The 71,575-nt window shown below is 47.9% G+C and overlaps 1 protein-coding gene across 1 annotated transcript; it reads right to left on the reverse strand.

Moving 5' to 3' along the window:
* Window positions 1–48,919: 48,919 nt before the first annotated feature.
* Window positions 48,920–54,788, reverse strand: EN1 (engrailed homeobox 1). The gene is made up of 2 exons (XM_075153919.1): window positions 52,440–54,788; window positions 48,920–49,799 (listed from the first exon to the last, which is right to left on the reverse strand). The coding sequence occupies exons 1-2, from the start codon at window positions 53,137–53,139 to the stop codon at window positions 49,483–49,485; spliced, it is 1,017 nt and encodes a 338-aa protein (XP_075010020.1). The 5' UTR covers window positions 53,140–54,788; the 3' UTR covers window positions 48,920–49,482.
* Between the last annotated feature and the right edge of the window lie 16,787 nt (window positions 54,789–71,575).

A 71,575-nucleotide genomic window follows, 5' to 3' on the forward strand; every position in this document is an offset into this window, starting at 1 on the left:
AATAAGATAGAACAAAAACGTAATTCTGACGAGCATTTGTTCTGGCTATTTATCACATAAAATTGTGTAACAATATTAGACACAGGAATTTTTGCTCAGCTTATTCCTTATAGTATTACCATGATTTCACAACTTGGTGCAGATGTTTCGTGCTGAATAATGCCCTTTGGTTGACATTTGTGCTCTTACTGTTGAACTTTTAAGTAGCTGTGATGCATATATTCCATAGGAACGCTATGGGGGCGACGAGGGGAAGGTAAATAAAAAGCAAAACCTCTTTTAGAAAAGGAAACTTTAAAAATCTGTTCCCCTCATGCCTAAGTGGAGGATTCTTCATATTTCATTTGCTATTTTTTAATAGCTATTTGTAAGTTAAATTATTGCTCGGTAACACAGGCTTTTGAGGAAACCTGAACATTCTTGGGATTTAGTTAGTCTTTGAAAGCGTAAGCGTTTTCCTGCTGCAGTGAGGACGGCATGTCCCTTGGTTGAGATATACACTAAAATCTATTTCACATTGTACGTTTATTGCTAATTTTATTGCTTGAATGGAGCAAGCGGCTGTATTTATACCTCAAAAGGCTATTGTTGTTAAATTAATTGAACTGTTTCGAAGTTCCTTTTTCTCTGTTAATTATTTAAAAACAAAATCGAAAGTCTTAAAAGAGCAATTTACTTCTGAATTAAGGCTAAAGACAATTTTATGTTAAGTAAAACACAAATTAATCTGCCACCACAAAATGAACCTTGTTCAAAAAAATCATACGATCAGTATATTGATTCCCTCAACGCATATTTTTCATTTATTGGTATTATAAGATTATGCTTGAGCCTGCAGCAAAAAAAAAAAAAGAGAGAGAAAAAAATTGAAACTGTGCACAAGTATGGAACCTTAGCTTAGTTTTAACCTGGCAAAATATTTTTTAAAAGTATGCTTTAATTTGGAAGTAGTCACATTAATTCTAGATTTTTAATTCATTTCTTTTCATGTTTGAAGCAGTATTACATTCTTATTTATATGACTTTAGACAATTATCAAAGAATTTTCAAGAATTTATACTAAATTCTTTATAGAATATATGAAAAGATATCTACTGAAAGCACAGTATATAAGCATTTTAATCAAATTAATAAATTTTTCATTTGTAAGGCATGCTAGATGTTTGTGAATATGTTCCAGCATGAAACTTCAGTAGGCTTTGAACAAGTTTGCTAAGAATCAAATTCCCTGCTGGCCTAACTCCACTGAAATCAGTGGAATTATTTCAGTGGAGAATTTGATTCTTCATTACTGTGTGCACATTTCAAATGTGCAATAACATTACGCATGCCCTTCGGTTCCTTATGTATACAGAACAGATTGCAAAATTATCTCTAACTCTGCTGCAAAAAAAAGGGAAAAAAAAGAAAAGAATAATCTTGTTTCTACTATTTTCTGAGGTTTTGGGGCCAGTTCACGTAAGACAAAATCCCCAGGAGGCTCAGTGCATATTCACTCTCAGGCCAGCATATCCAATACACCCTTTAGTCTTAGATTAAGGAATTAAAGCACTGCAAATGAATTTCACATCCAAAATCATTCAATTTGTCCCCTTTGTCTTCTAGAATCCTAAGCATATGGGACCATACTAAGTATAGCAAAAATAGCTGCTGCTATAATCATAATTAGTACCTATTAGCCCTTCCTAGGTGCAAAACCCCAGTGATGAGAGCACAGCACGAGAACCTAGATAGAAGAGGATTTGAAATCTCTGTAGTACAGGATTGTTATTGCTGCCCTTGCAGGTTCACCAAATGCACAGTGAGTGAGAGGGAATTGCTGGGCTTGGGAACCAGATCCTACGTGCCTTTCCCATACACACAAAGATGTACAGACTGAGATCTTTTTTACCTCCTTGCTGAGGCATTTCTTCTTGTCCGAATACGCTTTCTGTAAAAACCTGCTTATATGTATATTTTAAAAGGATAGCATTATTAATTTTTAATAGTTTAGGTATTAAAATCTATATATCGGGATGCTGGAGAGATTTTTTTTTCTTGGTCATACAGTAGATAGCAGCTGTTTTACATAGGCTGGAACAGCTATTCAGTGACCAACTTAATCTATGAACTTTTTGCTGAATTATTTTGGTGGGCTCATCTTTGACAATACATGCAGCTTAGATGCAGATTTCAGCCTCCTTTCCATAATATGTGTAAGTTATAGGCAATTACAGATCTAAAGGACATTGTCAATAAAAAAACAAGCAAACAAAAATCTGACGTGCAAATCTGACATGGATTTTCTGCCCAATGGTATTTTGGAAAATATCTGCTTTTAGATCCAGAGTGAAAAAATATGTGTATTTACATTAGCAAGCCGCAAGTCACATTTTCAAAAGCAAAGCTTCTAAATTGTGCATGAAGAATCAGCATGGACTTCTATTTCTGCATGGAAAAATATGCCTCTTTATATAGGCAGCTTTGTATCGAGTGTAATTCACTTCGGCAGCACGTGGGCTGCCTGAGCAACAGCAATACACGCTTGTTTAGATGGGACTGTTTGCATGAGCAGGCGTTGAGCAGGGGAAGTGAATTAGACCCCAGCCTGACAGGGTCGTGCAGCCCAGCAATACAGCACAAGCCTTTTGCATAGCGCAGCGGTCATCCGATCCCCAGAAACAAAGATCCCAGAAGCCCCCGTACGCGGGGGCACGCGGACCCCGTCCCCCCTGCACAAGTTGCACGGTGTAACACGGGGCAGCGCTGACACCGAGCGAGGACCTTCCAGCCCCCCGCTCCGCCCGGCTGGGCTGCAGCCACCGTGCATCAAAACAAAATCCCAGCTCCCTGCCCAGGCTCAAACATTTGAGCACTGCAAGTAGTTCTCAAAAATCTGAGGCTGTCATTTTGTTCAGGGCTTCCCGTTATCCCTATTGACTTCAAGCATAAAATCAGGTGAGAGCCAGAGACAGCTCATAAAAGCGAAGTCACGTGCGATAAGAAGAGTATAGATATCATAACTTATGTGTGAAGGAAAAGGGAACGAGGTTATGATCATTGTCTGAGGAGATCTGTTCAAACAATGTAATAGAAAGATGCCCCCTTTAAATCAACATTAAACTTTTGCTAGAGGGTTACAGTTTACGGTTCCAGCATGATCTTTAGAGATGGTGTGAATACATTTAATATAAAGATGTCTATACAGCCTCCCAAACGCAAGGCGTATCTTGCACCACAAGCTCTGCAACTACTTTTTTTTAATCAATAGCTCATAAGTATTCATTGAAAGATATGTTGGTATTCTACCTGCAAAACTTACAGGACAATCACCACAACTGTATTAAAATCAACATTTACCTTTGAGCCTTTTCTTGAAAATGACAAAATAATGGGATTTTTAAAAGAATTTTTAATTCATTACAAGAGAAGAGTTTGGATATGTGCTACATACGCTGCTACCAAATTTTCCACATAATTAACCCAGTGAAATCTGTTAAGAAAGCAAAGAAAAGCTGTGATTCAACAGCCAGGTCCGTCACATGCATATGCAAAGGAGACAAGGGAAACTTTACCTCCGAGTCCTCCCTTTGCAAAGAGCTGCCCAGCCCCGACCCTCACCCACAGCCTGTGTCTCCCACAGCCAGCCCCTGCCCCTGCCACTCATTTTCCACCGGTTATCCGAGGATGCAGGTTAGCTGGTCTCCTATTTTTCAAAGAAAAATATTTTTTAAAAGGTGCAAGATTTTCTTTCTGCGTGTGGAAACATTTTAATTGCCATTAAAGAAGCGTCTAACCAAAGCCTAGATATAATTAAAAGATTGGGTGTATTTTTAGATGCACTGACTGGTCTACATGCCTGAATATGAAAACATGTCATCTTCATTGGGATTTATTTTGCGGTTAAAATAATGCGCAACATTTTCTCCAGAGTCATCTCTGTTTAATTTATTGCCTGCAAAATAGATTAATTTCATTCCCAATTTTTAATAATATATTGCACAAGCAAAAAAAAAAAAAAAAGTAGGTACTGAAAGGGCAAAATAACTGACATGACTGACATGTTGCATACAGACCTGGATACCAAGTTCTGAAAGCATGGACAGACTTAGACGATCTTGCTATATTAAAGTCAGTAATTCACAATTCATACATATGTCTCAAGATACAAAAGTTATTACAGTCCCTATTTTTTAATAAAAAGATATGAAGGTAAATGGAGATGGAAGGCCAAAATTGTTAAAGGAATTATGGGAATTGACTGATCCTTTCTTGGCAGTGTCAGCTGAGGAAGAAAAGTGTCATCCACCCAAAATTAAATCCTCAAGCCTAATATCCCACTACTTGGGGATTTTTTTTCCCCCTATTGCTAACCATCGGCTCAGTATCCCATACAAAACAAGCCTCATCAACAAGATGAAAGCCCCGTCTTAGACTAACTTAGCCACAGCGAAGAGCCTGCGTAAGACCCCCGTTCAGCTCCCTCCATCCAGAGATGTTTAATTACTCATGCAAAACACACCTGCGTGGGAAGAGGTTGGTGGGAGCAGCCCTGTCCCAGCCTTTGGGCTCAGGCGCTCCCCCAGGAGCAAAGCTCAGAGGTCCACGTCCCCCCCAGGGAGAGGAGGGAATTGAGATCTTCCTTCCCTGGCTCTACATTTGGGTTAGTGAGTAGAAAAACCCAACTTGACAAGCCATCCCTTGCTTCGTTATTTATTTCTTCTTTTTTTCTCTCCCAACTCTCTCAAAAATCTCCAGTGAGGCAACACAAAATAATTCAATCTTAATTCTGAAGTCATTGCCAGATAACCAAAATGCGGTTTTTGGCTAATTTCCTCCTTTCAAAAACAGTTCGCTCTGATCTATTCAAGGCTGCCTAGCACATGTTACTGGGCAGCTCTTCTAGTATTGAACACAACAATTTGGAGGCGGTTTTCAGCCTTGCCCCATACTTTCCCAAGCAGCTCCTCCTCCCAGGTGCCCAACCTGCTTTCTGCTGCCCAACTCAATTTGGCTGGTGTGATGGATTTTTTCTACTGCTTCAGAGTACTGTTACTACGAAGAGAGTCGACTGTAGCTTCAAATGTCAGAAGTGATCTCTGAAGGTGACTTACGCCAACAAGTGTGTTCTAGAAAGACACTGTATCACCAATTAGACCAGGAAATTTTGCCTCAGTTTCATACTGTTTTCCGTATCACTCTATGTGCAGTTCATTGCAAAGGAGTGTCTTCATGCATTGGATATTTTCCATGTAGCTGCATTGTCCAAATGATTTGTTACTTGAATGATGTATTTCCCCCATGGAATAAAATAAAAATATACGGCACCACGGTAATTGACATAGTCCAGGATTTTGCTGCATTGTCATGTATTATAACTGTATATTCCTATTCTGCCCATGCAACTTATTCTAACATTAGGGTTTTAAAAAAGGGAAGGGAAAAGGAATAGAGGAAAAAATCATGTGTGTTAACCACTTTCCTGCTTCTTCCTCTTCCCCACTAGACCTAGGAGCCTCAATACCATGGTGCACGCTCAGGCCAGGTCACTGTGTGGTAGCAAGTAGGGGCTTGGGGACTTCAAGAGCTGGCTATGAGCTGTGCTGATCCGGGCTTATTTTGGCTTGGTGCACGTGGTGACTACCATCTGCTTTGTTTAACTACATAATAAGAATTTGGTTAAACCAAAGAAAACAAAATCCTGATGTGCATTATGGGTTATGCCTCTGGTTTGTTTGTTTCTTTACAGTTTGAACCAAACTTGTGGGAAGTTTTAATAGATGGATTTTTGGAGTAGGTTTTGGAAGGATTTGCAGAAATCTTTTAAGTGTGATTGTGATGTTGGCCACAAAATTCAGGCATGGCTCTGGGTTTAAATGTTCCCAAAAGACAGGAGATAGGCTATTGGTTTGGGTCTGGATCTCATTCAAGCTGAGCATGATTCAAGCTCCTTGTAACAGATGACTCCTTTCTCCTGAATTTCAGCAGCAGGCTTTAGTACATCTACCCGGGGTCTCCTGAACCTAACTCAGCCTGAACCATGGTTTAATAATGACAGATGTCCTTTAGTAGCCAAGGTGTGGCCATCAAATGCGGTTGTGTATTTGCACAACATTAGCACTGAAGATCTGACTTCCTGACCAACGTATTGACCCAACACGCTCTCGTCTTTCATGTAGAATGAGGTCTTCCCTTTTCTCCAGAACCTGTGAGACTGTATGTTGTATGTACCACAGCTGCCTGGAAAGCTATGGTCATCTACAAAATGATTGTAACATTTCCTTCCTTTTATTCATTCCTACCTCTTTTTTAAAAACAGAATCTTTGAAATTCTTTTTTTCAGACTGAAAAAACTCTTAAATCTGCAAAAACAGAGCACTTTATTCCTGACCACTTAATGTAAGTATACACTAACCTGTTTTGGGTTCTTTTAATTTTTTTCTTCTTTTACAAGGATATTGCTCAGAAACCATCAGATTAGCAGAAAAATAAAGACTGATGTTTACTCACAAACAAATCTACCAGGAGTACACAACATCACAAAACTCCAGCTGGGGCGCGTGGAGGAACCACTGTCAGGAGCGTGCCATCCCCAGCCCCGTCCACTCTTCAGCTGCCTACCTGAAACGGCTGCCGCCTGGTGTGCCGATTGCTTTCTGTTTTGTTTTGGGGGGTCTTAACTTGTCTGCTAAGAGCTGGACACAATGCCTGACCTCGCGTGGGCCACAGAAGAGTCATGGCAGGGGTATGGCACCCTGTGCCTGGCACGGGCTCAGACCAGCAGCACAGAAGCAAACATCTCCATCAGCGCATTAGCTGCCCTATGAGTCAGGTAGTCCAGCCAGCAGCCTCTTCCCATAATTGTTTGTCCTCTGTAATTAATTAAAGATGAACTGACAAATAAACCCCACACTCCCAAGTTTTCAATGTATTCAGCATCCAGAGCTGGCAACTCTTCTCCACCAGCTCCCTAATAAATACCATCCATAGGAGTTTTGTGCGTAATTTCTGTGTAGACTCAGCTCGGGCTGTACTTGCAATACAGTTTCCAGCTGTTCAGCTCCAATTTGTGCGACGAGCAAAAACTATTTATGAAGCTTCAGCAGCAGTTTATAAATAGTCACATGATAAACAGTGGGTTGTGCTGTGTGCAAGAAAATTCGGCAGAGACGTCGCCACAGAGTATATCATTGCTTATTAGGGGCTAAAAGGGGCCTCAGAAATGTTTCCCAGCATGGCAGCTTTCTGCAGATCGGTACCCTCCTGCGCAGGCAGGACCACGGCAGATTTCCCTGCTGGGCTTCCCAGCGCCTGGGGTGGTACCCGGGGCTGACATGGGATGTGGAGCGAGGAAGAAAACCCACATCCCATGGCCATGGGGTACAAGTCACTATGGCCACACGGGGAGCCCCAGCGTGCCTGCAGAACATCCCTGCGTCCCTGCCATCCCACCTCTGGCCCTGGAGGGGCCACCTCCAACCTGGGCCACTTCAGGAGCACACTGCCCGTCCCACGCTGAGCTCATCCTGAGGGTGCCGGGAGGTTTCCTTCCTCCGCAGCACCAGCTGTGTAAGGGACACTGAATTTAGACCACAAAATCTTTTTTTTTTGCATAGGCCGGCAAACAGCCATCATGTGGGAACAATGAGAGCTGTCAGGACGGGGGAAGGGAGCCGGCCAAACTGCGAGCATGGGCTCGAGGGCCGATGGAAAGAAAGGAAACACTCCTGGGGAAAATTTTGCCCTGAAAAAAAAACAAACTTCATTAGCTGAAAATGAATGCTCAGTCTGTTGAGATGTGCCCTGTGCCCAGAGAGCAGCGTAGCAGGGACAGGTGACCTATTTTCCTTGGAGAGGAGGGAGAGGTTGCTCTCTATCGATCCCACCCTTCCTCTATCAGTTTATATATTAGCTTCTACGGCCTGTGGAGGAAGCAGCCAGTAACGGAGTGAATCATTCACAATGAATAAATCATCTGACTAATTTAGTTTGTTTTTCTGCTCATGGGTCTTCCATGAACAGATCACCATTTCACCAGATTTATTCATTATTCAGATGCATCTTGCAGTTTGGGGTTTTTTTTTTCTTCTTTCTATTTTTCACTGCTGCAAGTTAGCAAAAAAAGCTATTAGCTCGGTTAGGACCTGACAGATGAGTTGCAAGAGGCTGTCCCTAGCCCCAGACTGGATGAGCTCAGCACGGCCGTTGCAGATATTTGCATCAATAAACAGAAAGAAAAATCAAATTCTGTAAACTGCTAACGCCAGCAGAGTCCAAAATTCAGTTTCTACAGATACACGTGTCCCTCAGGGCAGAGCCTCCCAACATCTCTGTAACACAGACACCCACGGTGCCAGCACAACTGAAAGAAAAATGTAAGATTATCAAGATTACTGTAAGCATTTTTTGCTGCATGTGTGGATTTTAAAGCCAGAAGGAACCATTAGGTCATCTGGTCCCACCTCCAGCATAAGTCAGGCCATAAAATTTCCTCCAGTCTCTCCTGTATTGAGCCTGATGACTTGTATTTACCCAAAGCATATCTAAATCAATCTATATCATATTCTGGCTAGCAACCACCTCAGTAAGCAGCATATGTGGGGTGATGTCACTTAGAGGATCGCTTGGCTTTAGCTCTTGCTAAAACGATGGTAAAAACAATGGAGAAAGCTCCGGTGCTGGATCTGGACGAGGTCGGTAGGATTCAGACCCCATGGTCAAGCGTCGGACCAGATTTGAGAAGCCTGGTGCGTGCTGCGGCAGCTGCCTGCTGGCATGGATGGAGGGTGCAGAAGGGGAGGGAGCCATGGGGCTGAGGGCTGTGATGGGACTGGGGAGGTCTTCTTCTCTCTCCAGAGATGCCTCTTCCTTCAGCAGAGCAAACCAGCAGAGCAAAACCCTGGTGGCTTCAGGCCTCAGTACATGCCCATATTTCTTTCAACTTGTATGTATATGTTTATGTTTCTTTTGCTTGCTCTACTTGAGAGCGCTGCACCCTTTCATGAAGATTTGACGTACACAAAAGAACAAGCCAGGAAACAAACGGGCAGCAAACGCCGCCCAAACTAAAGCACCACCTGCAGCACAAAAATACCAGGCAACTCCCACGCACGTCTTCCCCCACCCACCACATCAATGGGGAGGCTCCGTGGCAGAGCACAGTGCTCTGTCCGTTAGCAAGCCCCAACACCCAGGCGTCGGGCCGAGAAAATTCCCGACTCCATAGAAAATAGGGAAAAGCTCCCATCCTTGCACCACAGGAGCTCCAGCTTGAGTGCTTCCTAAGCAGTCTCTGCAAAGAGGACTAAGAAAAGAAACAGTATCCTGCCATGCCAGATTTCAAGCTAAGCAGCATTGATGAGTCCAATTTTACATGCAAGCTAATTGCAAGCTGATGCAAGCTGCAACAGAGCAGTGCAACGCTTCTCTGCATGAAGAGCTGCCCAAGATGCGCACGCCCTCCTGCACAGATGCCGCTCGCTGAACAAGTGCAGCCCCTCCTAAAAGCTCTCTGTTTCTTTGCTGATCTGGGCTCAGAATGGGATTGCTGTCAGAAATGGCTGCAAGATTCAAATTGGTCAAAGGCTGGGCTCCTCCTGCCAAGTTCTAAGGAACTCCTCTCTCCTCAAACTACCAATAAATTAAGTGTCCAGTGTACTCACTTGACCAAGAGGCTTAATATTGTTACAGCAAGTCCATCCAGCCCTCGGAAGAACCCTTCTTCCAAGCCTTCGTCCCAGTCCGTAGACTAATGTTGCAATCCTACCTCTGACATTTCCTATCTAAGTGTCAATCAGGGCTCAAGGACACAACTTAGATGGAAGCAAAAGCTCATAACAAAGAGAGGAGATTAAAAGCTACTCTAATTTACTCTACTAATTGCAGCAGCATCTTAGGGGAGGTAATGGAAACCATGTGTAGCTGTGCCACCTACGGTGTGACCAGCCACCGCTGCCCCAGCTGCAGGACAGATTTACCTCTGTGCACCTGAGGGTGCAAATGGAGATATTTTGGAATAGTAGCATGCCATTTGTCCAGGGCTGAAATAAGAGGGCTTTTTCCCCAGATTATACCCTAGCCTGAAGGAAAAAAGAGATTTCTTAATCCAGAACAGGACCATATGTATGTGTATATATAATATCTATATATGCAGTGAATCCCAAATAACTCTTCAGCTTTTTAGTTAGACCTTTTCTTAATTTCCAACTGTCTTGTGTTGACAAGCCCTGAGACTAAACCCACAAATTCCAGAGATCAACCCCCGTTCCTGACTCAGTCTTTTCTTACATCATCTGACCAATCCATTCACCTGGTTGCTCCTCTGTTCCTCCAGTTTCAATCACTTGCAATGTGCTATTCAACCATCCTTTAGCTTTTCCTATTTCAATGCTGTTAAGGTTTTTTTTTTTTTCCCTAAAACAAATTCATATACTTGTTTACTCGTTTTCCCCATTCTGGTTTAACTTTTTCCTCTGTTGCTTCTGGGAACCATCCTGTTACGGGAGGATAAATGACAAACACAGTGCACAGGACCAGATGTCTGCCTTCAACACTAAGGGGATGGATGGGTGTATGAACAAGCCACCATTGCAGCACAGCAGCAAGCCACAGGAATAGCCCAGCTACATGCTCTTATTTCACAGTAAGCACTAGGTTACCGAAGGCAGCTTAGCCTCCAAAGAAAGGGGTAGATTTAAGATGAGTACAGGGCTCTACCTGACTTATGACTTGCTTCTCTGTCTATTTTCTCAGAACACCGACAGGAAGCAAAAGGGAGGGGAAAATCCTGAAGATTCTGAATTATTATCTTATTTTTAAGATTTTTTTTCATCACACTTCAATTTTTAATTTTTTATTTTGGAGGAAGCAGCTGAAAATTGCTATGCAACTGTTTAGCCATGTCTAATTTGGTAGTACATTAGAAAGACTTTCAGCCTAATACTCTTGAGTCTATTGTAAATACTCAAATATTCCAGTCAACCAGACTGATAAAAACAATTTAATGGGGCTATTGGCAAGAGTGATCTCAGATTTGCTAAAAGTCATGTCTATGTTCATGCATGCAAAACAGCACATTTTCACTTACCAATCTGATTGACTGGTAAAAAATCTTAATGCAAAATAAAGCTACTGACATAGACTGAGAGTGTGAGACTTTCTTGGCTGGGTCTTGTAGATGCAAAGAGCGTCTAAAAAGTCTGAAGACATTTTTTAAGTGCTCTCAGAAGTTTTCCTTATGACATAATTGAAAAAAGGGTCAGTCGGTTACAAAATGAATGCTTCAAAGCATCTTTGACAGTTTTGTAAGATAAAAATAAGCTCAGATTTTAGGGTACTTTATGGTGGAAATAAAAAGCTGTGTTATTTGGGGTATGCTGGAAATTAATGAAAGCCAAAGAAACACTTAAAACTGCAGCAGTTTTTTTAAAAGTTATATTGAAATGTTTAAGGTCCGGTTAGTAGCAAGATCTGAGACATTTAGGGGTAGGGGGGACTGTCGGCCTTTTCTCTGATCTGTTGATAATACTTCCTATATTTTTTCCCTTTTTATACCCTTTTAGCAACATAGAGAGAACTCATCCTGTGTTGTATAAATGGAAGTAATGTTTCTGGTAATGTTTCTGTTGGTGTGGGTGGCATGAAATTATTAGAGAAAAAGATCATTAATTAGTGAGTTTTATGCAAAGAATACAAAATTTCAGAAAAGCATTGCACAAAGACTAATTCATGAGCCTTTCTGACTGAGCTGCCTATATGTTCAGTTAAAATATGTCACGGGGTTATTTACAGTACACCATTGTTGCAAAACCTCCTCATTACTAACACAGTTTTGGCATTAACTTTCTTAGCAAACTTAGGGTCATGCAATGTATAGCTCATCATCCCTGGAAGCCATTCCTACCACTATTTTAACTAGATGTATTTTGAGCAGGTCTAACTGATACTGACCTGGACACTGCTGTTGGAACTGAGCAGTTGTCTGTACCTGGTTTCTAACTTCAGTATTATTGGGAAAACTTTATCAAGATGGCCAGAATTACACACCTACAGAAGAAAATGAAATTATCCAGTTTACCATAAACATAAATTTAGGATGTCCTGGATATTCAGTATTCTGTACCAACCAGATATCTATCTCAAAGCTGGCTGTAATACAAAATGTCAGAGAATTGCTTTTGGGTTCAACTTATGATTTTGCAACATGATTAACTTGGATAAATTAAGGGCTCGAATTATAATGTACTTTGGTGGCTGTAAACTGTATGAAAACAAACTCCAAGTGCGGTCAATGATGCTACGAAATCTTTCTGGTGACCAAAGTCATCTGGTGGCTTGCTAGCAGGCAAGCCCTCACTTTTGCTAGCAGGCATTTCACAAGCTGTTCTTCTGTTTATTTGCATCTGTAAATCTCATCGTGATGGTGAATGGTGGCATGAAAAAAGTCATAGCTATGCACTCAGTGTTAGTTTGTTGTTTGATACCTGATCTTGCTATGTGGGACAAAGATGACGCTGTGTTTGTGAAATGGTCTAGAAGTTTTGGCATTTCTTTCAGTCTTTCCATCTTAGCAATTTATGCATTACAGAATTGATTAGATGTATCTAATTCCTCTTGCTTATCTTGCCCTGTGCTTGTCTTTATTCCCATGTGTCCCATTGAAGGTTTTTAGCTAGAGTGACTCAAGTCCCACATACCTTTTGCCTCTCCAAATCAGACGGTCAATACCAGATGGATTCCCATGGGACCTCCTGAGGGCTGACACACTCGTTTCTCCCAGGTCAGCAAACATTCTTGGAGACCTCCTGCACCCACAACTCCTACCCCTGCTAGCGATCAAGACAGACTGGATGTGATTAAAGGACATTATGCCTCAGCTGATTCTCCTGTGTTGCCATGCCCTACCAGATATAAACCATATGCAACAGCAGCACAAGAAGCAGCCCTTGGCCAGACGTCACTCACATAACTCTAACTACAGCATGCCCACTTCAGTCATTACTTCTTTATATGAGGTCATATGAGATCAGTTAATGTGCCTGAGGTTTTCTTAAGGAGAGCTCTTTCTAGGGCTGAGACTTCTTCTTATTCTGAATATTTTTTACCCCAGCATGATTTCTTGGTAGCTTCGTATTTGAGATGGCTACTGCTTTTGCAAAGGTGAAGAAGATATTCCCAGCTGATTCTAATCAAAATAGTTCAATAGCAGATATGAAGCATTCATCTAGCTTTTACTTTGCCTCCGGCCATAGTGCTTTATGGTGGTTTAACTGCAACCCCAGAGATCCCACCATAGGTTTCATCTCCTTCCTTTTGTGAAGCACATCTTGAGGCAAGTGAATAGGCTTAGGGAGTGACTGGACGCCTCCTCCATTATGGTCCATTAATACAGATCAGTACTATTTCTTCTTTGATCTGCTTTATCTTTCAGCAACCAGATGTAGGCTCCAAAACAGCTAAAAAATGAGCATCATCCCATTTACTCATTTCTCCATGACATGTTGGCTTTGGGCAAACCTTTGATTTACCCATAGGTTCTGAGTCTGGCAATAGGTTCAGTTCTGGGAATAGGCTTTCTCTGTTCTCACCTTACTCTTCATCTTTTAGAATTATGTTTTCACTGTCTGTAAATTTTGAAGACCCAAAATCTTTTTTTTCGGTTGACATGGGTGTTTTCTTGCGCCTTTCTCTGCAAATTGTTTTACAGAATCATACAACCTATTCTAGTATCCACTTAGATATCTCTCAAGAAATTGTCTTAGTCAATGAAATTAATGTCCTTAATTAGGCCATCTAGTTTGGAAGGCGTTAGTGACATTGGAACAGAGTGTTTCTGACTGATTACATTAGTTAGATCAATTTAGAAAGCAAAAGCAATGTGAAACCAAACTCTGTGCTGGTGGGAGGGAACCGAGGAGTGGGGGAGCATCTACATTTGCCTGATAACATTTCCATTGCTGGGCATGCTGACACACTCTGCTGCCTGTATCTCACACCAGCAGTGGCTCCGCTCTGTAAAGAAACAGCTGTGACGGCTTTAGAGATGCTTAATTGATAAAGCACTTTGGGGAATCTATCATTACATGGAAAGAGTCTGGTAATAGCTCTTCCTTCAACCTGTTAGCTGCAAATGAACCGGTTGCTTTGTTCTTCCCTTCCACTGGCATCACAAGATCAGATATACTGTACTTGGGCTGTCACCTTCCCCAGTGTATTATTTTGGATTTCTCAATAGTACTGCAATGCTTTTTGATGTTTCTGATACTGCTGTTATTTTGCTAGATACACAGGCTCCTCCCTCCATCTTATGGCATGCACACCCTCTCTTTCTGTACTTGTATTGTGTCTCTATGTCTTTTCATGTCAAAGAAGGCCAGCACACTAAACGCAGTAATGCCATGGTCTCCAGATCTTCTCTTTAACTATGCTTCAGCCATTGTCTCCTCTTTAAACACTGACTTTAGCCAAGCTTTTTCCTAATTTTAATAAACATGAACTGCTTTGTTCCAAAACAGTTCAGCTTCCTGATTTGTAAACTGTTCTCGGTGGCATCAAATTTGCCCAAACAACCAGTTCCATATTATTCCATCCTCCCTGCTCAACATATAACCTTTTAGCCAGCAGATTTCCTCTGTACGCATGTTTTGGGGCTTTAGGTCTGTATTGCCCAGCACACATCTCCATGATGAACTCCACCGCAGCTCACAGAGCAGCCACACCCTGAACTCACACCCCACCCAGCCCTGCATGGGAAGTGTTGGAGACGTACAGGCATCACCTCCTGCTCAGGACAGGTCACCAGGAGGAGATAGGGACCGTCTTCTCCATGTCACCAATCAATGCATACAACATAGCTGAGTCTCTTCATGCAGCCTAAGGATGTGCAAAGAGAGGACCAAGCTCAGCAGTCCTTGCCTTCCCAGCTGGGAGGTGCATCTTCCCCACCTGCCTGTCTCCTCATTCACGACACCCGTGGCTGGAGAAGCTCAGCAGCAGCTCAGCTGGTGGTCACTTCTTGGTCGCTCGCAGCGGTAGGAGCAACAGCACACGTCTGGAACATGGTGCCCAAAGTGCCCAGAGGATCTGGGGAGCAGAAGCCAAGGTACCCTGCACCCTTGTCCTGCTTTCCCATGCCAAATGCAACTAACTGGCACAATCTTGGTGACAAAACATCTGCTGTGACTGCATCCATGTAAATCAGGCTAAAAACACATTTTCAGACCCAGGGAACTGAAAAAAGGAATTCAGGCTTTTTTTTACTGTAAATATACCTAGAAGATAAAAGCCAGGCATCGGCTGTTTAAAGAAGGCAGAAGCAACACATTGCCTGTTATTGTAGCAGGGAGGCTCACGAGTGGTTATAAATTCTCAAACAACCTGGCATGGTTTATTTTGAAGACTGAAAGCTTCTCTATCCAGAGATCACTCTTCTCCCTTCTCTAAGAGGATTTCTAAAAAAAAAACCTTGTCGAAAGCAGCTGTCGGCTAATATAACACACAGCACCACTGTAAGAATGGATCCGTGAGCCCTGGCAAAACCGCAGTCCTTGTCAGTACCCATGAATGAAACTGTCCCGGGGAATCTGCAGAGCAAGGCTGCATATTTAGGAAGCTCAAAAGAGAGTCAAAACAAAACCGAGCGGAGCAGGAAAAGCGACGCAGACATGTCAAAGGGCTGCCCACATGGCTCAACCAGAGGCTGACCTAAAGCCACCGCCACACAATTGCTTGTGAAGCTTACAAAGGAGCCAGATGCTCCTGTCAAAATTATACCTTCCACAAATCAACATGGGAAACCTGCCACCATCCTCCCTAAAAGGAGGAGAATTGATACCATTTTCTTGACTAAAATAATATCTTTTCAGTGAATTAGCTGCAGAAAGAACAAGAGCTGTTTGCTTTGGACAAGTATATTTCCAAGCATGTCATCCCCACAAAAGATCTTTCTTTTGCTCTACTTTCATGCGACCCCGAAAGCAAATATCTGGTGGATATGATCAGGCTGGCTCCACGTCTCCAAACAAGGCGAGGGAGCTGGTGGCAAGTGGGATTCTTCCGTTGCTCTGAGCTAATAGATATTAGGAAGAAAAATGCAGTTCTTGCCTTGGCTGGCTTTGAAACGTACTTAACTTTTCATTCACAACATGCTGCTTATATCCACAAAGCTCAACGAGGCAGTGAATACCATTGGCCTGTTTCAGAGACAAGAGGAAAACGCGTTGCCCGAGGTCTCACCCCACGTCACAGCGACAGGGGTACAGACGGCAAACCTGCATCTCGCCCCAGTCCTTTCCAGTCCTTTCCATGGTGTTTTAAACGTTGATCAAAATTTAAGTTAGTAGAGGGCGTGCCTGGATCAGCTCATAGTCTCACAGCTTGTCCTGGTTCTCAGATTAATTGTTCTAATTAGCTACTCCACAGGCAAATATACATTGACTCTTTCTTCATCTCAGACTTGGGGCCAAGCATGATTCAGAAAAATAATCACCTGTGACTTCCTCCCAAAATTTGCCACCCATCTAAATTGTAAACATCGCAGCTCAACTCCCAGCTCGTAACACGGTGGAACAAACTCACTCAGTGTTGCCGGCTGGTTTTCTTCTCCTTTTTTTTAATTTCAGAAGAGGGTCATCTTAATAAAGCCTATAAAATCCCATATATTACTGCATGCAAAATGGCATTTCTACAGCTATGTTGAGTCTGTCCAAATCTTGGTACGAGAACAGGAGGAGACATTGCCAACCTTTCCACGATGTAAATCAGCCTCATCTTCTTGGAGACAGAAAAGTCAAATAAGCTCAAAACTGGCCTAAGAAATTTTGGCGGGACAAAAGTTTTCAAATACAAAACTCAGATTTGTACACTCTAATTCACAGCATAGGAAAGGGGATTTTTGGCACAACCTCGTCTCAACTCTTCTTTATATTTTTAATGATTTTTCAAGATGAAAATATTTAGTGTGGGAAAATTTAGCAGTCAATAAGTACAATATCTCCCACATAGTGTGCGCTTTGTGTATGTATTAACTATAGACTAGATTGCATGGGCGGTGCACCTACCTCATCTCTGTTAATAAAGTGCATATAGTTTAACAGATATAACTAATGACAGAGGCATTTTCCTAGCTTTGCTATGTGCTCTAACAATTCCTGTCATTCATTCGTGTGTATAACTTCTTGTGCTGCTACACGGCTGCACCTTGCCTTCCAGTGGCTTTTGCACTTGCCAGAACCTCTGTTAACGAGACATTAACTGCCAAGTCCAGAAACAACTACATGAAATGTTAGTTGTCTATCTTGACAAAATTATAAATTTTGTTTAAAGAAACAATGAGAGTTTGATGATAAACATAGATCACATAAAGAATTACAAAAACGTGAAAGAGCAAAATAAATCGTCTATGTCAATTCACCATTGCTATTAATGTAGAGCTCACATTGGGCTTATTTTTATGGCTCCTTTGTATTCGTGCTATGGTGTTTTCTTGTGGTGGCAATAGAGAATCTGATATCTTAGAAGCTAAGTAAATACTAAACTCTGAGCATGAGTAGAAATGTATTCGAGCTGTCAAATTTGACCTCAGATGGTCATTATCTTGTAAGTTACAGCACCTGAAAAAAATTAACTCCTAAATTTAGATTGAAATTTAGGGGGGAAATCTCATAGCTTTTCATTCAATATCTCTGAACTAGTAACCTTCTAATAATTGCAAAGACTATCACTGGAGCTCTTATGGCCTGAAATTGCCCACTCTCAGTTGATCATTTAATTATTTTAAGTTTTATTTTTAAAAGAGCAGTGGAGAAATAGACTTGGAAAGGTATTGTGCAGTGAAAACAGTGTGCGGGTATTTGTAAGAACAAAAAGATTTCCGTCAAGCTTCATATGTGTTGGAAAGGATCTCTGTTAATTAAAAACAAATCCAGAAAATTACAGCTGAACTGAAGAGAGTCTTGCAAATGCTTTTCATTTCAAAATCTGTTGATAATTACAACACAACTGCAATTCAGTTAATCTTGTAAGGGAAGGACAGACAAACAATATAACTGTTGGATGGTGAATAGATAGGTAGATAGACACCTAAAAATAAGAAAGCTATTCCCAGCAGAGGTAAACAGGAGCAGATTAGAATTGAAATATTTCAGCAGAAGCTAAGCATGTCCCTGGCAAATACATTTTTGTAATATTAACTCTGTACTGCCCGAACATAATCTATCAAATCCTACACAATTTATTTGCTGGAATAAGGTTTTCCAAACAACCTGCGCAAGATAGATGTAACGGTACCCGGGCAAAAGTGTATCACTACATTAGTTTAACTTTTATCCGTAGTTCCCATCTATGCTACTTCTGTTTTATTTAGTAGTTGGAAATTATCTCTGTAGAAAAATTGTATCACCTTGCGATATGCACACATAGTGCGAAGAGAGGAAGTTATAGATTGTTTTTTGTTTGTATTTTCCTGCTCAGTCCTTTTTTCTATCTGATGTAGCAGTGTGTGTGTGCCTGTGCACACGGGTGTTTGCATGCGTGGCGGTGCGTGTGCGACATGAGGAGAAGTCCCGAGGCCGGCTGGGAAAGGAGCCGGTGGCGGGAGCAGCACCAGTGCCACTGCCCGCCTTCCCAAGTGTGGCACTGCTCTCTTCTGCTCCCACAGACCTTATTTACCTACATCCCACACAGTAACGCAACTTTATGCACACTCATAGACTCCTTTGTACGTTCCGTATTAACTTAGCATTTTATTGATCATTTGGGAGTAGAATGAATGCTAATCATTAAGTTTTATATGAATGTTTCTATTACGTGAAGCCTTATAGCACATGTGCTGAGTTAAGGGATGTTGCCTATGTAAATGAAAGATAATTCCACATTAAAAAGACATTTTCTGGAGCATCTTTATTCAGTTACATTTCAGCTGATCTGAAGGGCTCCTATCAGCACTAACACAGAGGGGTAAGGCTTAGGAATGTAAGTGTAGATAATAGTTTGCTAGGCCGGGATACTATTTCTCTGCCGTGGATTTCAAAAAGACTTTACTGTACATACTGGTTCTGGCATTTGAAACTCCAGGCTTAGTTGGGGGATGGGGAGAGACGGAGGGAAAAAAGCATTTAATATGAACAAAACATTTTTTGTGAAAGGCAGATTCCTTTTTGTTTCCATGTGCCATACAGTCAGCATTTTTTGAGTCTTTACTGATGCTCTCACACAAGCAAAGTGTCTCTTGAAAATGCACCATTACAACTTAATATATCCAGTATGTAATTTGTACTTAACAGAAAGATATTTAGGACCATTTGCCTCAGCCATAAGACTTTCAGCTGCACAGTGGGAGGTAGTGCTTCAATGAAACCTTTGTTTTTAATCTTCTGATACAGTCACTAAGGCAGTTGGCTGGCTTTAAAATTACATCAGTCTTCTTTTTAATCTAGGGTTTGCAAGCAGTGGTTAGTTTGGGGCATCCACCAAAGCATATCATTTCGCGGGCAGAACTACCACCCTTTTTTTATCTGTTGTGTAGGACACACCGAAATCGGTGTCTAAAACAGACGAAGGAAAATGAAGAAGAAAGTTGCCTGGCGAGCACGCATGTTCCCGGAGACGCCGTCCCAGCCGGCGTGTACAGTGCAGCGCGGTTCAGTCACGTTTACTTTGTTTCCTCCTCTTCCTAAAATTAGATTACGATTCCCTGAGCGAGCACAATGATGCCGAAGCCGGACAACCCCGGGTTTGAATCACTTCAAAGCAGCCCCCTGTTTTCACCGAACGTCACCCGTCTGCCGCAGCCCTGCAGAAAGCGCATTGCTCTGCATAGCAAGTTGGGTGGCAGCGGGTCCATAATATAAAACTGTTGCCTAGCGTTCCTCTAAGCTCTGCCCTCCTCTGAAAAAAAAAAAAGAAAAAATCCCTCATAATTCAGGCAACAGCTGGAAAGCTTAGCTTAATGGTCTGTGCTTAAATGTGGAAGGTCACAGGGTGCTGATCTAAGGAGCGGAGAAGTCTTGCTCAGCCGACTGTTGACACTTAGTAAACGGAGGAGGAGGGGACTGTGTGTGCATCTGAGAAAGCCATACCCCGGCCGGCGAAGAATAGGAAGCAACTTCTATTCAAGAGTTGCAGGGGTCCTGGACCCAGTAGGGAAAAGCAACAAGGCCCTTCACTGCCTCTAAGTTACCTTGTATTATAACAGGATTAAAGTACATTTAGCTTCTCTATTAGCATACTTTAGCCCCATTTAGGCTTACTTGATGTTTCCGATGGCCTTTGATCAGCCTTGCATGGTGCTGGTCAGCTTCAGGACACAGCAGTCAAAAAGCGAGACTGTGAAATTATCCTGATGTTGAATCTCACAGGAGATATTTCTGGCTGTTTTCATTCACTCATCCCCAATATTCAAGTTTCTTTCTCTCTCCCTCCCCGCCTCGCTCAAGAAAATAATTTACACACTGTTAAAAAAAGGGGGGGCGGGGAGAGAGAAAGAGAGAGATATTAAAAGAAAAAGGTAGCTCAGTGACCAGTAATAATTAGCTCCTTGTTTGAAATCAGTGCTGGCTTGTGTGCCGGTGCTGAAGCATCTATGAAAAATACTATAATTTCTACAGTGTCTGGCTTTTTATTGCTTACATTTGCATATAAATTAAATCCATATTGTAGCTTTAAGGCAAGCTAGGCTTAGAACGCCGTTCAGCTCAGGGTCCTATTGTTTTACATCTACTTTCTATACTGTGGTTAAATGAAAAGGGAGGAGAAAGTAAAGGAGGGAGAAAGTCAGCTTTGTAGCATTTTTAATTGCTTCTCTGCCAATTATGGCCAAATTAATATTTAAACTTTGCAGTGCTTTGAGAAATTGTTTACGAAATCCACTTCCTGGTGTTCGGTGCTCCCTGTGCCTACAGCAATATCTATATTGGAATCTTTTGTTGAAGAAAATGAAAAATAATTAAAGATAAATTCTGTTCTCTTTTAAAATATTTTACGGAAACAAATGCTGTTAATTGAACCGCAATATATTTCAAATATAGGCGTGATCCTTATTCCCAATAGCAGCCTGAAAAGCTGTTACCAGCCAACATTTTTTCACCTGATATTGTTTATGTGCAGGAAAATATCTTGTGTCATTTACTTCACTTGATCTTATTTTTGTCTTCCTCCCTTGCTTTACACTGCCGTCTCTGCTCGGCTGGCTTAGGTTGGCCTTTCTGAGTTCCCGTTTCAGCGCGGCTCAGAAATCCACAGGCTGCTAACGCTAACACATCAGGACAGAGCCTGGGAAGACAAGAGACATTTGCGAAGATGAGTAACAAGAAGCAAATGGCGCCTCAAAGTCTCCCTTTAAAAATTCTTTAATGAGATACAGTACGGTTTTTTTTCATTCTTTTCTTGGGCTAATGCCTAGTATGTACCAACCACTGGGCCACATTTTTAGGAAACATCTAAATCAAAAGTCAGAAGATTACACAGGGACATAAGAAAATCTTAAGATGGCAGGAGGCCAGGAAGCCCAGCTAGGCCTATCCTCTCCTCCGGTTAACAGTTGTTCTCCATAATATACTGTTTTTCTCCCCCTCTCTCTCCATATGCTTCTTGCTCTATTTGAAATCTGGTCAGATCGGTCGCTTCTAGAGCAGCATCTGGTAGCTTATAATATATACCCTCTGGAAAAAAAAACGTATTACATTTGTACAGTGCAAGACCTCACTGGAGCCGTGTCCCTCGTCCTCATATTTGACATTAGCTCTAATAACTGCAGCACTGCTCCCTGCGGTTCCCCCCAGAGCCCTCTGCAGCTCCGCGAGGTCCCCTCTTAATCTTTTCTCTTTGCGAGGGATACAGACCTAGTTTCACTAACCATTTTGGAGCCTCCAATCTCGAAGTCATTATGGGACTTTGTTGTACTATTTCCATTTCTGTAATATTCCTTCCGTAATTAGGTAATCAAGACTGTGCATCTTTCCCATGTGGTTTTCCGAGGTCGATTTTATTTATCAGCTTATTTACCCCTTATTACGCATTTTAAAAATTCTGGTTGCAATACCATCAGCTGGGCACATTGCTAGTCTTCGCAGCTGTCTGCTTGCTATCGTAATTTCCTTTTTCCTCTTGCCCATCACCCATTTGCTTGTTCTGAAATTTGCAGCTGTTCGTACTAATAAAGGATGTTACAAGTGCTTGTACACATGGTGAATTTTATGAATAGTCTGCTATGGACGCCAACAGGAGCACGGTGTGAACTGACATGTGGGTGAAGGTGTTGGTGGGACTGGTTTAAGGTGAATCATCTGGCAGAGATAGTCCCTGGTTACAGGATTAGATGATACCTCATCTGGAGAAGTCCTGCCCCTGTTTGCACATGTCAGCACTACCAGGCTGGAGATCACACACGCTGCTGTATAGCCGATTTCACACGCAGAGGACAGGGCTTGCCAAGTCTGCATTAGCACTATAAATATTCTTCCCAAGGCAATTGACTATCACCTGGACTGTGCTGCAACAGTAAAAGTCTCACTTCTCATTTTCACCACAATAAAATAGTTGCCTTCAACTTATAGATACCCATCTATAGGTTCAGGGCTTTCTTATCAGGTATAAAAAAACACTGTTAAGCCCTTCCCCTCATTAATCTTTGGAGCAATACAATTGACAGCTGAGATAAAGACCCGTTTGTTTCCTCACCTATCAGAATCGTGTATCTTTCCTCAGCTTTTGGTTTTCTGCAGCTTCTGCCCATTGCTGGGTGAGCCTCTCCTTTACTTCAGAGTGCTTTGGGTCAAGCTCAAGCTCTAGTTTGATAGAAAACTTCCTTGCTATGTCTTTCCTTTCTGCTGCTCAAGACTGTCACTGTAAAGACCACAATGTTCTGGGTTCAGAGGTGGCTGCATGGTTCCTGGTAACCCCTATTGCGATGACATTTCAGCACTGGATCATTTTGCAGATGGAGGAAAGTGAGAGAGACCTCCCCCTCACGGGGTTCCCTGTTCCCAGGGCTGGGGGAACCGAGGACAGCCCTGTGCCTCACCGGGTACCTGGGGTACCGGGGGCACGAGCCTCGTCACATCCCATCCTGCCCAGGAGCAACAAGCCTGGCTTCCTGAAGGGAAAAAATGTCCCCAGATTCAGGCTGTCCAAGCACTTCTGTCTGTCAGGGCTGATTTGCGGAAAGGCTTTTTCTTTGCCACCCAAGGCTGCCTGTTACAGGGTTAGTTCTCCAGCCCTGCGTATTGTACTAATGGACCTTGTAAGACAGCACCGCCAAGCTCTAAGACCATACAGATACTGCAGCTACATCTTTAAGAGATTTAATCTATCTTTTTCCCATATCAGCCAATTAGTTATTTGTTTATTCCTGGTCTTATGCTGGATGCAGTACGCACCCTATCAGTGCAAAGGTGACTGTGAAAATGGTATTTATTAAGACTTTTTTCTGTGTTGATGCCCTTTTTAAATGTTATAATTTTAAGCCTTTCTCTCCCTGTTCCCAAAAAGCAATAGTGAATAAAACTTGGCAATACTGAACGAGACTTCAACCATAACCAAACACAGCTTATTCTGAGGCTTGAAAAAGTTTGGTTCCTTGTTTGCCGTTGTCTTTGCTCCTTTGCTGTTTCATGCTCCTGCTCGCAGTGGGCTAAATCAGCGCACAGGAGCCCCGTGCTCTACAATACAACCTGAAGGAGGATTTGCTCAAAACCGGCCACTCTTGTGAAATTTTCATTCTACACCTGTTGACCCACGAGATTTAAACAACTCGGACAACTGCATTTTATAAGAGCAAAATAAATTGAGTCCAAACACCACAGCATTTTATATTCCCCTATGAGTGGCTTCAGTGTTTGTTAGTCCTTCAAATTTTAGCTTTGTGTGTTACAAACCCCATCTTCTGGCAGTTTATCAGGTGTCTCCAGTATTGGTTTCAAAATAGATATTAAATACCACTCTCGCACCTTGTAGCTGCAGTCATTTCCAAACGTATTGAACAGCTTTTCTGCTCTTCAGCCGTCAAAGATTATACACAGAGAATAAATTACTCAGCTGGATGCGTTGTTTGTAGGCAAACCCAGGCAGTGACAGTATCAGTAGTCCCTGTGTTTAAAAGCATGTAAAACACTTTCTCTTTTTTCTGTGCTTTACATTGTGATCCTGGAAACAGCGGCTCAGCTATGTCCTCTGCACGTAGGATGCTGGCAAAGATGTCCCGAGGTATCACAGCTGTCACCCCAGTCCCTCACCCCTCATCCTATGGACGAGCCCCCTGGCACGGGAGAGGAAGCCCTGTGGGAGTGGAGTGCTCAGGGGACACGGGTGGCTCCTGGCAGCCACCCCAGGCAGAGGAACCATCCCCATTTCATTCCTCCCAGCTCTTGGTAACTGCTGGGCTTTGTGTGCTCTCCAGTTTTAGTCTCTATCAGAAAACAATCCACACAATTTCCAGTGATCTCCTTTCACCCATTACAACTTAGATTCTCTTTTTTTTTCTTTTTTTTTTTCCAAAGAAAAATAATGTACTTGCTGAGTATCAATAAATGTTTCCAGCATCAGACAGCTTTCTGAGGTTTCCCTTAATTTTTCTTTTGCCTTTTGTAATTTCTTATTACAAGACCCACATTCTCCGCTGCATCAGCGTATCGCACTGCTGTCCTTCAGTGACAATGTCGTATTTCCTTTGAATCGCTGAATTACATAAGACTGTATTCACAAACCTAGCTCCAAACTAGAAACCAGGCCAGAATTTGTTTTATTATCTTTCCTTTCCACAAGCCATGCTTCCTAGAATGTTTTCATACAAATGCTCAAATTTTGCCCTAAAGTTGAAAACAATTTAGTCAAGACTTGAAATTTCTCTGGGACAAAAGCAGCAACAGTTCATAAATACTACATCAGTTTGTTGAGGACCAAAAATGGTATCTGAATTAATATAACCAGTCACAAAATATCTCAGAAATCTTTAACCATCTAAATTTTAGGCTCTAGGTCTGCAAGAGTTTTTCCATAGGGAATAGAAAGAGATAGGTACAACCAAAGGGAATTCACTCCTTCCTCATCCTCATAGCATGAAGCACCATTTTGAGACCAATTTCTCTCCCTTTGATAACAAAAGGAGCTCAGAAGACAGGTTTAGGTATCTCCCTAACTTTTAGCTATCTACAGCAAATATCTTGCTATGGACGACTGACAAATAATCCGTAATTCAAATATGTTTGCAGAAACAATTTGTCTAGCCATTTTGACAGAACAAATTTGAAGGGATAAAAAAATCTGCTTGCAGGCAAACGGCAAGCATAAAAGATGACTAAATTCCTTTAATTAAAAAATCAGTGTAAATAGTGCTCTTGTTGATATTAAGTACATTTGTGAAGCAGAAATAGTTTAAATCAAACCTTACATATAATAAATACAGGGACAGGCTTCTCACTGTGCATATGATGCCTTCATTATCTCTAAATATAAATCTGATCTATTCATCTTTGACTAGTAAGGATTGGAGAACTGGGTTGGTTTTTTTTAAAAAAAAAAACTGCATTCTTAAAGTCAAGCAATAGAGTTTTTCTTCTGTTTTGTTTTACTTTCTGGATACTTCATGAGTCCTTTGGATTCTCTTGATTCTGCCTGATACACAAGACAATCTTCCAGAGTAAAAGAGGGAGAGATGTTGCATGCTCATTTGCTCTTGCCCTTTCATATAATAGCTGTGATCCCCTGTTATTTTATCATCTGCAGCAGATCAGAAGCAGAAAAGACTGACATGGCATGCTGCACTTTGTCTGATAGATCAGGCATAGCACTAAGAAAACTCCTTTCCTTCAGAGAAAGTTGCCTATTTGCAGGTGTTCTCTAAATTTCTTGAAGACACAAACGCTTCTTCCAGGTCTCTCATGTCAGCGTTGCTCAGTGTTAACTCAGCTTCTTGGAGAAGGGTCAGAACACTTTCAGGGAAAGAAATGCAAATATCCACAGATAGTTTGCCCTTTTCTAGTCGTTGCCCTTGCAGCTCAGCCTAAGCAGATACCCAGCATTCCATCACTGTCATGCAAATGCCTTAACTTGTCTCAAATTTAAAGCAAAGGGACTCATTAAAGGTTGTGGCTTCGGCATTTAGTATCAGTTTGTTCTGGTTAGTATGAATATTGGAGATGTAAGGAGGGAAATCCCTTGAAATAAAGACAGTCGTGAAGAGAGAGTCCCAAGAGATGTTTCAAAAATAGATGCTGCCATTTTTATTAGCAAAGTACAGAAGTGAAGGGGGGGAAATAAGTTTAGAAAAATCACTCAGCTCAATACTATTGAGAAATTTGCTGAGAGAGTCCTAAGCTTAAATTACAGAGCAGAGTTTAAGATATTTTGAAATCTTACATGGCAGAACAAATTCTCTTTCCCACACTAATGGCTGTCTCTGTCTGTCTGTCAGCTCAGAGTTCAATCACGTATTCACAATAAAGTATGGGTCAAGTCCTAGAATGTCTGTGTCTTATAGTCTTATTCTTGGCTGACAAGTGCTACATCTAAATCAGTGTATGGCATTAACTTATAGGCTGAAAGCAGGCTAGAGTGGTAAGACCAGCTCAGATGATGAATGCTCCTTGTTCCCCCCAGCCCTCAACCTTGCTCAGGCCACTGTTTCTCAAAGACAACTTCCAGCATCACGTATCTAATTGTAATTCTACAAAGTGAAAGCATAGCTCAATAGCAATACTGTATGGGACTTGTTTGGGCGAGTTCCTATCATCTGGCCTGAGTCAAAAGATTACACACCAGTAATAGAAATTTATTCAGAGCAAAGATATCCTGGCATAATAAGACTATCCTTGCTTCATGCAATTATAATTCATGCACCCAGAGACAGCTGTCCATCAGATATATTGTATTAGCTGGCTTTGATTTCTATAATGAGTTTTATTAGTATATTTATGAGGAAGAATGGCAGCATATGAAGAAGTTATTATGTGTGCAGAACCAACATTTGGGATCTTCTAAGTCTTGCAGAGAAGCCAAGGTCTGAATGGATACAGAGACTGAAATACTCCCCAAAACATGGTCCATGCAGACCTATTTCAATAACCCACAGCGTCAGCACTACCCATTGCTTTGTTTTCACAGCCATGAAATCATTGGATTTATGTGAACAAGAAATCTAAATGGGGTCTGAAAAAAATAAAACAGTGAACAAGAATGTCAAGGTTTAACTTATCTTTGTTATTAGATTGATGTGGTATAAAAGGATCCTTTTTCAAATACAAGAGCTGGTACTCTTTGTCCTCGATTCCCACATGCAAGAGCATTCAGGCTATGCTAGATGAGGTACACTGAATTTAGAAAGTTTTGAGAGAGAATGGTCAATTCTTCTGGCAAAAATGGTGGAAAGGGATGGAAATGTGTGACCAAAGTAAAGTGAAAGCCACTGAAATAACTGTTTATGAAGACTAGAAGAAAATAACAACAGACAGTGATGCAGTTAAATGATACAGAGCAAAGTAAAAAGGGACAAGCATTAAGTCTCAGCAGCTCTGGAGATACATACCATCAGAGATAATTTTCTCTAATCCCAGTACACAAATGTAAAACTCATTACAAAGTCTAGTAAATAGTTAACTACAGTTAATGGTTTTGAAGCCTGAAGTGAGGCAGCTGATTTTGAAAATGTTTCTCCTTTAGCAGGACACCCTCAGGGCTATACCCACTGCTATCTGTAAGCCTACCTGCTCCTCCTCAAAGGTTTCAAAGAGCTGCCTTCTGTCAAGCTAAATCTTCCCCTGCCCCCAGGTCTTCAAGCCATGCCCAGACCATCCGTGTCACGTTGGTAGACTGGGAGACTTCAGACAACTGAAGGCGGGTGCTGCAAGGTCTAGGGGAAGATTAACTCCCCTGCCAACATTTCCTGGTAGAGTGTCCTGCTGCCCAATTGTACCTCATTAAAGCGGTTTGACCAAATACTTCAGGGTTCCTCAGCTACCAGCCAAAAGACCAGACGTCTTGTGTAGCTGAAGTCTGGACCGCACACCACCATTCTTCAGCTTTTCAAACTGCACCGCCAACAGCCAATTTCTGCGTGAAATGTTAATAGGTAGGCCAGCACATCACACACTCTTCACAAACCCTGGATAGTTAAAAGAGTGATCCTCATACAAAATGTCTGTTTTTAAGGGGACAAATATATGAGTAATCAAAGCAAGGTCTGATTAATGACAGGGTCTGTAGGCAAAGGAGGCGTGCTTGCCATACACAAATAACAAGAACTGCAAAAAGCCCAAAACCTCTTCAGTGCACCCTAGATAGTCCCTCCTAAGCAAGAAAAGAGACCAGGTGAAAGTCCTCAATCGAGCTACAAAACTGGCCAGCCTCACCTGAGTCTACTCTCACTGGCAAGTCCACCAACCACCTTTAATACCTGTGTCTACACAACCAACATCGTGCTTTACTGTTATTAGCTGATTGTGTTCGCTATGGTGATAGCTGAAGATGGGGTGGCCAGTCAGAGGTTTAGATCTCAGAACAGACTTCTGCCATGCTGGCCAAAAATGCCATGTTGACAGAAGAGGATTTCAGCACACAAGAGCAGCTTGGTGTCACCACTCAAGTTCATCTACTGCCTAGCTGCCAGGTTAACCTGCCAGTGTCAATAAGAAACCGAGCAGTCAAAAGTGATACAATTATTTTGCTACAATCTTCTCAAAAGTCTTCCTTAAAGCTGAGAGTTTCCAAGGAGGTGAGAAAAGATGATTAGAAAGACTTTAACAACAGCTTCTTCGAAAGAAGAGAAATTGCTGGCAAGCAGTGGGTCCTGCATGACACTTGCACAGGGCTCAGGTGGGGCGTAGCCTCGGTGTCCCAAGTATTGCCTGACCTCCAGTAAGATCTATGGTCTGAAATTGTAGCAAAGGTTGTATTTGACCATTGAGTACTTATTCCACCTCCAGAGAGAGAGTGAAAACCAGTGTGGTGCTGAATGATCTTATCAGGACAGTAATTGGAAAAATCCCCACAGTAAGAAATGCTCAACTGTCACCATGTGTGAAGAGCCTTGATGAGCCAGGTTGTTTACTGCTCACAACCGTTGAGCTATTCATGACTTTGCTGACACTACGGTGAAGGGCACGGCAGCCGTTCTTGGCCTCGTTCCTAAGCACAACGTATTGTTTCCAGAGCCCTTTATGCGACCATCACTCCAATTAGGAGCTAGAGTGCCTTCACAAATGTTCTGTCCTCCCACTTTGTCAGTCAGAGATGATCTGAATACCACAGAAACCTTTGAGAAGGAGAAAATCGCAGAAGAGGGCATTTAGGGATCATAATGGCAATGAGTGGCAAGAACAGATGATTACAGAACTTCATAAATTTTAATCAAAATATCAAAAGAGTGTACTGTCAATGCAAAGATATCCTTCTCCTAATAGGAGGACAAACTGAAGCAGTAGCTTTATAACATCCTTTGATGCTCTAGGATAGCAGGACCCCCGGAGCTGACTGTTGTATCCCACAATAGTTCATTAGTATTGAGATTCCTAATTCCCTTTATTGGATCTGAGTTTTGGCTTCTGAGGTCTGACCCCTGAAGAGCCAAAAACTTCAGAGTGCTTTTTGCCACACATTTCCTCACTTTGGGCATTTAACTCCACACTTTTACAAATAACACGTGCCTTTGCCGCAGTGAAGGAAAAGGAATAAATGTGTTATCTCTTAGCAAAATATTATTATCATCACTCAGGCAAAGACCTCCACCACTGAATCATCCTTCACATTGCTGTTCTCTTGTAACTGTGGGGAAAATATGTCTATATTAGAGTTAAAAATTAAAGACAGAAGGATGGAGGTTACATCTTCTGCTTCTGGCCATGTATTTTACTCAAAATGGAATTTTGTGACTCATCCTCTTCTAGTCAGGGCTCTTGAACAGATAGGCATTTCCCACAAGTGGATCTGAAGGGAGCATCCATTGAGTCAGAAAAGATAAGTAACTCAGCTGTCTCATGTAGTAGATTAAAAAAAAAAAAAGTAAATTAATGCTCTGACTACAGAGAGCTGGCAAGTACCCTACCTAGAAACAAGTATCAGTAAGAGCCCACCAGTTCAACCACTCAGTCCTTGCATGCTCTTTACTTTTCCCTCATATTTCTCACTCCACTGTCCCATAGAAACTCCCACAGAAAGCCACTGACTTCAAAAAAGTTGAAAAAGGAATTAGTTTGCCTTCCTCTTTTTTTTCCATACAAGCTCTCAGTCCCCAGACAACGAGGGATGAGGGGCCAGACTCATACGTCCCTTAAAACCAGGACAAAGTAATGCATTTGGAAGAGAAGATGGGAAAGGGAAGAGTTAACCAGGTTTATAATTGTTTCCAGAGAGCAATTATTCAGTCCCTAAAAATGCTGGTAGAAGAACAAAATGGAAAATTAACATGGTCCCAGCAGACAAATGATTAATATTTAGGAAAGGACTACAGCAGGTTTTGATCCAAAAGGAAGGGAAAAGAGCATTTTAACAAGATTGGGGCTCAGACTGTACAAACTCATTAGATTTGGGTTTTCCCATCTCATCAAAAATGAAGAACATTTTCCTATTGTACACCGGCTTGTTTTGAAGACGGGGTTTTATGTTTGCATTCGCTTTACCAGCGTCTGTGTTTGTGAAGAGGTGCACACCCGAGCGTCCTGAGCCCTGGCAGCCTTGTGATACCAAAGCAGAAACACAACCTGGAGCAAGAGCCAGGCAAGTACCCGAGAACGAAACATGCAGCTGATTAACGCTGCCAGAGAATTTTTTATGGAGAACGTTGTTTTTCTTTAATTTTCCTTTCTCTCTGCAGCTTTCCTCAGAGCAATATCTGCGAATAATCCCCGCTCTCCAGCTGATTGGGGTGCAGCTCCCTGCACGCAGCTAATATTGGCACGGTGACATTTTAGCTGTTTTCGGTGGACACGAGCAGGTGCAAAGCGTGACCCGCGGGAGCGGAGCCGCCCGTCCCTCCGAGGAGGACGCAGAGGTGCCAGGGGAGGGAGTCTGGCAGCATCGCTGCCCGCCTTCGGCCGGGACTGATAGCTCCTGCCCGCGCCTTGTACATCGGCTTTCATGTTTAATAAAGTTGTGGCCTCTTGGCTTTCACCACAACACAGTTTCCAGTTTTATTTCCCAAGGGTTCATAGCAACAGTAACACATAGTAGTTATAATGTGTCATAAAATAAATATTAGCAAAAGCACACGCGAATCTCTGCTGGTTTGGAATTTGCTTGGCATCGCGCGTCCCTTAATGCATGTCTCCAAAAGCAAAAGTTGTCTGCTGACGGAGGAGGTTGGTTTGCTTGCCTTAGTTTTGTTTTTTCCTCAGCCGGCTGGGCTTACACCACTGTCACAGCTTATAAAGGTAAGTAGTGGTACAGCACTACCTTGCGCATTGCCCTAATCACATTGCTCTTGAAATTAAGTCTGTCAGCGCTTCGGCTGTAAACCCGTATTGCGAGAGCTTAATAACTCCACTGTGAACAAAACAAAATTACTTCTAGACTTAAACCCGGTGTGCAAGACTTCTGCCTATGGGGCCACATTTTATTTGTCACAGGGAATATAAAGAGCGTGCCCAAAATGGTTAAATAGACCAAATACATGAACAGAAGCACAAGGTATGTGTGCATGTACACACTGGCATATATGTGCACACATGTGTAAGTAACCTCATGTGATATATTTTACATCCCTACCTCCACTGCTTGCATAGGGAGGAAATAAATTTGTCAGGAGCCTCTGACTCCCTCCCACCAATCAATTTCTTCAGGTTTTAGACTAATCTCAGTCTCTACTTCTTTTTTGGAGTGTTTTTTCTTTTTCCCAAGAATAATAAATTTACACTCACCCACCACAAACTACACTGGCCTGAAGCTGAGGCAGCCGAGGTAAAACTCCATCCTAGAACAGTAGCACTTGTTTTATGTATCAAAATGTCCCATCTTTGAAGTTGAGTCTTAATAATGTCTTGCAGGAAAGCCCCAGGGCAGAGCCTTTCTCTGCCACAGACTTCAGGTATGACTTTGGGCAAATCATTTAGCTCTCTATTCCTCAGCTCCACCATTGAAAAATGGGAATAATTAAATTACTCTACTTCATCAAACAATTGTAATGATAAATACACTACAAAATGCTCTGAAATGTCTGTGATGAAGATCACCTGCTGGACGGAGAGATACAGAGCTAGAAAGGGGAGCCTTGTTACCGCTCTGAATCTGTGGCGTTTTTAAGTCCAGAACTGCTGTTCTAAACCAATTTTAAAGTTTATTTTCTTTAAAAGACAGCGATCAAACAGATTGTTCTAGAAAAACCCTGTACTTTTTTTTTTCTATTAAACAATAGTGTAGACTGCATGTGTGGTGTGTGATACGACATACAGCGTTGCCATCACAGTTTGGGGTGGCCATGCTGGAGCTGAAGGGGCTTACGTGATGGGTCTGAACAGCACCAGTGGAGCCGGTTTGCTCTGTCAGGTCAAGATTACCCTTCCTTAAGACCTGCGCTCCTGACCCAAATGCCAAGTCACATGAAATTTGTCCACCCTCACAAGGAGGGGCAGAAAATGGCCCAGCACCAGGGGGGGCCCTTCATCCTCATCCTTGCCTCACCGGGGAGGCTCCAGTCCCAGAGCAGGAGGAAGGGGAAGCTGCATGCAACGGCTCTGGAGCACAGACCTGGAAGTTCATCCTGTCACTTAGCTGGATCATGCACCAGGAGATGACCTCCTCAATGACCATGGCTGGGGGAGTGAAGCCGTAGCTGCAGGAGAGCCTGGGGAAATGGGTGCTGCCAGAGGCAGAGGATTTCTCTGCGGAAAGTGCAGGTGAGGTTGGGTAACGCTGCAGCCAATGACATGGACAAAGGGAATGGAAAATGGCCAGTGTTGGATTAAAAGGAATTAAACACAGCATCAACACACGGTGTAGTTGTGCTCATGGGAGTGACCAACACAAAGGGATGAGTTGTCCTAGCAGTAAGCTGAAGCTGGCTCAGGTTTTTGCCATCGAACCCTTCACCCTCTCACTTTCCCTTTGCTTCGCCTCCTTTCTTGTGAGGTCTCTATCCAAACTGTGAGTCTGGGGAAAGCTCACAGCATACACCTTCCCATCGCTCTGTACAAACCCTACCTCCCTCGATCATCAGCTCCCTTTGGGACTCCATGCAATAAACAATAACATTGGGACCAACCAAAAAGTGTTCCCACAGCTCCTTGGCTCTGTTTTGACGGGAGATGACCACAGCAAAGCAGCACAGCCAGATGGTGCCCAGGGACTGACACGCCTGTACTTGCCGTGCTGGCCATGTGGGGCTTCCCACCCCAGCTGGGAAAGCCTGGGGTGCTGGGGCAGGGTCTTCCGGGTGCTGGCTCCTATGAGTCCTCCACCCATCAATCTTAGAGCAGTATGCGGTCATGGATAAATCGCAGCTGTTGCAGTAAGCTCATCGAATAACAGGCACATATATTAAAGTACCTTTAGCACACTTACTAAAACATATATCTAGGTAGGGAAAATAATCTTGCCCTGCCTATAAAAGTCAAAGTTTGCCTTTATAAATAACTCCAGGAACCCTGCACACATCTGAGGAAATGGCGATGGTGTGCATGCTCAGCCTCCTTCCCCGAAAAGATCTCTGAATAAAATATAAACACGCTGAAATATAAAGAACAGTTTGGTGAAGATAATGAAATCTAGTGAAGCCAGTAATTTACTCTGTAAATCATATAGCTACTTCTTCCTTGCAGTTGCCTGCCCTGATTTACATCATGAACCTTATTTCCGAGCTTCTCCCCGCCTTATTGCAAGCACGGGAGCACCGACTACAGCTTCTGCATCTCTTTGTGGCTGGTAAAAAATATTTATTTATACCTGCAAAATGTCCCACTCTAAATATGCCACGTTATCTTGATACACCTGTTCTTTTTTCCAGTCTTCTCTCAAGTCTTCCCGAGAAGGGAAGGAAAGGCAGGCATTCAAAAATGCCTGCTTTGCACCCATTCTTCTTGTCACGGTAGCTGGGAATGGGAGCAGCCCGAGTGCTGTATTGGTGCCAGCCATGGGGAGCTGCAGAGGGGATCCCCCCGCACTGCCCAGGGACCCCATGGCACCCCCAGTCTCCCCAACCTCCCCACTGACTCCCCAGTCTCCAGCATCGCACGGCCCTTTCCCATTTTATTCGTGGCATGAGACCTCTTCCCATTAGCATGCAAAGACTTCGAACTCTTGAGCTTTCCTATATTGCACAGAATATCTTAAGAAGGGGCTGGAAATAATTGGGTGCTATTGCCTCAATAACGCCGCCGTGTACACTTGAGCGTATGGAAATCTGAAGTAGCGCCGAACACCGGGGGGCAAGCGGCGAGCCCTGCGTGCCACAGGGCTGCTGCACAGGGCTTAGCCCCAGCCTCATTTCTTATTCACGTCTCTCCTTTAAGTCTAACCACTCCGAGGTGAGGCTATATCTCTATGAATTCAAGTGGATTTTGTCTCCCGGTGTATGCATGTACATTAGGCAGGCATATTATGCGTACGTATCGCTCTGCCTGGGTCTACGTAGGAATAGAGACTGCAGGGAAAAAATTATATCTCGATGAGTCTTTATGATGTGTGTTCCTTCAATATTAAGATCTCTTCAGGCTTTGTATATCCAGTAATATTGCTCTCATTTTAAATTCTCCCAGTAACAATTTTAAGAGAAAATTCTTTGTGACAACTGCTGTTGATTTAAAACTAATGTTTAGCCAGTAATTGTATTAGACTAAAAAAAGCTGCTGTAAAGTCGACCCCAGTCTGATTTTTAATTTACTGCATCATCAGCTACTTTTATGATACTATTTAATCTGCTGAAATAAAACTATTGCTCTATGAGTATCTCTAACATTCAAGAAAGATTGTTTTTAGCCGTTTTGCTCTTGGGGCTGAGGAGTTGTTAATTATTATATGAATAATTCCCGTGAATACATTTATTTATATTTGTTTTAATTGTCACAATACTCAGAGAAGTAATGTGTTATATTTCACTCTGAACTCACTTTTAACCCTTCAACAAGGAAATGGAAAATGCCCATCACTACTTTGTGTTTTGCATTTCCATGGGAAAAAAAACACGCCAAAACGATTTCCCTTTATTTTTTTCCCGTAAGGACCTGCATCTCACTCAGCCGGGATGGTCGTGCTCGCGGCCGCATGCAGCACAGCAACCGCAACGCCGCGAGAACGACCAGGGCTGCTCTTGCCAGGAGCCTGGTTTGCATTTCCAAGACCTTTTCCAACTGCGTAGCAGCACGGGGGCCTGATCCTGCTCTCTCCCCCCTGGAGCTGTACTCCTGACGAATGCAGCCGGGGTGCAGAGGTAGGTTTGCCTCCTCGAGTGTTAAGAAATCAGCCCCGGAGGACCTGTTTCAACCCCCCCGGCATCGCTGGGAAGATCCCCACTGAGTCGAGTGGGCTTTGGGTGGGTCCCCGTAGCCTCTGCGTGGGTATATTCACGCACAGAGGAGAGGCTCGTGAGCTACCTTTATATGAATCATAAAAACCAACGTTGTTACAAATAAGCATTTTAATGTTTTCCTCGCTTATTAACTTCCTGCAGAAATAACGTGCATCAAGGTCATGCAAAATAGCTTTCTGCCTCTGTCCATACCTAGCATCAGTGACCTTCTCAAAACAATACACTACCAGATGAAAACAGCACCAAAACCATTGTGCTGCTCATTTCGGATGAAAAAGAAATCTTCACTAGAAAAAGAAATCTATCACAACACATAATCTGCACCCACCTCGTAAAAAAAAAGAGTTTTTTTTATTTGCTACTCCTTTTAATAAACAGCAGGCTCTTGTAAAGATTACCTGGGAGATAAATGGTTCTGTTGGAAGAAAAAAGACTCAGGGTGTGACCAAAAATGTATATCTGTGGCATATGAGTTGCTTATTTTTAATGTTCCCAATACATTTATATTGTAGCTTTAGGTTTATTTACCCTGATAAATACTTGATTACCTGCCTGCAACAATTGGGGGAGAAGGCTGTTGTCAAATCTATTATAATATGACCAAGTAACGGTTACAAGGTAAAGTAAGGTAAAACAAATAATTCTTAATGCTGTGCAACCACCTATTATTCTATCCAAACAACTTCTGGTTTTGTTATCTCCTTATGGTCGAATGCCTATTCCCTAGAAAGAGAGAAGAAGTCTCTTTTTACCCCAGTAATTAGCTTGTTTGAAAGCTCCCACAAATTCTTCCTATCATAAATTTTGCATTGCTCCATGCACAATAATGCACATAAAATTAAATAAACAATTTAATTAATTTAATTAAAATTAAATATTAAACATATTGTGTATAAGAAGCCCATGTCTTTGATTTAATTGGGCAGGAGTACCCAAAGCAGTTTGGGTAACAGTGAAAAATAATTAAAAACAACAAGTACGGTAGCCTCTGGGTACGAAGAGTAGTTGGGAGCTTTCTCCTGAGAAAGGTTTATTTAATTAAAACTAAACTAATCTTTGGAAAACACTTGATAAGCATTTCATAATACAAATCATAATCCAAAAATGAAGCTTATACTTCGTCTACATGATACTAGAAAATAATATTAAATAATTCAATTCTGCCATGAGCTACTTTCCCAGCACGCACAGAATAATTCAGCAGACAGCATGTTTACCACCTTTAAATTTTCTGTAACATTTAGTTCATCCAGATAAATATTAGCAAATTATATGAAGGCATAATGGATCCATAAGTGATAAGGCTGAGAATTAATGCTTTATTTAGACTGTTTATTGCTTCTTGTAAATATAACACCAGACAAGGAAAGCACAGCTAACTTATTTACAAGGCAAGCTGTGCCTGCGTTGGCAGGTGAGCCATTTGGCTGTGTTTGCGTTTTCTAACCTATTCTTCGACACCTTTCATTCATAATAGAGGATATTATTTCCAGGATCTCATACCACTGGAGGAGGAATAGATTATTTATAGGGTGGTGTCTCTATCAATACTTCATGTTGCCGAACACAAGTATTTCTATACTGTCCGGTGATAATTTCAGCTCCCTGAAAAACTTGGATCCTGCCCAAGGTGGCAAACTATCCGCCTGGACATCAAACAGTCTGCCTTGCACAACGGCTCACAAGCTGGATTGCAAATGCTGACAGGCTTTATAGGTCATTTCAAAAACAAATGCTTCATTTTAACACCTTAGACTGCAGCGGCTCCTACAACAAGCTGCTGATGCCAACTGGCTATTTCAAAAGTCAATGTATCCAAAGAGATCCTAATTGACACTTTCAGGCAAGTGCCCAGCATAACTGAATATTAGTCAGGTTTCTGGAGAGAGGTTTTAAAGTGACCATATAATTTAAGTGACCTTTGAATATAATTCAAAATGCTACTGTAGAGCCCGGTTCCTCTCCCACTGAATGGGCTCCGTCAATGGGGAAACTCCCATTGATGTTAATGAGGGCAGGAGCGGGCACTTCCACCACTGGCTCCCATTGAATTATCCAGGTTGCTTTTTTTGTGGGAGCTTTTTTTTGATACATTCCTGGGAAGATCCTGTTAACTGACTTGGAGTTAGTTTGGTTCATATCATACCCACAGCTTTTTAGCAGAGGACCTGTGATTTAGCAGAGATTTCTGTCGAACAGAGGTACAATAGGGCCCTTTACAGGGTGTGGGAATTTCCCGCATGTTGATTAACCTCGTACTGTAAAAGACCGTAGGCCAAATCCTTCAGTCCTCACGCAGACAAAAGTCCACATTGACTTATCCGAAATCTCCCTGCAAACGCTCATTAAAGTCAATGGCATTTTGCCTCGGTAAGGGCTGGGGATTTGGCCCGATGGTTGTCTTTGCGATGGGGCATCGTCAGGAGAAGGGGATTGCCGCGACACCGAGCCCACAGCGGGGACTGGCTTGCCCCAGACCTCGGTCACTAACTTCCCTCCAGCCCCCCAAACCCCATACCAAAATCACACCATCGGTGCCAGCCCCGAGCCTCAGTGTGCGGTGCTGAGTGATGCCCAGCATCACCCCTTGGGCCACCATCCTGACACCCACGCGGTGCCACCCCGGGGAGCCCTGACGCCCGGCTCACCCCGCGGGGCAGGCAGAAAGCAGGCAGGGCATGAGCTGCCAACCCAGGAGGCTCCTGTCCTCCCCCCTGTAGCTGCTAGCGAAAAAAAAGTCTGGCTCACATCCCCTCCGAGACAAGATAGCCAGTAATTTAGAACCACCTTAGAGGAGGGTACGTCTATCCAGAAAATAATAGAAATATAACAAAAAAAGTGGGCTGGTTTCTATTTGTTTGGTTTAGCCGTATCATAGCTCAGACCTTCCTTGCCATTGTGGTTCAATATTTACTGATCGAAAATATAGACTAGCTGCGAGCCACAGCATTTGCCAGAAAGAACGATTATCATCAGAAAGAAATGGGCATTAAAAGAATAGCTCTTCCATTTCCAGCATATAAAACAGACATTCAGAAGAACAAACAGAGCAGAGAAGAAATGATGGTCATTTGCAAGTAAAATATTACTAAACAATATAACATTGGATTAACTGTTTCATGTATTTATTGTGAAAGAATATATAGAACTTTACATGAGAAACTACCAGTACAAGCAAGAAACAATGCAGCTTTTTAAACAGCTTGCTTTTAAGTTTAATGCTTCTGCACGTATAGCACACGAGCTTGCTCCCACTGAAGCCTATGCAACAGCTCCTATTAAGTTCAAAGGGGTCAGGATCGGGCCCCGAGGTTTTCAACTTTTCCCCTGTAGCATCCCTTTCAATAATATTGCAACCCCCCCCCCGTCTCAGTAACGTTAATGTGCTTTGGACGTCTTTATGGCTGAGAACGTGCAATATGGCAAAGAGGCACCATAAGATGCAATTTGGGGGGCTGATGCTGAAGACTGCGGAGCGACTTTTTCTTTCTACATACATTTAAAACAAAAAGGAGGGGACGGAGGGGCAGGATAAAGAAAAAAAGCAGGCACATATTGAGTCCAGTCCTGCATTCGTGTGAAGCAAACCATAGAGCCCGCAGCACAGTAGCGAGGGCTGACTGGACCGGACAAAACCTGACTCCGTTTATTGTCTTTTGTTGTGGTGTGCTGGGAATGCGGGAGCTGCAGTTATTCTGCATTAGGCCTGGCTCTGGGGATGGCTTTGTACTCCCAGGACCTGTAGATTGCTGAAAATTGGTGCAGCTCTGATCTCTGGCTTTAGAGATTTTTCTTCCTTCTAGGGTTATTTAAAATGGTCACGTAATAATTTCAGAAACTCTGTGGCAAATAATAAATTATGTTAATTTGTAATTAGTTCACTACTCCTACATAAGCTCGCAATGAATTAACTTGATATTCTCTTACTCAAAATACAGCTCCAAAGAAGGATTTCTGACAAATGGGATATGCAGGTCTATTCTAGTACTTGTCCTGGTTTACCCAGAAATCATTCTAAAACATTTGCCATTAGGTGCATGCTTTACCTCTGACAAAAATTAATATAATTATTTAACTAAATATTAAAGAATTACTGAGATTCATACACAACTATATTAATTTTTTTTTTTAATTTAACTGACCAGAAAACCCATTTAACACCTGAATATTTTCCTGGGTCTTATTCTAAAAGAATCTTTGCCGAAACAGAAACATACAAAGAATCGCAGTGGTACCGTGCAAACACAGTAACAGCCTATTGAGATAATTAAAGCACCAGCAGTAGAGATGCATAAGATAAGAACAGAGAACTTTAGGGCTGGAGTAGTGCAACCTTTACTCTGTGTGATGCAAAGGGTTGGGCCAGATGACTCAAGAAGTTGTCTCCACGTTCATCTTCTTTCATTCTATGCACGGGAAAAAGTCGTATTTATTTTTAGCGCTTGAACTCTCCCTGCAAGTGCACTCCATCCAAATTAAATAAAACCCTAAGACTCTTTCAAATTGCTTGGAAACAGATCCTGAAGCCCTGATTTACTTTCAGCTTCACACACACAAAATTCCTAGTGATTTCAAGGACGATTTTGCCAGACATAGGAAAATGATAAGTTCAATTCTCAGAATCACTATTGCTATAAGAGTGGATTTAGGAAGAACTCAAAATAAAGGAGTCCTTAAAAAAAACACAAACAGGATTTGGCCCCTAATGCGTAGTAATAACAGTAATGATGTCATTCATGTTCAGTCATGTACATGTTTTCATAAATCATTTTTACCAATTTATTGGATATATAGAAGAGCTTGAAGTGTGACAAACATCTGTAATTTTAAATAAAGCTTTCAGGTAACTTTTCAAGCTCAGGGTAGTGAAACCCACTGACTGAGTAATGCATATCTAAGTACAAAAACCCACGGCAGAGGTATAAGCCTTCTTGAAAGGCAGGAGCACGGGCTGGAAGCTGCCTTCTCCTCTTCACTCAGCATCACCACTGCAGGGACTTATCTGGAGCTGGTGTAAACCAGCGCACGAGGGAAGGGAGCCCGTGCTGTCTGCATTCACCTTGCCGCACAGCAGTGAAACCAGCAGAGCTAAACCACTTTAAACCAGCTCTCCATTTGGGACACTGACTTCGAAACCAATTCTGTGATGGATTTGGGGGGCAGTAATGGAGCACCCAGGAATTTCAGGCAGTGGTCAAGAGTTAGTGGATTAAAGGGGATCTGCAGGATCCTGAAGTTTCCTATAGCACCCTGGGTTTCACTTTTGGGGGGAAAAATCTTTCATCTGTGCTATTAAACCCCCTGGGAAGTTAGAGCTTGTCCCTGCCCTGCAACCGACTGCACTGCACCTCGGCCAGCTTACAGAGGCTCAGCATTCCCACCAGGCTCAGTGCTCAGGAATGACCTCAGGTGGGAGGATTAAGTGCTTGGCACTGCTAACTGCAACTGTACCTTCACCTGGACGCTCAGAAAGGTACAATATGCAGGGCACAGGGGAATGCTCTACTCTCTGCTGGCACTGCTACATGCCTGTTATTTTTGCCAAGATTTATCCTATCATCTACAGCAATATTCAGGCCACTAATCTATTGTTGTAGCTCGGGCTAAGCTGATGCTCGTTTTTAAATTAAACCTCAAGTGAAAGTTGGCAAATCTGCGTGTGAGTGCGGTTTGCCTCTGCTTGCAATCTTGCGTGCATGCACCTTAGCGCAGTGCAGCTCCTCTGACCTCTGGCTGGTGGGGTTTTATTCCTGACAGGCTAGATGTGAATAAAATCATATGGAGCTGTGTTTTTACAGTTCAGCCTTCTGAGTCCCATCCTGCTGCCATTGAAATCAATGGCAAAACTCCCAACTTCGCTAGTCATATCAGATTAGCTTTGTTCCACAGACTGAAACAATCTAATAGATACCAGGTGTCCTTGATAGAGCTTGTGTGGTCTACAAGTAAGTGGAACATATTTTAAAAAGTCAAATATGAAACAGCTACATCACAGAACCTGTAATAACTCCAAACTGGTATTATTATCTATGGAGGACATGATCAGTATCTAAAATGTGACTCAATATATATTTATATGATGCATCCTATAACAGACATGTTCTGGGGTAAACTCAGCTGCACGTTAAACCACTACAGAAACAGATCCATATTCATGCTCATTTCCACAAGAAAGCGTGGCTCTCGTGTGTTTTTACTTAAGGCAGAGAGCCCCAAACAACCTTAAATTAATCCAGAAATCCACTTTAAATATATGACCCTGCATGTAAAAAGACCTATAGAAGTTAAAGACTGCATGTGAAACCTCTAGGCTGCTGCTCTAACATGTAGCTCCCTTCTCGCTCCAAGCTGTGAACCTCCACTGTGAAATTCCCTACCTGCTTTTCCACGGTCATGGAGCCTCACTGGCTCCTCCAGTAGCATGAACTGGAGGAGATGACACAGTGCTATAAATGTCCAGACCTGGGCTGCACCAAGACATCCATCCTGGGTGTAGCTGGAAAATGTGCAAGGAATTTTCTTGTGCTGTCTCCTGGTGTGGAGGTGGCCCAGGAGCCTTGCCCGGCTCAGGCGAAACTCTCAGTGCCCTGCTCTGCACCAACATGAACAGAAATCGCGCTGCCCACTCTGGGGCCAGATCCTGATTCACAGCACCTGCAGGTAGGGGCCTCAGTGCAGCTCCTGCTTGTTTTGCCCAAGGGAGGACCAGAGCTTCCAGCCCAGGACCCATCACACAGGTACAGCCAGGTCAATAACCTAGGAACACACAAATGGGAAGATTCCAAGGAAAAATTCAGCCCTTCCCAGGGAACAACAACAAAAAAAAAGGTACTGATCATTTTTCTAATCCAATTAAAGGTCCTCAAATGTGGTAAGGTCTACCCCAGATCATAGCCAGAAGGCTATCATCTCCTGGGGCCAGCTCTTGGGGTTGTTTGCATGCTTGAGTCTTCTGCTCTGCCCTTGCCTTGCAATTCCATGTCTTGGGGGCAGCTTCCATGGATGTCCCTGACTACAAAGTTGGCCCAGGGCTCTTGTGGGCAGCACCAGTATCCAATGGATGGAGAGCTGGAGTCAGGAGGCTTCAAAGCTCTTTTCCTCCCTCTCTGCTAAGGAAGCAGGAGCAAGCCTCACATCAAGCCTCGCTCTTCCATCCAAAGCACTGACTGTTGTCTCCTAAGGGTTGATGGGCAGCATGTGCTTGCCCCCCGCCTGGCTTAATGGGAAGCACCTTCTCAGCTGGGGTCCAGGTGCTGTTGCAGCAGCCCCCTAAGAGGAGAGCACTGCAGTACCCGAGGTGTGATACTCCCGGAGAGCGTTTTAGGCAGCTGAAGCTGCCAGTGGAAAGGGCCAAGCTGACAGCCCTCTGCGGCAAAACTGCTGCTGGAGTTAGTGCCCAGCTCCTGAAGTCAAAGGGTACACATTTAAATTTTTTTTAAAAAGCTGCACTAGGGCGTCAGGAAAACGCCAAGCCCCATTAAAGAGGCATGATCCAATTGGTATTTCATTTGGTATCTGAAAATCTAGTGCTATCTCTAGTCTTGTGTTTTACCACTCTTTCATTATGGATTTGTCTCCTTAAGAGGCTTCAATACTTGTACTTTTCCAATAAAGATCTTGCAAAGTATGTTCAAGGGTAGCTTATTTTAACATTCATCACATTTAACAAGACTTTTACCAGAGCAGAGAGAACGCGTAACTAATTGTTGGAAGATCTGGTCAAGTTTATTGTAACGGGTAACTGTCGGGCAATTATGATTTATTTATTCAGAGGGAGATAAGGCACGCATTGTTCTTGGAAGAAAAAAAACAGAACTGATCTTAAAGTTAATATTATTTCCCATGCCTTCTTCAATCTTTTTATAACCGAGGGGACCCACCAGAGTGCAGTCCTCATTGGCTCCCTTCACTCCCAATTTTTGGGTTTAAGCTTAACTTCTCCCCAGCCTGGCTCCCGGGCCCGGCGAGGCCATGCAGGTGCATCTCCTCCTCCACCTATTTCTTAAAAGGTCTGTTGTCATGAGGGGACGCCTGAGAGCGCCGGTGCCCCCCGCAGGGTCCCCGAGCCTCGCTCCCCAACGGGGGGGGAGCCTGCGGCCGCCCGGAGCCTAGGGGGTATGGTAAGAAGGGGGAGTTCTTTTTAATCTGACAATCAAAAAAAGGAAGAGAGAGAGAGAAAAGAAAAGTGCCCCGTTACTGCCACCGTTCCTCGGGTCCCTGCGGTGCTTTCTCGGGCAGCAGCGTGCCCTCGCAAACGGAGACGCCGGGCAGCGGGCGGGGAGCATCTCCGTCGGCACCGGGGCGGCGGGAGGCACGGCAGGGCTGGGTACAGCACGGCACGGCACTGCCCAGCCCGGCACAGCCCGGCACGGCCCCACAGCGCAGCCCTTTCCCACACCCCACCCGCGCAAACAGATCCCGGCTGAGACGGGTGGGAGGCGGCCGTGGCCCGCCGATGCCAAGGGGCATCCCGAGCCCGGCACCCCGGGGTGCTGCCTGCCCCCCTCTTCATCCATCCCCAGGTCGATGCAGTCCCTGGGTGACCGCTGCCAGGTGGGGCTTTGCTGGGGACCAGGGAGGGCTCTCCCCGCCTGGCAGGGGGGTGCTCGACCGCGGCCGCCGAAGGGGAGCAGCGCCCCGTGCTACTCCCGCAGCGCCCGGCGTCGGGGCTGCCTTTCCTTCTGGCGGGACCCCGCTGTTCTCGGAGCCCGGCGGCTCCAAGCAGCCCAACCGAGGATGAGAAAGGGAAAAGGAAAAAAAAAAAAAAACAAAACAACAAAACCGCAATGTGCCCCGGCCCGCCTGTGCCCCCGCATCTCCTTGGCGCGGCGGCTCCTTCCCGTGCCCGAGACGAGCCCCGCGGGGCCGATTCCAGTGTCCGCCCAGTGCCCGCCCCGCCGAGCCCCCCACGACCGCACCGCCGGCACCGGCATCGCCACTGCCACGGGCCGCAGCGGACTCGGCTCGTCTTGGCTTGGTAGCCCCGTCCCGTTCCCCCTTAACCCCCTCCCCCCGACGGCTCTGCTGCTGCCGCAGCTAACAAAGTTTTTATTCGCATCCTCGTCATCTCCAAACTCACAAAGTGACCAAGAACAAACAAACAAACTCTTTTTAATGTAAGGGTTGCTCACCTGGTGCAGCAAAGATCAGATGTCAGAGCAAAGGACTTCTACTTCCAGCAAAGTCTGGTTCACCGACTTACTCAACCGGAAGAAAGAGCTCCATTAGCTAGTTTACATACACTCTTTTAAATCTGTTTCAAAGGCATTTGATGTAGAGCATAAAGATGCACCTTGCGCGCTGCTGTCAACAGCCAGCCCGTGGCTGGGGCTCGGGCGCTGCGTGTCCAACTCCCCAACACAGGGAAAGTTACAGATTCTTTTTGTTTTTAACTCAAAATTTATAACTTTTTTTTCTCCAAATTTCAGCCCTTCGCCATTCGGCAAGGCTTTTTCCAAATGGTTTTAGATCTAATCGGAAACCGTTTGAGTTGTGTTTTGATCCGACCGCCGCTCTGCGTTTATTTGTTGTAAGACAAAATAAAAGTTAAATCGAACCGATTTCATCGACAAGAAGCGGGGGGGTTGGGGGGTGCTCCGGGCCGTGCCCCCGTTGCCGGGACCCTCCCGGGGCGCAGCGGCGCGGAGTGAGCTCCCCGCCGGGACCGCCCGCCGCCTCCCTCCGGGACTCCGCGGGCGGCTTCGGACGCGGCTGGGCGGCCCGGGGGTGGGGAGGCGGCCAGGGCAAGGCCGGTCCCTACAGCCCCCCCAAGCCGCCATCGGCTCCGGACAAATACCAGCGCCTGTTTGGCGAGCAGAGCTCCTACCTCCGCTTAGTCACTTGTTAGCGCTGCCTCGGACCTTACCCGACGGGGAGGGAGAGGTGCAGTGCTTGGTAATATTCACTGAAAACCACTGTGATATTCACTCGCTTAATTCCGGCGTGGCCTCGAGCACCGCAGGGGGGGTGCGGAGGGAGCCCGGGGCCGGAGCCGGACCCCCGAGCCCCCCCCGGCGCCGCCGTCCGGTTCCCAGCGCCCTTCGGCGGGGCAGACGCCGCGCTCGGTGCCCGGGGGCAGCGCATCTCCCCCCGGCCAGAGCCGAGGCGAGGGCCCCCCGCACCCACGGCCTTCCAAGCAGAGGGGAGGGGAGCGGAGCCCTCTTGTAAAGCTCCCAGCCGTCGGAGCCCACAAGATAAACATCATTAGAAATCATTGTAATTGGGATTGTGAAATCTGACCTCTGACCCGCCGGGCTACGTGTCACAACCGTGTCTGCTTTGATTCCTCGAAAGGCGGCACAAAGGAACAAGCTCCGTGACAGGAGGCAGCGGGATCTGCGCCCCGGCCCGAGGGGACCGACGGGGGGGACCACGCGTGGCCTTTCCCTCCTCCACCGCGCTGCATTTGCATATGCAAAGCAGCAGGCCGCCGGGCCGCCCCCGTCCGGCGGGGAGTGGTCGTCGGGCCGGGGCCGGGGTCCTGGAAGCGGTCGTGCCCGGCTCTCGGGGTGCTTTGGAGGGAGAAATGAGCGTCGGTGCGTCCTTCCACCAGCGGAGGGAGGAGGGGAGAGGGGGCGGGGGGGCGTCTGTTGGGTGTTGGCTGAGATTCACACCCCACAAACGCGCTGCTGCCTCCCGAGAGTCGGAGTGGGGGGGAGCCGATGGCAGGGAGGGAGGGGGAGATACCGTTTTTCCTCCAGGGCTTTTCCGCCTGGGCTTGTGGGTGCCCCCTCCTGGGGCTTGGGCTCCCCGGTCCCTTCCGCCCCGTCCACCCCCCAGCTCTCCGGCCGGGGGCCCCGGTGCGTGTCCCCCGCCTCCCCCCGCCGCCCCGCACACACCTGGTCCCTCTCCGACGGGGAGGACGATGCGGCCCCTGCTCTTACCTCTCGGCTCATCGCAGCCCACCGTGGGGCTGGTGCTGAGCCCCGGGGGGGACACGCCCGGCCCCTCCCACCTGCCGGCCGGAGAGCATCCTCCGCGGGGCTGTCTGCCCCTAGCACCCCCGGCGGACGGGGGGGACTCATGGAGCCAGCGAGGGCAGACCTGCGCCGGTCCCCTCATACGCCCCGCTCAGCTGCTCTTGCCGAGAAATCCTAAAAGCATAATTACATTAAAAAGGCTGATTTGTTTAAATAATCCTCTTTAGGCTCCCCTTAATCTGCCCTATATTTCCCCCGTCGTCTTTATTCCTGTCTTGTCCAGCTCAGCTGAGTTTGGCCGGACACCCCACCCTCCTCATCTTCCTCTTCCTCCTCCGGAGCCCCCCACCCTGCGGGAGACCCCCGCGCCCAGGAGCCTGTCCCCGGCTGCAGGTAGGGCCCAGGGGTCTGTCGGTGGGACGGGGGGAGGCGGGGTGCTCCGGCAGCCCTGTTCGGTCCGGCGCCGAAAGCCAGCCTTAGCATCACCCGTGACCCGCGGGCGGGGAAATCACAGCGAGTCGGTGCCCTGTTCCCTCGGCGGGGCAGGGCCGGATCCGGCTCTCGGGGAGGATCGTTACCCGATTTTTAAGCAAAAATGACATTTTTCACCTGTAGAGCTCCAGGGGAGTGGGAGGCAGCGGGTATATGAGAAAGGCAGAGAATTGAACTGAGATTGGAGCTGGGGGGGGGGGAGGGGGCAATGTCTCCCGGTCCCCCCGACAGCAGCAAGTGAAGGGGGACCGGGGAGGGCTCTGAACGCGCCCCCCGAGTCCTGCAGCTGCCCCCGCCGCGCCGGGCTCTCGGTGGTCGCTTTCCCCCCTGAGCGGTGCGGCTCGCAATTTGAAGGACGGTTTCTTTTCCTCGGTGCGGAAGATTGAAGTTCATGTTTCAATCCCATCGAAAAGAGGAGAGGGAGAAAGAAATGCAGAACTTTAGATGGCGCTGTACAACATTTATTTAAGCCCTCCGAGTATTCCCGGCTCCTCGGCCTGCAGAGAGGAGCAGAGCCCTCGGCGGGCAGAGGAGGGCTGGGCTGGGCGGGGATGGGGTGGGATGCGCTGGGGTGGGGTGGGGCGGAGGAGGGTCCTGCCCCACCGGCAGTGGGTGAGGAGGGCAGGGGGCTCTCGCCGGGCAGGGCAGCCCCGGCCCGCGCCTCCATCCCCGGTCGGTGACAGCTAACTGGAGCGCTAAGCAGGAATAGTTAAAAAGCAAACAAAAATGGCAGAGGCCGTCTCCCGCTGCCTCTCTGCTCCCCTTCTCCTCGTGTAGACGAAAACCCCCTAATACCTCCGACGGGGCGACGGGGGGAAAGCTGCAGACTTGACACGAGCTGCAGGCTGCGCCGGCTGGGTGCTCCTTGCTGCTCGTCCACCTCCGCGCCCCGGCCCCGCTCCCCCGGGGAATGGCCTAGGCGTTGCCCCGTCCTCCGGGGGAGGGGGGGGCGGGGTGCAGGAGAGGGGCTCCCGTGGCTCGGGTCTCCCCCCCGGCTCCAGCTCTGCCCTCTTCTCCCCTCCGCCCCGCCGGCTGCGGGCCTCGGGGAGGGATTCAAAGGAGCAGAAAGAAAGAGAAAGGAGAGGAAAAGCCGACAGACAGCCCCGTCGGAGGGCCCGGCGGCTCTCCACCCGCTCCGGCGCCCGGAATCTGCAGAGGCCGCGGGGAGCGGACCTCCAGCGCCCGCCCGCGGCTCCGCGGGGCCCCACGCAAGGCCCGCGTGGGCGCCAGGCCCGGGCGCGGCGGCCTTCGACGGCCCGAGGACAAAGCCACGGGCACGGCCCGGCCCCGGCCCGTCGGTGCCCCCGGTCCGGCGGCGAAGAGAGCCGCCCCCGGGAAGGGGCGCAGCCGAATTTAACCGGGGCGGGTGGAAAAGCGGAGCGGGGGCGGCAGGCTGGGAGTCCCACCGTGCCGCCGGCCCTCCACGACCCCGCGCTTCCCACGCACACGGGCCAACGCGAGCCCGAGCCCTGAAAGGGGGAGCGGAGGCAGCGGCAGGGAGCAGGGAGCGCTCCCGGGGAGCGGCGGCGCAGTGCCCGGTGCCGAGCGGCGATCGCTCCGGTCCTCTCCTCGCCGCGGCTCTGCCCTGCCCGGGGAGAGCTCCTGGCTGGACACTCGGTATGGGAGCAGATCCTCTCGGAGCGAGGCAAGGAGCTGTCAGGCTTTTCAACACATCCCGGAGCTCTAAACGTTCAGACGGTTTCAGGCATTTTTTCCTGCAGGAGCTGATGATATATTATTACCATTATTACGAGGTGGTTTTTATTTCTTGTTAAAAAGGGAGATGCGGGAGGCGAGGCACGACCGCAACAGCCAAAGAGAATTTTTTTTTTAAGAGGGTAGAAAAAGAAAAATAAAAAAGAAAAAAAAAAGAAGGTCTCGGACAGGGTTTTAAACAGGGGACAAGCAGTTTAAAAATTGCTGCACTGATCCATCGAAAACAAAATCTAAATACGCCACCGAAATGGCACTATATACGCAGCGTATTGTGTATGTATATATATATTTATTTTTTATATTTGTGTGTATGTTTGTGTGTATATGTATACACACACACACACACAAAAACATCCATACACTAAAATAAAGAATTACAGACAGCCTGGATCCTGAACACAGTCTACACTTTATTTCAGACTACAGATTTCTGAACATAATAAAATCTTTGGCTTGTAGCGGCGGGTTCAGTCTCGCAGTCTGTGGATCAGAATTATTTTTTTTTCCTCGGGAAAAAAAAAAGAGACAGAAATTCACACACCAAAAAAATAAGATGAAACGAAAGATCAGGAAAGTCGGACATTTACTGTAAAACAAGAGCAACGGACATCGAGAAAAAAAAGAAGTAAAGCAAACAAAACGAACAAACGAACAAAAGAGAGGGGAAAAGAGAGAGAGAAGGGGAGAGAGAAACTGTCCAGCAAATAGAGATCGCTACACATATTTCTTACCTGAAATTAAATATATACAAGGTCATATGCTGTTTGGCTATATAGAGATAATTTTTTTTTTTGTAAGTGTTCATATTTACTTTTTTTTTCGTAATCGGAGTCCTTATACTATGGATAGACAATAGATCTGCTTTTAAATAGCACCTGTCCGCCTCCCGGCCGGCGGGCCGGCGCCGCGGCGCAGGGCTGGGGGGGCCGCGCCGCCTCACTCGCTCTCCTCTTTGTCCTGCACGGTGGTGGTGGAGTGGTTGTACAGTCCCTGGGCCATGAGGTGCAGCGCCAGCCCGTTCTTGATGCCCGTCGCCTTCTTGATCTTGGCTCGTTTGTTCTGGAACCAGATCTTGATCTGGGACTCGTTGAGGCTGAGCTCCTGGGCCAGGCTCTGCCGCCGCTGCTCCGTGATGTACCGGTTCGCCTGGAACTCCGCCTTCAGCCGTTGCAGCTGCTCGGCCGTGAACGCCGTCCGCGGCCGCTTGTCCTCCTTCTCCGTCTTCTTCTTCTTCAGCTTCCTGGTGCGGGGGCCTGCGGGCAGGGCACACACACGCCGCTGGGCAGGGCCGCGCCGCCGACCGACCGACCGACAAACCGACCGACCGACCGACCGCCGCCCCCGCCCCGCCGGCCGCCGGAAAAATGGCCGACGGGCGAATTTCTGCCGGTCCCGTGTGTGTCCGTTCCCCCCACCCCCAAACCCGGCCCCGCCGCCCCGGCACGGCACGGCGGAGGGAAGGATGGGGAAGGAGAGGGGAGGCCGGGACCGAGCGCGCCGCGCCGCCCGCGCATCCCCCGCCGCCGCGGCCCCACCGCCCCGGCCCCGCCGAGGGGAGCGGCGCCCCGCTCGCCCCCCGCCCCGGCACACGTCGGGGCGCCGCTCCGCTCGCCCCGCCGGGACGAGCCACGCTCCCTCTGCACGGCCCGGGGCCAGGGCCCGCCGGCCGGGCAGCGGCTCCGCTGGGCAACGCGGGGGGCGAGGGTCCCCGCGGCCCGGCACCGGGAGCCGCCGGGAGCAGCAGCCTGGCCGGGGGCCGCCCCGCTCTCGGTTTGGGGGGCAACAGCTCCTCCGCAAGGCCGGCCCAGCCACGGGGGGCCCTTTTCCCGCCGCCGCCCGGGTCGTCCGGGCTCTCCGGAGGCCGATCCTTGCCGGGGACCCCCGGCCCTGCCTGCAGCTCCTTCCCTGACCCCCAGCCGAAAGCGGTGACCCCCGCCGCACCAGCCCGAGGCCGGGATGGGGCCAGGTGAAGTGCCACAGAGCTCGCCGGGGAAGCAGCCCGGCCCCGGGGCGCATCCCGGGGGCAGCGCCCGGTCCGGGGGCTGCCCACCGTCCTCTGCATGCCGGCCCGGCCCGGCCCGGCCTGGCCCGGGGTGAGCGGAGAGGGGAGGGAGCCCTGGAGAAAGGGATCTGCGAAAATCCCCCGACAGCTGCCGGGCTCGGCGGGCGGCCCCAGGCCCGCAGCCCCCCGCCAGCAGCCGCCGCAGCTGGAGCCGGCGAGGCCTCCTGGCCGCCGAGTAGGCCGAAAGCTCCGCTCCCGGCGCAGCCCTTCCCCAGAGCGGGGGGTTTCCCCGCGGCTCGGCGGCGTCTGCCGGCGGGGAGAGGGACGGGGCCCGGCGGGATGCTCCTGTGCTCGGCCGGCGGAGGGGCGGAGGGTGCGGGGAGTGAATCGCTTTGCCTCGGCACCTTGCAGCAGGGTGCCGGCGCCTCCGTCCGCAGCAGCCCGCTCGTCCCCGGAGCCAGGAGAAGCGGCCGGGGCCGGCGGGCAGCTCCGAGCACAACAAAGAGGGCGGCCGAGCCGAGCCAGCCTCCCCTCGCCCTTCTCCCTTCCGGGCTGGGGCGAGCAGGGAGCTTCGGGGAGGACATGCAGGAATAATCCTCTGCCCGAAGAAAAGGGAGGAAAGGAAATAAAAGCGCAAGTGCAAAATGCTTGGCGCACGGCGGCCCTGGGAATCGGTAGCGAAACACCCGTGGCCGGGCCGGCCCGGAGCGAGGGCCGCGCCGTCTGACAGCTCTATCACTCCATCAATCACCCGAGTCAATCAAAGTGGCTTTTCTGAGTTTCAAGTCGCTGGACGTGTCAATAACGGGGGATGGAGATGGCTCGGCCGATAGAACCGCATTGACCGCCGGCGGGGAGCAGCCAGGCCGGGCAGCGCGGAGCGGGGCCGGGGCCGGGCAGCGTCGCCTTCCCCGCGTCCCGGAGCGGCCCCCGGGCAGCCGGGCCCGCGCCCCCTGGGTTGGCACAGGGAGCCCACCCCGGCCCCGGCCCGCGCTGGCGGATCCCTGGCTGCTGGCCTGAGGTATCACGGGGGGAACCCCTTCTCCTCGCCCTCCGCTTCTTTCAAAAAAATTACAATTGAAAATAGAAACTAACGGTGATAAAATAAGGGGCTGCCGGGGCCACCCGGGGGAGTGTAAACAGCATGAAAGGGGGCGGCAGAAGGGGGCCGGGGGCCGGGAGGGCCGAGCAGGCGGCTCCCACCGGGGCGGCCCCGGGCAGAGGCACGTCACCCACCCGAGAGCCGGGCCCCAAACGTCGGCAGGGAGCACCGGCTCCCGCGGCATTGCGCGGCCTAGGGGCCTGCCTGGCTCTGCCTCGCTGCAGAGGCCCCCATGAACAGCCGCTCCGCCACCTTCTTAAAAAAACCCTTTTTCTTCCCTTTCCGAGAAAACACCCCCGCCACGCACCTCCAGCAGCCGCTCAACATGCAGCTCAGGTCTCCCCCCCGCCACCCCCGAAAGGCCACCAGGACCCAGGAAAAAATATAAAATAAGGGGGGGGACCCCAAAACAAGGTAGCAGCCGAATCCGCTGCCTTTTTTCGCAGCGCTCCCACCCCACGCCGCCGCGCTGCGGAACACCCGGGGCTGCGGCAAGGCGGGGCGGGCGGGGGGCACGGGAAGGGGGTCGCTCCCCGCCGGCTCTCCGCATCGAAACGCGGCCGAATCGGGGCCCGGCGTCACATTCAAATTTGGGAGACTCGGAGGAGGAAGGGGGGTGGGGGGGACGCGTTTCCTCTCGCCCTGGGTGACCCAGGACCCCCCCCCGCGCCTCCCCACGCGAGGTCCTCAGCAGGCCGGGAGCCAAAGCAAAGGGGCAAGAGGGGAAGAGGAGGGGGGGGCGACCTTGTCACGATTTTAACAGCTCCCAGATGCGCCGCGGTTCCTTACCCGAGGACGGTCTGTCTGAATACCTAGTGCAGTAGACCCAGGCAGGCCACACCAGCGGCTGTTGCGAGTCGGGCTTTATAACAGGTCCTCCATTATTAGAGCCCATGAGGAGGATGGCGGGGCTGCCGTGCTCCCCGTACTTCGCCGGGTGAGTCTCGCCCCCGTCGGCGGGGGGCTTGGCCGCCCCCGACGCCGCCGCCGCCGCTACCGCCGCGGCGGGGCTGCCTTTGGCGGCGGCGGCGGCGGCTGCGGGCGGCGGCGGCGGCGCGGAGCCGTCGGGACGGCAGTTCGAGTCCGGGCAGAGGAGGGAGGGCGGGTTGGGCGGCCGGGCCAGCAGCGGGTTGACGTTTTCTCTACCTGAGCTCTGCCCCCGGTCTCCGTCCCGCTCCCGGCTGCCTCCTCCTCCTCCTCCTCCTCCTCCGCCGCCGGCCGGCGCGGGCGGCTCCTTCTTGCAGCCGAAGTCCGGCCTCAGGATGTTGTCGATGAAAAAGTTGGTGGTGCGGTGGGGCGGCGGCGGCGGGGGTGGCGGCGGGGGCGGCGGGTGGCGGCGGCGGGGCAGGGGCAGGGGGCAGGGCGCGGCGGGGGAGGCGGGCGCGGGGCTGGGGGACACGGGCACGCTCTCGCCATCGCTGCCGCTGCCGCTGCTCGCCGGGCCGGGCGCCGCGTCTCGGTGGCCGTGCCCCTCCGGCGGCTCTTCCATGCTCAGCCCCCGCCACGGAGATCGCTGCCTCTTTTCCCCCCCACCCACCCGCTTTACGCCCACCCCACTTTGCCGGTGGGTGGCGGGGTGGAAAAGGGGGAGGAAAAATTTGAAAAAGAGGGAAAAAAAAAAAGAAAAAAAAAGAAAAAAGAATAAAATCCACTTGTTGGGCTGGAGCTGAGGTTTTTTTTTTTTATCCCGCTCGCACGGATGGATCCAAAACCGGGGAGACACTCGAGGGCTTCTCTCCCCCTTCTCCCAATCAGCTTATATTTCCACCACCAAAAAAAAAAAAAAAAAAAAGAGCCAAAAACCACCAAACCCAAAAAGGTGTGCGGCCCCCCCAAAAAACCCGCCCCCCGAAAAGCCCGTCAAAATCTGCCCATCTCCCCGCCGCCGCCGCCGCCGCCGCCGCGGCGGCTCCGCGCTGCCCCGCTGTCACGCTCCGCTCTGCCCACGCCGCGGGCTGCCGGAGCCCTTCCCCGCCAGCCTGGTGGTGCACGCCGCCCGGGCCAATTTATTATTATTATTTTTTTTAAATTCTTTTTTTTTTCCTCCCTTCCCCCCCCCCCCCAAAAAAAAAGGCCAAATCTCTGACAGCTCCGGTCCGTGCAACAAACTCTCCCTAAAAAATCCCTCAGCCACACTTTTTTCACTCGCACCGGAAGCACGTGAGGCGGCCCCGCACGTGGGGGCGGCCAATGGCGCGCCGCCGCCGCCGCTGACACCCCACGCCGCGCCCAATGGGCGCCCGACGGGCCGCCGCCATAAATACCGCGTGGGGACGGGACGGGACGGGCGGCGGGAGCGCCGCGACGGGGCGGGGGCCGCCGCGCCCGCACCTACACGCGTGTATCGGCGTCCACCCCCCCCCAGCCCTGTGAACAACTTCTTCCATCCGCGCTGGGTCCCCGCTGTGTCCTGCGCGGGCCGCCGCGGGTGGCGGGGGTTTGGCCATCGGCCGCTTTCCTATTGCCCCCTCCAATAATAAATCCCCCCCCTCAAAAAAATCTGTGGGTGCTCTTTTTCCTCTTTTTCTTTTTATTTTCTGTTCTCCCACGGAGGGGTCAGGCAGCAAGGGGAGGTGGCGAGCGGGGTAGGGGTTGCACGGAATCGAAACTTTTTTTGGAGGAATAAAAAATGAAAATAATAATAATAAATAATAATAAAGGCAGAAGCCACTGCCGGGGTGAGCTGGGCTTACGGCTGCAGCCGCTCGGCTGGTTTGTTCCTTTATTGGGGGGGGGGGGGCGGGGGTGTCGGAATATGAAGCAGATCAGCCGCCAGCTCACAGCTGAGTTTGTATCATGTTTCCTCGTCTGCTTTTTGATGTTTGTTTGTTTGTGTTCAGTTTGTTGCTTTTTTTTCCCCGTTTTTTTTTTTCTCCCGGCAGAGAGCGAGCACCTCAGGACGTGTGTTGAGGCAGAAGGGAAATTTAAGGATTGTAAAGGGTGGGGAGAAAAAGGCACTTTTTGAGGACTGCTGCAGCTTTCTAAAAAATTAATTTACAGAAAAGAATTTAAAATCTCTGCTCCCACTCTTGATTTTTTTTGGACTGCTGGGGGCCGCAGCCCAGCGCCGAAGGCTCTGCCGCCGCCTTCTCCCCGCGGCCCCGGGTGCTGCCCTGCCCGGAGGGCCGAGCTGCTCCGGGGGAGGGAAGTGTCGTTGCTCACACGAAGGGGCACGGCGGGGTGGAGGTCCCACGACACCTCACGCTTTGCATGACGCGTGGGGCCCGGCGGGCTGGGTGCCCGGAGCCGCGGCCGCTTCCCGGCCGGCCGCAGGCACCTGCTCCGGGCTGGAGCCGCTCTCCGGCCCGCGGCCGCTTCCCGGGGCTGCGGAAGGGGCAATTCCCGGCGTTTTCTCCTCCTGAAGTAACCGAAAACCCCCATCTTCCCCCCAAAAAACGGCGGCCGGCCGGGCGGCGGCCGGGCCGCTGCGGGGCCGGGGAGGCCGCGGGGCCCCGCGCACCGCTCCGCGCTGTTCCGCGCCTCTCCGGGCCGCGTCACGTTCCGCCGCCTATATATCCTATATATGCACGGGTGCGTGCTCAAAATCAACCTATATGTATGCGTCTGTGTCTCGGCGTTTCCTTGCGGGCTGAGTCGCGGTGCCGGCAGCGGCCGCGCTCCCCCGCCTCGCCCCGCCGGCGCCGGCTGGGTCCGCTTCCCTCCTCCGGAGCCGCCCGGGGGAAGCGGCCGGGCCCGCGGCTCCGCTTTCGGGAGGCGATCGGCACCGGGAATTGGAGGAAACACCTCTGGGTGTCCGGCAGCAGCTCCCCGGATGCCCGGGCGGCGTGTGTGTGCCCACACCTCCGGGGCACGCTCAGTTATTTTCCGTAGCGGGGAAGCATTACCGAATTGTTACCTCCAGCCACACAATAATCCCCTAAAATAATAGCTGGCAGAACACAATCAGCCCTGGAATCAAGAGCTTCATCCGCAATTAAATGAATGTTAAACCCCCCCTGCATTCACAATATCATATCATTTACTCGCACCGAAATTGGGTTTATTTATATTTAAGTTAGCAAAATTGAAATCTTTATCCCAAAAGCGAGCGTGGGTACTTAATTAAATTCTAATTAGGACACTATCAATATCCCATTTAGCCACGTAGCCTTTGTGAGCCGCGGTCCCTTTCAGAGCTGTAAATGGGGGCTCGCTGCCTTATCTCTCCTGCAAGAGACGCCTTGAGAAGGGCTGCAAAAGATAATTTATAGGTTTTAATTACTCTTCATTCCGCCTGATCAGCTTGGCGTTCATCACAGGACGGCGAATAAAACCTGGTCAAAAGCACTGTCACTATTCCCTGGCAAGACGCTTAATCAAAGTAAGCAGGGCCATATTACACGCTGCGAGCTTCTTCACGTAATTTCCCAGCTGCTGATAAAGCTAGTTGAATAATGCTGCAGTCCTTCGGAGACACCATTTACAGAAATGACTTTATTGACGGCTTAACGTCGGTAATTCATTTTACCTTTCATGTATTGGGAGCCCGGATTTGTTACAGTAATAGGATGATAAATGTCCTGGCGGCCCTATAGCTTTTGTTATTGAATACAATACACACACCCATCCTTAAATGTTCCAAAATTGGGTAACAAAAGGGAGAGAGAGAGAAATCGAAGCCTTTAACTATTTAATTTGCCTTCCTGGGCGCGGGGGGGGCCGAAGTGTGTGTATGTGCGTGTGTACGTGTGTGTGTAGGGGGGGGGATTATTTCATCCGGAGTCCTCCCTTCTTCTAGAAACTGTTCTGGATTTTAAAGGCTTCTCTATAAATTGAGTAGATTTGCGTGCGGAGGGGGTGGGGGATCGGCTGGATGAATGAGGAGGGGTTAAAGGAAAAGGCGATGTATATTTCCAGGCTGGATATTTTTTCCCCCGCGACTCTTCCTATCTAAATAGATAAATATTACTCTCCGGCTAGCAGATAGTTACAGTAATCGGGGTAATATGTCTACACCGTGTCTTAAGGACGGAGGCTTAAAAAAAAAAAAAAAACCCAAACAAAAAAAAAACCAAAAAATAGACCCTTCTTCGAAAAAGTTCCCTCCGCAACTTTTGGGTGCCGCTGGGTTTCGATGCGCCCGTCGGGGCCGCCCGGCCCCGCCGAGCCCCGCGCCCGTTGCCGTCGGGGGGGGCCGGTCCCGCGGAGCCGCCGGCGCGTCCAGCGGGGCCGGGGCTCCCCGCGCCCCCCCGAAGGGGCTCCGTTGGCCGGGGCCGGACTGCGGCGCTCCCTGCCCCTCGGAAGCGCCCCGGTGCCGTCCGTCTCTTGCGGGATGATGTCCCCACCGGCTTTCGGCGCTGGGGCTTCGGTCAGCCATCCCGGCGTGGGGAGCGAGAAAATGAAATCCGGGAGGCGGGGAGCAGCCGAGGGGCGGCGGGGCAGGCGAGCCGGTCTGGGACCCCCGGTGCCCGCCGTCGGGCTGCGGGGAGGGCGCCCGCATTGCTCCCGCCGCACGACAGCAGCCTGCGCCCGCAGCCTCTTCGGAAATCGGGAGAAATCATTTCTCCGATTTCGTTGTGTTCACTTTCTTTTTCTTCTTCTTCTTTTTCTTCTCTTTTTCTTCTTTTTGAGGAAGGCCACCGAAGGGAGGAGGTTTTAAAATTGAAATTAAAAATAAAATTAAAATCGGATCAAAACTCCTTTGCATTTTTTTTTTCTCGGCGCCCTTATAGGAAGGAGGAAGTATAGAAACGTGGTTAATATACGCTGTGGTAATCCTATTTCTAGGTCTAGATCAGATCTCATTGGGGCCTTTGCTGAAGGACATAAATGAGTTGTTCTAATACAATAGATTTCATCCTTCCTACAGGGACTGGCTGACCAGAGGTTTTGTTAAAAGTGAATGCGAATAGATTTCTGCTACAAGTGCAGCATTATTATTATGAGCTGTAAGGTCAGACTATACATTCCGGGTCCCCAAAGCCTATAGACCCTGGGAAATGCGCGGGATATACCACGTCATTGTACCTGACAGTCTCTTCAATAGACTAATTCAATTATCGCTTGGGGATTCAGTCTTCATTGAAAGCAATAATAGCAGTGTAATTCGTTGGTAAATAGGTATTGGAAGCAGCCCCGCTCGAAACTTTTTTCGGGGCACAGGTTTATATCTCTGGGATTCAAAATCTCTCCCGCTACAAGCGCGGGGAGCAGGGAGGGAGGAAGGGCTGGTTTTCACTGAAGAGGAGGGCCGGGCTGCGGGCAGACCCCGGCGCGGCCGGCCGGAGCGGCAGCCCCGCACCCCGGCCCCGGCGGCCGCCGCTGCCGCCCCGCTCCCCCGAGAAGTTCCCGGGGCGCCGGGGATGTTGTGTCCCGGTGTCCTGGTGTACAGTTATGAATCAATTACCATCCAGGACCACCCCCACCCCAGCAATGCAGCCTGGCTTTCAAGTCACAGGGAACTTCAGGGAAAGGGAAAGATTTAATTTTATTTATTTCACTGTCTGTCCCCTCCTCCCAAGGGGGACGGAGACGAAAACACTCCGCAGAAGTTTCTGAGTAGGGGAAAGAAAACTGTCTTTCTTCTTCTTAGCGGTATTATTGGTTTGTTTATTTTCCTACAAGGAGGAAAAAAAAAGAAAGAAAGCAAAAAGAAGAAGAAAGAGAGAAAGAAAAGGAAAAAAAGAAATAAAAAGAAAGAGAAAAAGGAAAAGAAAAATGAAAAAGGAAAAGGAAAGAAAAGGAAAAAGATAAAGGAAAAAGGGGAAAATAAAAAAGGAAAAGGAAAAGAAAAAAGAAGGGAAAAAAGAAAAAGGACAGAAAACCAGAAAAAGTAGGGGGGGAAAGAGAAGAAGCATAGAAAACAGGAAAATAAAAATGAGAAAGAAAAAGAGAAAAGAAGCAGGAGAAAAAGAAAAGAAAGGAAAAGAAAAGAAAAGTAAAGGGAAAAGAAAGGAGAAAATAAAGCAAAAGAAAAAAGAAAAGAAAAGTAAAGAGAAGAAAAGTAAAGAGGAAAAGAAGAAAAGAAAAGAAAAGAAAAGAAAAGAAAAGAAAAGAAAAGAAAAGAAAAGAAAAGAAAAGAAAAGAAAAGAAAAGAAAAGAAAAGAAGAAAGAAAAGTGAAAAGAAAAGAAAAGAGAAAAGAGAGGAGAGAAAAGAGAAAAGAGAAAAGAAAAGAGAAAAGAAAAAAAAACCAAAAGAAAAGAAGAGAAAGAAAAGAAGAGAAAAGAAGAGAAAAGAAGAGAAAAGAAAAGAAAAGAAAAGAAAAGAAAAGAAAAGAAAAGAAAAGAAAAGAGAAAAGAAAAGAAAAGAAAAGAAAAGAAAAGAAAAGAAAAGAAAAGAAAAGAGAAAAGAAAAGAAAAGAAAAAAGAAAAGAAAGAGAAAAGAGAGAGAAGGAAAGAAAGGAGAGAAAAAAGGAGAGAGAAGAGCTCGCTGCTTTCCAGTAGCCTGGCTGCAAACCCCTTCCCATCTGCTTCCCAAGCCCCCTCCCGCCTCCCACCCACATCTGCAGCCCACCCTACCTCGCTGCGAGCAGCACAAGTCACCTGGATCGGCTGCCTTAAAACGTCCCGGCTCCCGGAGATGTTTCTCGCTAGCCGGCCGGGGGAGGAATACATCCGAGAAGGGCAGCGACATCCTCTCGACAGGCGAGCAGTCCAAACGGCTTTCTCCAGCCCCGTCTGCCTCCCTGACAATCTGGTTTAAGTTACAGTGGATGTTTCCGAGCGCTGCTTTACCCCACTTCGGGGCAGATACTCCTCTCCCCTCGCTAAATACGTTACGAACAAGGGCTGAAAGTTTTGTGGCAGGGCTTGGGTCCGCACCCATCTCTGCTCCACAGGGCTGGGCGCCTCATTTCCCCCCTCACCCGGTGTCGGGCTGGCTCGAACCCATTTACATTTATAAATATGTTTTCAATTTCCTCCGGCTCTCCCTACCTATGCCTCACCCTGCTTCTGTCTCTGCTCGGGGAGCCGTGCAGCCCAAGGAAGAGTCGGGGATACTTTCGCCGCCCGGCCCCGCGGGGTGGCGGCGGGCCCGGGGCCGGGGCCGCTCCGCGGGGCTCCGGAGGGCGGGAGGGGGGACTTCCCGCCCGGGCAGGGTGCCGGGGCTCAGCGTTGGGAACGGCCCCCCGAGGCTTTTCCCACCTCAAGTGGGTGCAGGGTTCTTCGTGGCAGCAAAGATTCCCTTCCCCGGCTTCTGGATTTTTCGCTGACAAAGGGGCACACGCGGGACCGCCGCCCACGCCGCACACCCGCTGCTCTGCCGTGGGTGTAGGTGCAGGGAGGGTGTGCGTCCAGCTCCACGCAGACCCGCCGTGACTCCCAACCCACGCGTGCAGCGCTTCTATGCTCGTATTTGCGTGCGAGGGTTTGCGTGTGCATTTGTGTGTCTGAACGTGGGTGCAGCGGGCGTGTAGGGGAATATTCCCTTGCACACACGCGTGTGCAAATAGGTGTAGCTCTTAGAGGGTGCACGCGGGCACGACCCCCCCACCCCGTCCCCGGGTTCCCAATCAGTCCGAGGACCGCCCTGAGGGGCTCCTCCTGCAAACTCCGCGCCCGTCCCCCGCCCGGGAGCCGAGGGACGGTCGCCGTGGGAAGTTTGCTCAACTCTTTGCAGGGAAGGATGCTCCCCGGGGTCCTCTCCCCGTCTCTCAGGTGCACGCCTTTCACAGCCCGCTGAAGGTGCCTGCCTTACGGGATGGCTGGGGCTCTCCAGCAACGACTTGTGCAGATACAGCCCCGGGGAGGGAAAGATGATCCAGCCTTTATTTTTTTTACCCCGAGGTCCAAACAACAGCACCGGTGCCGGAGGACATGGGTGTCATCGTTTCTCCCCTCCCAGTCTGCAGGCAGCTCAGGGCTTTCTCCCTACTAGTGCTTTGGAGGAGAGTTGAGCCCCAAGCTCCTCACCACAGCGGGCCCCCTCTGTCATTTCACACACCCCCGCCATCGCCGGGCCGTGGCTCCGGGCTGGGCTCCGGGCCCGGGAGGCGATGCCCCGGGGTGGTGGGGTCCCGGCCTGCGTCGGGCCAGGGTGCAGGCACCGGGGAAGTTTGAGACGGGGAGAAAGGGGTGGGGTAGGGGGGGAAGAGCAATCCTTTGTGTTTTTGTCCTCCTTTGTTCCGGAATTAACTTGACCAGCGGGGCTGGGAAGCAGCACGATTTCGATTTGAAAAAGCGGGGCGGGGGGGGCTCTTTTGATCCTCATCGGGGAAAACGATGCTCGGGGAGGTGGCTGGAGGCGCTGGCACCGGCGCTGGGGTCTCTCTGCGGCGGCTCACAGCGAAATTTCGTTGAAGGCACTATTTCTGCCTTGCATGGGAACTTTCGGCGTTAATTAGCCATGTTGGTCCTACGAGCCGGGCTTGCTCCTCTCGGCTCATCCGTTCCTAGGGAGAGAAAACAGTGTGTGTAGGGCTAAAACGCAGCAAGACAAAATAATCAGCTTTAAAAGTACGTGTTGGCTTGGGGGGGGGGGGGGGGGGGGCAGGAAAAGAGGCAGAGAGTAAAGCAAAATAAGTCTATTGCCTGGAGAAATGATGCAATGTTACTGCTGCCCAGTGGCAGTAACCGGAATTGGGTCATTTTAGGGACAAACGCCGGCAAAATTCAAGTCACGTCCACTTTTGATATAAGGATGTGTCCTCTTTAAAAATTGTTATGCAAAAGACTGTCGTACGTGATCTTCTTGCGATAAAAAGCAGCAAGCCAAATATTGGAGCCCGAGTCAATAATGTATGAACAGATTAAGCAACCTTTCTCCCAGGCAATTATTTTAGCAATTGAAAACCTCGCTCGCTCCAAATTTCGAAAATAATAACAATAATAGCAAAAGTAAATAAAGCCAAGCGCAAGTGCTATGGTCTCTTGCTCTTTGCCCCTTGCTCGGGAGGAGTGGGCGGGTTTTTTTCCAGCCGGGGAGAGTAGCTGAGAAGGTATTTAAAACAGCAGCAGCCTGAAAATCACAACAATTCATAATAATCTATGGATCGCGGGAGTAAATAGGCATATCGCGGGGACACCGGCCTGCCTGTATTTATTTGTCTTTAAAGCTCCGGGTAAATTAAGTTTCCGGCTGTGTAATTCTAACAAAAGGTGATAGAAAACGCACCGGGGGAGTAATAGATGGTGGCATCAGGGATCAGAGGGGGGAATGGGTCTAATGCTGATTTATGCGCCGAGGGCCGGGACGCGCCGCCGCCTCCGCGGGAGCAGCGCGAGCAGCTCCGCGGGTGCGGGGGCTGCGCGGGGGCTGCGCCGCGGGCGGGGCGGGGGGGCGGCCGGGCCGAGCGGAGCCCCGAGCCGGTGCACGGCCCGGAGCAGCGACTTGTGGGGGAGCCGCTGCCGGGAGGAGGCTTGTCCCTGCGCTCCCCGGGAGGCTGCTTCCCCGCGTGGGGAGAGACACACGTCCCTCCCTGGCCGAGAGCGCCAGGAGATCACGGGGGAAAAATAAATTCGGCTACAGGAGGAGGGCAGCGGGTGCGGGCAGGGGACCTGGCAGGAGGGACCCGGCAGGAGGGACCCGGGTGCCTTTGCCTGCCCAGCAAGGGGCAGAAGGCAGAGAGCTAGGATGGGTTTCCCCGAGCCATCCTTGTGTGTAAAGTCGCTGCAAAGCTTTGAGAGAAAAAACCCTGCGTCACCTGCTGCAGGCTACTTTGTTTTCTCCCCTTTTTACTTTGCATCCCTTGCCCTCTGGCTGCCGGGCACTGCTGGCCATGCAGCAGGCAAGATTTCCTTTGCGTGCTTATCTCTGGCTCCACGATAAAAACATTCCCCCTTCTTCAACGGTTCTGATCTTGGTCTTGAATTTGGTCGATGGTGCAGTGGACTAACTAGCCATTCGTTTCGGCTGCAAAAGCAGAGAGCAGGTCAAAAGCAAAGAAACAACTTTCTGGAGACAGCGTGGCAGAGACTGGGGTCTGCGCCCTCCAGGAGAAACTGCGACCAGGTTTGCAGCGAGGGACGGGACTTTGGACCCATTTGGGGGCTGGGTGGGAGGAAAATGAAAAATTATTTGGGAGCAATGATTCCTCTTGGTGCATACTCCTGAAGAGGTCTTGCAGGAGTGCCGAGATGTAGGAGCACCCAGCCCCACTGCTACAGCTGAGAGCCTTTTCCAAGACATGCCAGAGTACAATAGAAATACTCGCTAGCATGGCACTTCACCTGCACACCCAGCCCTGCAGCCAAATCCCACATCCCTCTCCAGACAGCAGCCTTACATTCCTGAGCTAGACAAATGATGAAAAAGTTCCAGTTACCGTCTAATGAAAGGCCTCCATCTCCCTTCCCCCAGAGGTTTCCGATGCACATATAATTAGCTCTCAATATTTCATGAATATGGGGTTTTACTAATTCCTTTTCACTCAGGAGATTTCGCATTCGCCGTTTTACCCTCTCTGTCATTTTGCACAAAGCCGCGGCTGTGAGAAGGGTGGTTATGGGTTGGGTGGGTTCTTCTAGCTGGATATGCAACACCCCTCAGCCGCCCGAGGCCTCAGCCCAGACATCCTGAGAGACACAGATCCCAAATGAAGGACCACATTTTTTTTTTTCATGCAGAAAATTAAATGTGCTTTGGGGTCCTTTGGGGTAAGCATTTCTTTGGATGGGTAGCAATTCAGGAACAGGTCTTCTGCTTCTGAGTTACAGCACATTTTGGAGGGAGATTGATACTTTCTGACCAAAAAGAGCAGTCATCTCAGACAAACAAGAGGTAGAAGTCAAGCTAAATGTCATCAAGAAATGTCCCACTAAATCTTGGTCATCTTCTACAATAACAGCTCCAAACTGTCTGACTACTGCACAATCATATTAGTAAGAACAATTCTAAGCTTCCTATCTGTGTAATGAAGGGAAAAACTACCCCAGCATCATCTTCTCTTTTTTTTTCATTTGGTTCATTGGAAAGCAGTGAGGTAAAAGTTCCCATGTTCATAGTCTGCATGGAAAAAATTTTGGGAGTCTTATCTCCCTTCCCCAATACCAGACCGTGTGGAGGCTTGGGGCACAGACGCTGAGGATGCCCTTCACGTGCAGGGCTGAAGCACGGTCGGTCGGGTCTGCCACGAAGCCACTTTCCGTTTTGATTGCCCTGCTAGAGCTGCCTAGGTGTTGCAGAGGGTCTGACCCTGTCACCCATTGCATCCTCTTGCCTCAGTCTGCAAATAGTTGCACTAGGCAGAAATCTGCTGGCCTCTGTGGGAAAAAAGGCTTTAAACTCATTCTTGAGAGGCCGAGGAAGACCTTCAGCAGCCGCAGGGCAGGCTTTGCTGGGCTGGTTGTGCAGCGATAGCCATTCTTCCTCTAATCATGCCATTGACTACATCTTTTTTCCTTGTCCTGTTCTGTCCGAATGTATGTGCCTGGAGTAAAGTGACGTAAGGGTAGCTCAGTCCTGGGGGAGTTTTCCTAAACACACTGCAAGAACAAAGTTTGGTCCTTCTGTTCAAGCAGATTTAGACTAATGGGCTTTTCACCACATCGCCTTAGTGCTAAACACTGGCATTTGCAATGCAGTAGATGAGTTTCTGTAAAGGCAACCCCCCCAACCAGAAACAGCTCATTAAAAATCCCATTATCCCCATAACTTGCTTATTATTAATTTCAGTGACTGTCTTATGATTTGTAAGAAGGAAAACAAATCCTAAAACAAACGATACTTAGAATCACTGAGCCTGGTGGGCAATGGATTTTATTTGCCACACATTTTTAGTTGGACGTTAAAGAGGTTTTCCAGTTTACAGTCTCTCTATGTGGTCCATTGAAGGATAGCTTTGTTTTCTCACATTAAACTTTGTGAGTCACTATTTACTGTGCTTTGCCTGTTTCTTAATAACAACTTTATACTTACATGGGCCTTTTCCACCCTACAATTCTCTAGTTGTTTACTAGGAAGCCAAGGGGAGCTGGTGAAAGGGAGAGGAGTTCCCTGAGTGACTGACATGGATGTAGGATCAGGACCTACAGGCGTTCTGCTGAGCTCTGAGTCAGGATTTTTCCCTGTGTCAGGGACAGACAGTTCGTTCCCATATCATCCAACTGTGGGTGTGCCGCAGCGGGATTTTTCTGTACTCATCAATCCCCGGGGGTTACGGTGCAGGTAGTGAAACCCCACAGGAGTTAGCACGTTTGGAGGTTATAAACCCAGGCCTATGCTGCCTACAGGGAACATCTCAGCAGCTGAAAATACCTCCTTTAGCTCTCTCAGGAGTGACCTGCAGCAGAAGCAGGACCCTAAGGGAGAAAGGGATTATTCATCGCTGCTCTGGGCTGAGACGGCCGGACGCTGAGACCCCGGCCAGCTGCAGGCACTGCTGCGCTGCGCCCCGCGGTGCCCGCGGACCCCGAGGGATCCAAAGCCGTGCAGACACTGCTCTGGTGTGCAGGGAACATGTGGCAGAAGGGCTCCCAAAGAGGACTGCTCTTGTTTTTACTGTTTCCTGCTGCACTGTGATTATTCTTTAATCTGGTTTTCAACGTGTGCTCTTTGCTGTTTGTCCCGCGACTTCAGAAGTCAATATAGTTTTTAATCCACCAGTGATTTACTGATCCACAGTTCTCATCCATGCCATGAGGAAACGCCATGGGTGTGACCTCATGGGTCAAATTCTCACCTAGAGTAAATGGTGATGGAGAGGTGGCTTCGGCGAGTGGGGCTGGCCCAGCTCCGGTGCTCCAAGCGCAGGCTTACCGGAGCGCACATCCCCGGGGCTCAGCGCTCACTGCAGATGGAAACAGCCCGGCCCCTTTCCTGGGGTTATTAATGCCTTTTTTGTCCAAATGCTGGTTTCCAGAGACATCTTGTGGCTCTCGCCAGCTATCACAGCTGAGTTGCTCCACATCCCAGCACGCTGCTCCTCCCGCAGTGTTGGATAGCCAAGCTGCTTCACAAGCTGCTTGCTGTTTGCACCCTGAATGAGATTTTTTTTTTTTTTTTTTTACCCCTCGATGTGTATTTTCGGCTTTGTGGGACTCCCCTCTCACATACAGCTCAGGCTAGGGTATGGGTGTAAGCATCAGTCTTGCAGAAACGAAGACCTCTGCAGAAGTGTCACTGGTGTGAGAGCCCTCGCGGGCTGATGTCGCTGCAGGAGGAGATCAGTGTTTGCTCCCTACGCAGCACCCAGCGCTGGTGCATCAGCAGCTAATGCAGCACAGGGTGGGTTTTTTTTCATTAGCTCCTTTGATGACGGTGCTACAAAGGCAGAAAAATGTAAAGTAAAAGTATTTTTGTGAGAAGCAGGGGAAGGAGTGCAGTGTTGGTGCATGGGCAGAAGCTGCGGGCTGGCTGTGCAGCCCTGCGCATCACAGACAGGAGGGCCGTCTCCAGCCCTTGTAGCAGAGACCTCCAGAAGCAACTTCTCAGCTGAAGTGGGAGGCACAAACCCCATGGGTGTGTGAAAGATGATCCTTTTCAGAAACGGGATGGTAGGAAGCAAATAGCAGGGATTGGACCCCATAACCATAAAGGTCCCATCCATCCCCACATTGGCTGCACAGGCGGTAGCGCAAAAGCAAAGTGCTCCCTGACAGCAGAGAACAAGGCACTGCTGGGCTTTTAAAATCTTTTCAGAAGTAATGAATTAGCAAAAATTATTCACTAGATAAAGAAAGGGCATTTGTGTCAACAGATCTTTTCCGGACTTGTAAACCTCTTGTTTAGACAGCAAGCCCATCATTTTGTCACCAGGGTGGCTTGTACCAGCAAGCACGGGCAGCCCCACATCCCCGAGCACACGCAGTGCTGCCAGCCGACTCCTCGCTCACGGCCACACAGCGCAGGAGGGAGCTGCCAGGTTCAGGCTGGGAAATGAAGGCTGTTCCTCAAGCCTCAGGCACCCCAAGGATCGCCGCAGTGCCACGCTATGCAGGATCTCCCTGTCCAACACCCAGTTAATCCTCTTTCCTTTCGATGGGGAGATAGCAGCTACGGCTGTCGTGTCTGAGCCGGCAGATTGCTTGTCTCCATCTAGCCAGGGATTCCCTTCCGATTGCACAAAGAAAGCTTCATAGATGGGGGGTGATTTTTAGTGTGTATCCCGTAGCCACACAGACTCTTGCTGGGTCCAAGCCATCTATGCAATCCACACTTTCCCACTGGTGTAAATTTTCTTGGCACTTTCCTTGCAACAGGTGGGCTGCAATGCAAGGAAACGTAATGTGACTGCTTCGCTCTTGACTAAGAAGAAAGATTTACTGCAGAAGACACATTGCTTACAGTTTTATGGAGATTTCTTATCTAAAGCCATCTAACACCCTATGGCGAGGGTCCACAACCTCGAGAAAGTCTCAGAACATCCAAACAAACGTTTTCAAGCAGGAAAGGAGCCAAGTTACCATGTCTGTGCACAAGATCAGGACGCTGGGCTGGGAACTGTAGCTGAGATCACATGGTGCTATAACCCCATTTCGCCTGTCTGGGGTCCAAGGAACCTTACGTAATTCATCCAGCCCTGGAGGAGAGAAGATACCATGGATGAAAAATGAGTTCCCAGGTGCCCTGGACAATGTGTTGGCTGTGCTGGCTCAGACAGCTTGCTGCTCTCTGTCCTCAAGCTAATTATCGGCGTCTCCATCCAAGAGGTGGTCAAGCCCATAACACGGCCTCGGTAATGGCAGCTACGGACCTGATCACAGCGGTGGGTGAAGAGATCCGTCTCCTGGCCTCTTACAGACGTGAGACACCATGTAGAGAGGACAGCAGCCTGGCAGAGACACGGATGAGCTGGTGTCCCTGCGTTGCTGCTTGAAACGGTTTTCCTGTGTGGGGTTGTAGTTTGGTACAACGTCCGCAATGAGAACCAGCCACTGCGTCACCGGTGCAAGAGCAGCGCCGCAAAGCAACAAGCACGTTGTGAGTTATGACCACTAAACAGCAAGGCAACACTAATAAATCTTAATCCGAAGGCTGATAAACTGTGAAACACAACATAAAATATGATGCATGGGTTAGTGTTGAGGCTGCTCAGTTCCCACGGGGGCAAATTCTGGCTGATTTTTACTGATGGAGCTCAAAGCGGGCCAGCTGCAGTCACCCAGGCTAAAGCCGGCCTCATGGCTCTTATCTGAATAATTCCCAGTTATTAATAACTTTTATAGTTGATACATGGGACTGAATGGCATGTGCTTTTTCAGTGAGGATAAACCATTCAATCACATAAAACCTCGCCTAAGAGATGTTGCTAGATGAATCATTTAGGTTGATTGAGGGCTGTGTAAGTGATATATTAAAGATGTGCTTAAGCAACATTCTTTGATGGGGAAGATTATGTGTTTTCTGGCAGATTCATAAGCTAAGGAATCATCTGTGGGTTGTTAGGGAGATTATTGTCTGGTATGTGTGTATATACATGGGAATGGGAATACCAGTTAGTCCAGTTTAATAGATATCTGAAATAAACTGGTTTTGCTGAAATGAAACTGTCAACCCGGGCTGATGCTGGGTAAACTTTTGACTCATCAAATCAAACTGATTCTTTCTGTAACTCTTACACCAAGGAAGAATTTAGTCCATAGGCTTCAGGGACAGGAGCTGGGTGGGACATGATGGGCTCTGTGAACATACTTCCCCTTTATGTCAAGAATATTGCTTGCTAGGACCACCGATAACTATAGCTAAGTTTAGGATCAAGTGAAAAGTGTAATAGTCATTGCATCCAGTTTGATTCCTTTTATTTTGATCCACACATTAAAAAAATCCCAACAACAACTCTCTTTCATCTAAGGTCGTCCAAGCTTGGACTTAAACCCAACTAACCCCAAGGAGGAAAAATTAATTTTAACCCCACAAGAAATGTTTGGTACCTGTGATGCCATCCCAGTGCAAGCCAAAATGCCTCCAGCTACTCAACCACTCTTTCAGGAAGGTGTCCATCCGCGCTGGCAGGGCTGGGGCCGGGGGCTGGCCGGGGGTGATGTCCAACCTCACACTGCCACCAAAACAGCAGCTTCCCAAGGGAAGCACAAGACACCTGAACTGGTGGCAGTTTACCATCCACCAACGCTCACATCAAGGGCAGCTGAAAGGAGAAAAAGCATGATCAGAGAATATATTTTGCAACATATATGTATTTTTAAGCATTTTTTTCTTTTCACTTTGCTGGAAATTGACTGTGTCCCCCTGTCCTTGCACTCCCACACTTTCTCCTTTCAGCTGAATTCTTTCTTTTTCTACATGTTCAGTACAGTCTCAGTTTGGATTTCCATTCAGTTCTTCAGGCTACCTTTTAAAAACTATTTGTTTCAGTTTATGCAAATCTGTATCTCTGATTCTGAATTTCACATTTGAAACATTAAGACAGCACTAAAATAGCAGTGTGCTGTATGATCTGAGCTTCGTGTTATCACTTTCATCAGTGATCTAACTTCATATCACTTTCAAAGCAGAGTTGATTTATTGTCTCGTGATCTGTTTTGTAGAATTTCCTGGTTTCTAGTTCTTACTTTTCCATGCCTTCATATCATACTGTAATTTTATCATCCTCCCATGAAGGATTTTAAATCACTGCTTAGTTTCTGTCCTGTATCCTCCATCCAAGGCACTTGTCTGCAAGTCTTCTCCTACCAGTTGCAAAAGGAGGGGAAACCCCATCTTGGCATGTTTCTCCCTAATATTTCGCCTCCGTTTTACCCTGCTTCTGCCCGCTGTGCCCAGGCTGCAGCCGATGACCGGAGGGGCTCTCCTCTGCTCTTGCTCAGAGCGCGCTGTTCTCTCCAGAGAGGAGAGAGAAAATAATTAATATTATTAACCGTGTGTCATGGACAAACCCAGCTTAGGAAGAGCCCGGAGAGCTTGCAGATGGGGAGCTTATGGTCACATCAATCAGCTGAATAAGCAAATGAGAGAGGCAGGCTCTTAAACCCATTTACTCCGTGGCTCGGTACTACACAGTACTCAAGCACTTTGGCCGTCTCTCCGTGTGCTTTATAAGGTTATTGTGGCCATTATATACCTCACCTTCACATTACCCATTATGGCTTTGAGAGATGTTTAAAGTGAACTTCAAAGAAAGCTTAGAGTTGCCTAATGCTGCTGAGGAAACTTTAATAGCCAGTAGCTTGGGCGAGGTTTAATTCGCAGGGAAGCAGGCTGCTTTCGGGTACCAGACCAGGCTGCAGACCTCTTACCTTATGCTGGGAGGGTGAGCATGGTTTGATATTGCTCTGACAGGAAAACAAATCCTGGTATAGATGCAGCCATGGTCACTGAAGGGAAATTTTTCTGGCTTATACCATGGAGAGGATGCAAGGTGCAGATAACGGCGTTAGATCTGCCTGTCTGCAGTGGTGTGTCTGTGCAGAGGGCTCTGCCAGCTGGAGGTGGACAAGCCTTAGGTGATACATATTTCTTTATGGTGATGTAAGTATAAATATACTGATTAAAGGCTTTGTGTTTGAAAGGCTATGACTATCTGAATGGCTTCCCAAGTGATACTTGGTGCTTTTCCACCACCACGAGGGTGATGATGCTGAGAATCTCTCCCCGCACCTCTCTTCCCAGCAGAACATAACCCAAAGGACAATCAAGTTCAATTAAACATATCAAACTGCCCAGCGTTCTCCTGGGTAAAGAAACTAGTTGTACACTCCCAGCTAGTCTCCAAAAAGCCTCTGCTGATCTAAGGAGCCTGAAGTTCTCAGCTGCCCGAACCGGATAATATCTTTCAGCTACTTGTTGGGAGCACGCATTCCTTGGGAAAGCTATGATAAACCCGGCACTTAACAAGGCTCGCAAACCAACTAAACAGCTGTGGGAGACATTTGGTGCGTTCGACAGTAAAGACAGGAATGCTTTGAAGACCGGGATTGTAAGGCAGAGCTCTGTCAACTAGCTCCGGAGCAACCCGGCGAGCGGCCGAGGCGTATGGAGCAAGCTCAGCCTTTACGACTCCGCAGCCCCGCGACTCCCCTCCCGGCCGGCGTGCCCGTGATTTATCCACCCCACACCCCCAGGCTGCTTTGCTGTTCTTGCTCCCTGCATTTTCCAGGGCTCTGTTTCACATTAACTCATCAGCAGGTTGCAAAGTCAGTGTGCCCGGGGAGAAGCTTTTTAAGAGAGACCCTGCAGATTGTCATCTCTTTGCCACAGAAGGAAGCGGGAGGGAGGAGGTCGCCTCCTGCTCCTCCTAGCCATCAGCTCCTCCATCGAGCGGATGTGAATAGTCTTCACTCCTTGGTACACAAGGAAGAAGTGCAAGAGAGAAAGGGGCTCTGGGCTAGTCAAAGTCACTGATGGCTTTATGTTTTTATAAATTGTTTCTGTTATTTAAAGAGTGCTGAAGAGCACTGGAGAAAATACAGCCCTGGGCTACCAGGCATCTACCTGGGTCGGTTATAGTCAGCGTGTGCAGAAATACACAATTTTTTTTTTTTTTTTACAAGATACAATATTATGCCACCTTCCCTCAAAGACCAAGGACTGAATGTGTTTCATCTTAACACAAGGCAGGAGGATACTGGGTTCCCACCCACATTTCCACCTTGCCAGGTTGCCATCTGTGTTGCCGGGAGGTGCTGAGCATTTTCTGTGCCCATGGCCATGGGGCACGTGCCGGGGAACTCGCAGCATCGGACCTGGGAGGGGAGAGGTCGGGCTCAAGTTTTCCTCCTGCAGATGCTCTCAGAGACTGAAGAACATCCAGGCCTTTGAGAAAAATGTCTGGTGTACTCTGAATTGTTACCCCTAAAAGGAGATTTTACACTATCACCTCATTACAGATGATAGATTATTTCACTGAACCAATTGGTAATCAGCGGGGTTTAGAAATATCTGTTTTTTCTGAAGACCAGTAACTACTCACAGCACTAACTGAGGAATCACAAATGGCTACATCTTTTTTGCTTGCAAAATATGCTTTCAGTAAATCTCACAGATCACCTCTGAGATTCTTTCTTGCCAAAGCAACGAAGGAGAAGGTACACCTCTGGGAAATCTTTAGTGATATTTTGAATTTTCATGGTACATATTTAGGTATCAGAAC

Source organism: Calonectris borealis, chromosome 6 (genome assembly GCF_964195595.1).
Source record: "Calonectris borealis chromosome 6, bCalBor7.hap1.2, whole genome shotgun sequence".
In the NCBI taxonomy this organism is placed as follows: Eukaryota; Metazoa; Chordata; class Aves; order Procellariiformes; family Procellariidae; genus Calonectris; species Calonectris borealis.

What these genes read in the sequence shown, in the direction of transcription:
- EN1 (XM_075153919.1), bottom strand. Translation starts at nt 53,139, where the DNA reads ATGGAAGAGCCGCCGGAGGGGCACGGCCACCGAGACGCGGCGCCCGGC. An exon ending in TTCAGACAGACCGTCCTCGG is followed by an intron (nt 49,800 to 52,439) that starts GTAAGGAACCGC and finishes CCCTGCCCGCAG; the next exon opens with GCCCCCGCACCAGGAAGCTG.